Below are 60956 nucleotides of genomic sequence, written 5' to 3'. Positions count from 1 at the left end.
CAGAGTTGGAAGTATCCAACAATGCCTCAGAAGGAAAGGAGTTGTTTGGTGGTCGGGATAGGGGTCTGGGAGATTAACTGAACACGGTCTGCAGGAAGAGCACGTGTATGTTGATGGCGGACTATGCCAAGATATGTAACACTAGGGGACGAAATTTGAGCCTTGAAGGGGATACTCGGTACCCTTTTGAGTAGAGGTGTTGAAGAAGTAGGAAAGTGTTCTCCTGGGAAGATTGGTAAGAGGGGCTGCCAAGAAGAAGGTCATCAACATATTGAATAAGGTAGGAGGCAGACAGGTGGAAAGAAAGTCAGTCAGGAGAGAGGGCCTGACCAAAGTAGTGTGGGCTGTCCCTGAAACCTTGGGATAGGACAGTCCAGGTGAGTTGCTGGGACTGGTGGGTGTCAGGGTCAGTTCAGGTAAAGGTGAAAAGAGGTTGGGAGGAGGGATGCAAGGAGATGGTAAAGAAGGCATCTTTGAGGTTGATAACAGAATAATGAGTTGTGGAAGAGGGTACTGAGGAGAGGAGAGTATAGGGGTTTGGCACAACACGATGATGGGAAGGACAATTTGATTTATGAGGCAAAGGTCTTGAACTAGCCTGTAGGACTTGTCTGGCTTCTGGACGGGTAGGATAGGGGAGTTGTAAGGAGAATTTGTAGGCTTTAAAAGGCGAAGGTCTTGAACTAGCCTGTAGGACTTGTCTGGCTTCTGGACGGGTAGGATAGGGGAGTTGTAAGGAGAGTTTATAGGCTTTAAAAGGCCATGCTGTAACAGGCAAGTGATAATAGGCTTCATCCCTTTAAATCCTGCTGTGGGATGGGATACTAGCGTTGAGCGGGGTAAGGGTGATTAGGTTTTAATGGAATGGTAAGAGGTACATGGTCGGTTGCCAGAGAAGGAGTAGAGGTATCCCATACTTGTGGATTAAGGTGGGGAGACACAAAGGGAGGATGTGAAAGAGGCCTTGAATGGGGCAAAAGGACAGCAATGAGGTGTGGCTGTAGCCCAGGAATAATCAGGGAAGCAGATAATTTGGTTAAAATGTCTCAGCCTAATAAGGGAACTGGGCAGGTGAGGATAACTAAAAAAGTGCATAAAAGAATGTTGTCTAAGTTGGCACCAGAGTGGGGGAGTTTTAAGAGGTTTAGAAGCTTGGCCGTCAATACCCACAACAGCTATGGGGGCAAGGGAAACAGGCCCTTGAAAAGAAGGTAATATGGAGTGGGTAGCCCCCATATCAATTAAAAAGGGGACGGACTTACCCTCCACCGTAAAAGCTACCCGAAGCTCAGCATCCATGATGGTCCAGGGGGCTTTCCCAGGCGATCGGGCAGCATCAGTCTTCAGCCACTAAGCCGAGATCTGAGAAGCAGCCAGCCAGAGAGCTTTGATCCAGAGTTCCAGGGGCCCTAGAAGTGGCTGTGATATTAGTTGGACAGTCTGATTTCCAGTGGGGTCCTGCACAGGTGGGACATGGCTTAGGAAGAATCTTGGGCTGTGGGCATTTCTTGATCCAGTGGCCAGTTTTGCGGCACTTGAAGCAAGGTCCATGAGGAGGATTTAAAGGAGTAGCTGGAGGCTGTGATTTGGTTGTTCTGAAGTTTTTGTGTGCTGAAGGCATGGCTGGGGTTTGACTTACAGCGGAGGCAAGCAGTTGCAGCTCTGAAATGCATTGCCGCTTGGCTGCCTCTTTATTGTTGAACACCTTGAAGGCGAGGTTGATTAATTCCTGTTGTGGGGTTTGAGGGCCAGATTCCAATTTTTGAAGCTTTTTTCTAATGTCAGGAGCTGACTGGGTGATAAAATGCATATTGAGAATAAGATGGCCTTCTGGCCCTTGACGGTCTAGGGCTGTAAAGCATCTAAGGGTAGCCACCAGGCGGGACAAGAACTGGGCTGGGTTTTCATCTTTACCTTGAGTGGCTTAAGCTTGTCATAACTAACAGCTTTGTATGCTGCCTTTTTCAGCCCTTCAACTAGGCAAGAGACCATGTAATCTCGCCTAGCTATCTCGGGGAACTGCCCTGATGCCTTCTTGGAGGTCTGGCTCATGATGCCAGCAGGTGTCAGTGTGAGAATGGGCTAGGGTATAAACTCTTTCACGCTCATCTGGGGAGAGGGGAGAGGTCAGGATGACATTTAAATCACTCCAGGTTAAACTGTAGGACTGAGTCAAATATTGGAATTCCTGTATATATTTAGTGGGGTCTGATGAGAAAGAGCCCAGATGCTGACTGATTTGGGAAAGGTCTGATAGAGAAAAAGGTACATGAACCCTTACTATGCCCTCAGCTCCAGCCACCTCTCTAAGAGGAAACTGTTGGGCAGGTGGGAGAGAGCTAGTCATGGAATGAAACTGTAAGCCAGACTGAGTGTGAGGAGGGGAGGTGACAGAAGAATTATAAGGTGGGGGAGCAGAGGCTGAGGAAGAATTGGGACTTGATTCAGCCTGTCAAGGAGTGGCCTGGGGAGGGGGAGAGAGGTCAGAGGGGTCTGCAGAAAAGGAGGATTCAGAAGACTCTGAGGTTGGGGTAGAGACTGAAGAAACGGACAGGAGAGAAAGAAGAAAGATTTGGGATGAATCTCACTGGGAGCAGAGGCTAGGGAGGGAACGAAGTGTAAAAATGCCTGGACATAAGGCACCTCAGACCATCTGCCCATTTTTCGACAAAATGTATCTAGGTCTTGTAGGATGGAGAAATTGAAAGTGCCATTTTCTGGCCACTTGGAACCATTGTCGAGTTTGTATTGGGTCCAAGAGGAGTTGCAGAAAAAAATAAGACTCTTTGGTTTTAGGTCAGGTGAGAGTTTAAGAGGTTTTAAGTTTTTAAGAACACAGGCTAAGGGGGAAGAAGGAGGAATGGAGGGTGGAAGGTTGCCCATAGGAAAAAGGTAAGTTCAGAGAAGAGAGGGGGGTAGAGACATGGGGGGGGTGGTACTTGCCACCCATGGGAGGTTGTACTTGCCACCAAGGTGGAGGATCAAAGCAGGTGTCCCCGCAGTGATTAAACACCTCTGGAATGCAGGTGAATAATCAGGCAGATGTCCCTGCAGTGATTAGACACCAAGGGAAGACTGTCTTCCCGAGTCCGTGACTGGCGCCGGAGTTTGAAGTCCACAGATAAAAACATGTCTTCTCTGTCTCTACCAGAAAGGGAAAAGGAAATTAAGGGAAGGGAGAGATTGAAGGGTGACGTGGAAATTGAAAGGAGAAAGAGGTTGAGGGATAGCGAGAGAGGTTGGAGAAGAGGATAAAAAGAGGCCACTTACCTGATTTAAAATTGGTGAGGTGTTTTGTTTGGGTCAGTCTGAGGACCTGAGGTTGTAAGTGGATTTTCTCATGGAGCAAAGAGCGAGAGGACAGGCGATTGATCTCTGGAGGGAGGTCCCCCGATCCAAGTCATGGCACCAAATGTCAAGCACCTCCATGTGAAGAGACCACCTAACAGGCTTTGTGTGAGCAATAAAGCTTTTTAATCACGTGGGTGCAGGCAGACTGAGTCTGAAAAAGGAGTCGAAGGGAGATGGGGAAGGGGTTGCTTTATAGGAGTTGGGTAGGTAATGGAAAATTACAGTAAAAGGTAGTTATTTATTGTTAGCAGAGGAGGGGGTCACAAGGTACATGGTGGGAAGATCATGAGTCTTATTGTCCAGAAGAATTTCACAAGGTCGATTTATCAGTTAAGGTAGGGCAGGGACAAGTCACAATGGTGGAATGTAATGTTGGTTAATCAGTTAAGGCAGGAACTGACTGTTTTACTTCTTTTGTGGTTTTTTGGCTGCACCAGACTTCTTGGCTCCTGCAGGCCATCTGGATGTATATGTGCAGGTCACAGAGGTTACAATGGGTGAGCTTTGGCTCAGAGGCCTGACATGAACCAAATCAATGTACATCTTGCATGTATTTGATTGATATTTTGTGTCTCCTTAAAATGTATAAAACTAGGCTGTGCCCCACCCACATGATCTCAGGGTCTCCTGACGACTGTGTCATGGGCCATGGTCACTCATACTTGGCTCAGAATAAATCTTTTCAAATGTTTTACAGAGTTTGACTCTCCAGTGACAGTAATGAGGGTTAGAAATACACATATATGAAACCATAACCTATATATCATTTTATAACTGCTTTTTAAAAAAGCTAAGCATTATACTTTTTAGTTTTCACTATGTTGGCATACGTAGTTCCAGTTCATCATTTTAATTATCTTATAGTATAATACTCCCTTGTATGAATAAACCACTGTTTGTATCCATCTCCCTATGAAGGAGCCATTAAATTCTTTTCATTTTTTTTTTTTTTTTTGCTACACAAATATCATTGTCTATGTCTCATCACACATATGTACAAGAAGTTTTCTAGGATAGACACCTAGAAGTGAAGAAGCTGCTTGTCTTTGGGTCTGAGGTGTTCACCTTGGCGAGTTATTGCTAAATTGTTTCTCCAAACTGGTTGCCTCCATTTGCACCCCTACTTACATTTCCCCATCCTCCCCAGCCTTTTGTGCTGGCAGACATAACTTGCCCATCTGATGAGTGTGAAATGTCTCATTGTGACTTTAACATGCATTTCCCTGATTACTAATGGGGCTAAATATATTTTTCACCTACTGACTGGCCACTCAAGTTTCCCTCCTTGTGAGTTGCTGGGAATATACATGCCAATTTTTCAATTGTATTTTTCAGATTAATTTGTCAGTGTTGTTTATATAATCTGGATGCCAATCTTTCATAAATATGTACCACAACGATCTTTTCCCAGCCTTATTTAGAAAATTATTCCTTGATGTCAGGAAGTTATTTTCTTATGATTTACTTTAAACACTTTGACATTTTGCTCTTTGGGGTTAGGTCTTTGACCTTCCTGAAATTTATTTCTGTGCATGATCTAAGGTAGGGCTGCAGTTCTTCTTTTGTGAAGTAAGGGTTCAGATTTGCCCACTTTTAAAACTTAGGTTTGTCATGCTGTTTAAGTATGAGTTCTTTATATATTCAAGATACAAGTCTTTTGACAGATATATGCATTACAAATAGTTTCTTCCAGTTTGTGGTTTGCGTTTCATTTTTTTAACAATGATTTTTTAAAATTTATTTATTTTTTTTTTATTTTTAGATGGAGTTTCGCTCTTTTCGCCCAGGCTGGAGTGCAGTGGCGTGATCTCAGCTCACTGCAACCTCTGCCTCCCAGGTTCAAGCGATTCTCCTGCCTCAGCCTCCCGAGTAGCTGGGATTATAGGTGCCCGCCACCACACCCAACTACTTTTTGTATTTTTAGTAGAGACGGGGTTTCACCACGTTGGCCAGGCTGGTCTTGAACTCCTGACCTCAGGTGATCCACCCACCTTGGCCTCCCAAAGTGCTGGGATTACAGGCGTGAGCCACCACGCCCAGCAACAATGGTTTTGAAGAGCAGAAGGAGAAATGAGGCTGTCTGATCTTGCCCTCTCTCCCCACTTCCTCCTTCCTTCCCTGTTCCTGGCACTAGATTAACTAGGATTAGGGGAACTTGTAGCCAAAAATATATAAAGAACTTCTATAAATCAATAGGGAAAAGATCAAAAAAAGTAATAGAAAAGCAAGCCAATGACTTGAGTAGGCAAATTAGAGAAGTGGAAACCAAAATGTCCAATACACAGGTGAAGAGTCAAGCTTAGCAGCTATTAGGGAAATGCATGTTAAAACAAACTACCAGCCAGGTGCTGTGGCTCATGCCTGTAATCTCAACACTTTGGGAGACTGAGGCGGGTGGATCACGAGGTTAGGAGATTGAGACCATCCTGGCCAACACGGTGAAACCCCATCTCTACTAAAAATACAAAAAAATTAGCTGGGTGTGGTGGCATGCACCTGTAGTCCCAGCTACTCGGGAGGCTGATGCAGGAGAATCGCTTGAACCCAGGAGGCGGAGGTTGCAGTGAGCTGAGATCGTGCCACTGCACTCCAGCCTGGCGACAGAGCAAGACTCTGGCTCAAAATAAATAAAATAAAATAAACTACCATTTCACACACTTCTGACTGAAAACATTGAAGAAGAAGAATAGCAAATGAAGTCCAGAAACTCACACAAGGTTGGTTGAGTGTAAATTGAAACAATAATTTTGGAGAGAAATTTGGCAATCTCTTGTAATATTAAAAGATCTTTGACTCCTAGATATATATCCTAGAGGAGTTCCAGCAAATGTGCACAAAGACATATAAAAGATGCTTACTATTTGTTAATCTGGAAGTAACACAGGGGTCATTAATAGGGGGGTGGAAAAAGAAAGTGTATATCACTAATGAACTAGATCTATATGTAACAGTATTGTATCAGTCAGGTGTGCTGCAATAATGTTGCATGACAAAACACCCTACAATTGACTTATAACAACAGGCATTTAATTCTGGCTAGTGTGTCTGCATCAGCTGGGCTGTATTAGTCTGTTTTCACACTGGTGATAAAGACACACCTGAAACTGGGGAAAAAAAGAGATTTAATTGGTCTTACAGTTCCACAAGGTTGAGGAGGCCTCAGAATCATGGCAGGAGGCTAAAGGCACTTCTTACATGGCAGCAGCAAGAGGAAAATGAAGCAAAAGCAGAAATCCCTGATAAATCCATCAGATCTCTTGAGATGTATTCACTATCATGAGAATAGCATGGGAAAGACTGGCCCCCATGATTCAGTTACCTCCCCCTGGTCCCTCCCACAACGCAGAGGAATTCTGGGAGATACAATTCAAGTTGAGATTTGGGTGGGGACACAGCCAAACCGTATCATGGGGTTTGGCCTATCTAGCCTAGGATTGGCTCGACTTGGCTCGGGTCATTTTGTGATTAGGGTGCTCCTCACATTTCACCTTTTCTGGGCCCAGTAGGCCATCCAGGACATGTGCAAGCCAGCGACACTACAGGCAGCTCTGGGAGCCAGTTTATATACCAACTCCTGATGGTACGTTCAGCCTGCTGCCCAGGAAGGAAGCCAGTGCTGGCAGCTGGAAGGCGCCTGGCGTGTGTGGGAGCACCAAAAGCATGGGGAGATGCACTGCAGCAGCCAGCACAGACCTACAGTCTGTTATCACAGTCTCACTCTCTGTGATAAGGAGGTTAATAAGGTAATAAGGAGGTTACATTGCTGTTTCAATTTGCTTTCCCTGACTAAATTATGTTTAACATCTCTTCATGCTCAAAAGTCTTTTATATGTCTTCTTCTGTGAATTCTTTTGTGTCATTTGCTCATTTATCTACTTGTATGGTTTTTGCCTTGAAGAAAATGTAAATTTTAACTTAGTTAAATGTATAAAGTTTATCTTCATAGCCTCTGGATTTCTTTCTTTCTTCCCCTGAGATAGACTTTCCTATTACATGAAAATTTTAAAAATTCTCCAATTTTTTTTCTAGTACATTTATAGTTTCTTTCCATTTTGTATTTGTTTTGCTGCTGGGACTCTGGACACTGTTCATTGCTCTACTCATCTCTTCCTTATGTATTTGGTTTGCTATGTTTATCATATTCATTTTTTTTTTGAGTCAGTCTCGCTCTGTCGCCCAGGCCAGAATGCAGGAGCACAGTCTCTGCTCACTGTAGCCTCAACCTCCTGGGCTCAAGTATTTCCCTTACCTCGCTTTCCTGAGTAGCTGGGACTAGAGGCTCACACCTCTACACACACCCAGCTAATTTTTGTATCTTTAGTGGAGACAGGGTTTCACTATGACGCCCAGCCTGGTCTCGAACTCCTGGGCTCAAGGGATCCGCCCGCCTTGGCCTCCCAAAGTGCTGGGATTACAGGTGTGAGACACTTTGTCTGGCTGTTTATCATATTCTTAATTCCTGATTGTAAATTTATTCCTGGACTCTTATTTTCTCCCCTTGAGTCGTCTGCATGTTCATGTGCCAGCCCCACTGTTTGCATTTCTGTAGCCTTGCAAATGGTATCTTTATCTTAGACTTTTTAGTGTCTGGGAGTGACAGTGTCCCTCTCAATGCTCTGCTTTTCCAGGAATATCTTGGTTATTTCTTACATGTTTGTTTTTCCCAGACGGCTTTAGAAACAGCATGCCAATTCTAGTATCTGCTTCCTCCCCGCATCCTCCAAAAGCATTTGTGTTTTTACTGAGAAGATGCTACATTTATACATTAAAGACATTTGACAGGAAACACAAAAATACAGATACATAAGCAGGCCCCAGGTATTTTTCATAGTACTTGTTTGTCAGGTCCTGTTTTGCATATAAAAGCACGCAGGGCATTTACCACCTTCTCTTCCGCAAAGTGCATCAGTGTGGTGAGCATGACAGGAACAGAAAAGGGGAAGGAAGCTGAGATCCTGGCAGAATAAAATGTGGCACGGAATTAAATAGTTAATATGTAAATATAATGAAATTAATAGCATTTATCGACCAGTTAAGCACTTTAGTCCATTATCTCAGTTCATATTCACAACTTCTATGAGGCAGGTGCTACTAATACTATCCTGATTCATCAATAAAAATGAAGCTCAGAAAGATTAAGTCACTTTCACTCAACTAATCATCAGTAGAGCTGGAATTTGATCCAGCTGTAGACTCTGCACTCTCAACCTCCAAGCTGAGCTGAGCTGCTAAGTGAAGTTAACTGCTTCTGGGAGTCTGGGTAGAGAGAAAAAAGAGAAATATGTTTGCTGAATCAATTGCTGCCAGCCAAGGGCCAGGCCTTTGCACTTGGTATCACAACTGACTGAAGCTGCAGAATCCGCAGGAATTCAGAGCCTGGGGCTCCTGCTGTGTGGGACACAGAATGGGAAGATGAAGTCACCACCCCAGTGTGTCCCAGGTCTTTGTCAGAGGACGAAATGCTGACATTTCAGGAGGGAGGAATCCTGAGGTTAGGGAGCCAAGGCGGGGGTCTTGTAGGGGTCTGAGAATATCCATCCCAACCATGTCTGCCCACCCTGCTCAGGGAGCCGCCTGCAGGGAGAACACAAAGTTCCAATGGGCTTGGGGCAGTGCCGGAGCTCCCTGCCCCCGGCCTCCTGGGAAGCACCAGCTCGCAGAGGGACCAGCTCCTGCTGGGATCAGTGCCTGCTCTGATACCTGGAAGTCCCTGGCAGCTTGGGGGCTTCCTTCTTGCTGGGGTGTGGTCTCCTGGTCAGAAGGTCCAGTCCTGCTGGAGAAGCCAGCTGAAGGCACTCGGCTCCCCTCAGGGCCTCCCAGGCTCCTTTCCCGAGGGTCTGGGTTGATAACTAAGTTTGGAAATCCCTTGATGGGTTGAGGTTCTAGAGCAGTGGTTTCAATGGGAGGGGTGCTTCCCTAGGGAACATTTCAAAATGGCTGGAGACACTTATAGTTGTCATGGCCAGCAGCAGGGAGAGGGGTTCTGCTAGCATCTGGTGGGTAAAGGGAACGGGTGCTGCTAAGCATCATAGGATGCACAGAACAGTGCCCTCCCTTGCTCCCCCTCCCCCACAAAAAAACCCAAAGAATTATCTAGCCTAAATTGTCAACAGTGTCAGGGCTTGGACATCCTGTCTTCGAGGGCTTCAGTTAGCACCGAAACCCTTGGGAGGTGGTTTAAAATGTGGAGTCTAGAATCCCCTAAACCCATAGGGTGCAGTGTGGGACCCAGGACCTGTACTTTCAAGCACTCCAGATTATTCTATTACAGGTGGACCATACTCCACATTGACAAGTAGCACAGCAGGTTGCACCCGGTGCATAATTCCTGAACTGTGGCCCTGTGTGGGTCTGCCTGTGGCAGAGGCAGCTGGAGAGCTGGCTAAAGCCCCAGCCTCCTTCATCCCTGGAGGTTCTCTTGTAATAGACATGGCTTCCATCCCAGAATTCCATGGGTTGTTTTGTTTGGCTTGAGTGATTTTCTTTTTTCCATTATTTTTAAGTCGACAAAAATTGCATACATGTAGGTATATACCATGTTTGGAAATGTGTACACATTGTGAAACGGCTAAATTGAGCTAATAACAAATGCATTACCTCACTTTTCATTTTGTGAAATCTCCTCTCATCGATTTCCAAGCATACAACACACTGTTGGGCACTTTGTCGCCATGGGCTGCACACCAGGCCTCTTGGACTTATTCCTCTTGTCTAACTGAAATTCTCTATCTTTTGACCAATATTTCCCCAATGAGAGATTCGTATTTAGATTTGCTAACCCAGTATGTGGCCTAAATCCACACAGGACTCTGGTCATCTGCCCTCATCTTCCAGTGCCACAAGTCAAGCAAACCTGTGGTGCCTGCCAGCTGATCTCATTCCCGGAAGCCCAAAGCTTTATCAACAGGTCACTTCCAGCACACAGATAAGGAGATTAGCCACGCCTCTCACTTCACCTCTGGCTCCTCGCTTTTCCAGAATTATCAACTATCCTATTTCTGCTCAAAGCAGCCAAAGTTAACTGCGGGCTGCTCTCTGAGGGCTTCTGCAGGGAGCATGGGCCCTGTGGCCAGCAGGAGCAGCACCTCCCTCCCTCCACTAAGAATCTGTGGCGTCCCTGTTACAGGATAGAATGTGCTAGATCTCTCAGGGATGTTGAGGTACGAAACAGTTCGGGAAGACGGAACCAGAAGACAGTTCGGGAAGCCTGGGATCAGAGTGGAGAACGACAGAGCTCTTCAGCATGGTCCTTTGGTTTCCGAAGCAGTGCCTGGCACCTCATAATGGCTCAATGCTCATCATTCATTGCCACTATGAAATATTCCTGAAGGGCGTTTCCTCCAGGCTGTGGTATTGGCTGGAGAATGATCATGGCTCCCTGCTCAAGCCTATGACTCAAGCCACCGTCTCTGACCTCGGCACCATCCACCCCCAGCGATGTGCAGATTGGACAAGGGCTCGCTGGAGACTTCATCCTGCACGCAGGCGCTGCCCTCTGTTGGCCATACTCTTTGTGGGCAGCTTAACTTAGTTACTTTTACTTTTTTTTCTCAGTGGCTTTGTCCTCTGTCTCAGCGTGGCCTCCAAGGCCACTTCCCACTCTGCCACTTGGTATGGTTCAGGGCTGCCCTGCTCTCAGTCACGGCCCATTTTTAGAGCTCTTTTGCATCGTGTAGGTTCGTGAGTCTGTGTCAGAGGCTGATATTTACTGATGTGCCTCCCACATTGGGCCTGGTGTTGGCGGGGCGGGTGGGGTTTGAAACTGAGAACTCTAACAGAAGTTGGGTACACAGTGACTGCATCCAAACCCCTGCACCAAGAGACTGGACCAACCCTAGCATGGCTTCTGGCAGCCCAAAGCGGCGTCCCTGGGACCACCTGGCCACCCTTTGAGTTCCTGTCTGAAAAAGCTCAAGGCCGTCAAAATCCTTTAGTGTTTGTGCCTATTAACACCTGACAACAGGCCTCCGACCACCCCCTCACTTTCTTAGAGCATTTATGTTAAAAACACTTAGAGTCATACCTCCTTCCCTTGTCCCTTTGAGGTGTACATTCATGTCTGTCCGGGAGTGTCTTTCTCAAGAGCCTGAGAGCCAGTCCTTTGAAATGGCATCATCAGCAAGGATGGGGCCTGTCTCCCAGGCTCTGGGGGAGGACAGAACCTAACTTCCATCACTGCCAGCTGGCACACACAGCTGGCCTGGCCACAATAACACAGACAGCCCTTTGTAGTTTTTCACTCCCATGATTCCTGAGCCCCAGGATGCCCTTTCCCAACTCCTACATTCTCCCATTGAACTGTCCAGTCCCCCTGCACAGATCTGAATGGAGCTCAGCTTCTCCCCTGTCAGTGGTTAATGAATAAGATCTGTTTTCATAGCTTGAACTAAAGTCCAGCTTAGTTTATCTTTGACAGACCCACTTACCCTGCAGGTTCCCGCCTCGGGCGTAGAGGGAAAGCCTCTGAGAGGAACACGGTCCTCACCAAAGGGTGGGAGACCAGATCGTGCCAGGGAGTGGGTGGACATGAGCTCTGGGCCCCTCTCCTCTCTCCCGGAATGGCTGCACAGGAAGGAAGGATGGAAGACGTGAGAAAGGCCACCCTGCCTGGGAAGGAGCTGCCAGCCCTCAGCAGTCCAGAGGCTGCCCAGAGAGCAGGGAGCAGCTCTCCAGGACTCCAGCTCCCAGGCCCAGAGGATGCTGCCCAGGGGGTGCAGTGAGAATTCAGCCACAGCCACACACATCCCGGGAGAGTGTCTAAAGATGCCACCAATCCAACATCACGGAAGGCAAGAACCCAAAGAGCAGAAGCCGAGACGGGGAAGCAGCCATTTCGGATACATGTCCCCCACCCCAATCCTGGGCCAAAGCAGATCTTCAGCATCCTGAACCTGAAGCCCCCACGGTGGGCCTGTGGTGGGCTGGGTGTGGCTCCAGAGGTGAAGCGGCAGGAACTGGCGGAGTGGTTCCCCCAGGCCCAGAGCTGACCCACAGCAACATGGGAAAATGGGCCCAGTAGGTCCCTCCTTGTTTAGTTCCCTTTCATTTTTCCAGGTCCAGCTTCACTGGGTCCACGGGGTCCCCATCCCGAGGTCACTGTGTTTCTCACCCCCTACCTGCCCACTTACTCCCAGCCCACTGCAGTCTGACTTTACTGCCCATCACCAAAGATGCCAGCTGACCTTGACTCCTTGAGGGTAGAGGACAATGGGGGTCTGTGTTACCTCAACCACTCTCTCCTGTTGAACCTCTCATCTTCCTGAGTGACACTCACCTGGTTGTCTTCTGACTGCCTGCAACCTCCCGGCATCCTCTACAGGCCCACCTTCACCCACCCATCCCATGACCTCACACTCCTTGGGGTTCTCTTCTGGGTTTTTCTCACTCTGAACCCCCTGAGCAACCTGCACCCCTCAGGGATCACTGGTTATTTATGCCAATGGCTCCAACTCTGCATCCTGCAGCCTCATCTTCCTCCTGACCATCCACCCCACCCATCCAGCCACTACCAACACTTCCACGGGGTGCCCTGGACACACACGACTCAGCGGGAAACAAAGGAACATCTCAGCTCCCACAGCCACTCTCGGCCCTGCCCCTGCTGCACTCCCCACCACGGGCAGCCTCGGTCTCTATGGGCCACAGCCATGCAGCTCCCCCCTCACTTCTCTGTCCTCACGACTTCCACCAGGGGCGCTAATACAAATGTCAAACCAGCCTGCCATCCACTGTGCAGCTTGTAGAGATAATGCTAGAAATCCACTTGGCCATGTCATGGCCCTGCTTTAAACCCCTTTCACAGCTCCCGTGGCCCTTGGGATCCATCCAAGCTCCTCAGCTGGCTTTCCGCCCTCAGTGCTCTGGTGCCTCCATTGTGCGCCTTCCAGTCCCACCCCACCCTCCTGTCCCTCCAGGGAAGTTCTTTCAGCTCTGCCCTGACTACAGGCTGGGCTGGAGGGCTGGGCTCCCTCTACCCACTTCCCCACTGGCCCTGCAGGGAGACGTGCTGGCAGATCCCAGCGCTAGGCTATTTCATGAGGCAGGCCTTGGAGCCGCTGGCGACCTGCTTCACTGCACAGCCCCAGGAGTCCTGCACTCTGTCCTCTGGGGCCCAGACGAGTGGTGCTCAAAGCTGCACTTGAACAAGTCCTTGGTCTTCCTGCCAGGCCCGGTTCTCCACCGAATCTGGGCAGTCAGCAGGGGGCCGGATTGTCCTCCAGATCTCAGGAAAGTAGTCCTGGGTGTCTGTGTTCATAACTGTAGCTCCCGGAATCCTTCCCTGCTCCCCTCCCAGACCCACCCACCGGAGAAACAAGAATCAGGTGGGCGGGGCAGGGGACCTGCACACAGGCAGAGGCCAGGGCTTTGTCACCAAACAGTAATCTTTTCATCACCATTATTTATTAGATATGAACCAGGTTTTCAGCACAAGTCACACTCAACACCCTCACCCAATAGGAGGGGCGACAGAGGCCCAGAGAGGGAGTGTAGGGGGAGGATGTCAATGGGAGGCCCCAGCCTGAGTCCTGAGCAGCTGGCCAGCCGGGAACTGGCATGTGAGAGGCATCCTATCCTCCTGCTGCTCCAAAGACAGTGCCCGCTGAACAGGACGGCAGGCCACATCAGCAGTCCATACAGAAGCGAGGCTGGCGTTTCTTCCCCTGGAGCACCAGCGAGGACAGGCCCCCAGCTGGGAGCCAGGCGAGGTGGGTGAGCTCTGTGCGAACCACACCGGGAGCTCGGGTAAGCGTGAGGGCAAGGCTGGAGAGGCCCGGGACCCCTGCGTGTTGCTTCCCACTCCTGCCAGGCCGGCATGCCCCCATTCTTCACCATCCCTAGCACAGAGCCCAGGGCCCAGGGGCAGAGGGCAGGGCTGGCCCGTCCCATAGTGCCACTCACATTGCCCCTTCCCCTCTCTCATCCCTGCTCTGGTCACTTAGATGCTGCCATGAGAGGGTCTGAAATCCACCCCCACTGCAGCCCGAGGCCCAAGTCAGAGCCAAACCTGCACTGTGCTCGGACTGACAGGCTGGGGCCGGGGGGAGGGAAGACATCTACTGAGGGAGGTCCAAGTGGGAGGAGGCGGAACAGGATATTCTGAGGAGACACAGCAAAGGGTGCCAACATCTAGGACTGAGGCCATCTGGACCCACATGACTATGTTGCTTTTTGTGTGTGAATGTTTCTCTACTTCAACATTTTCAGAAATTTCACATCTAGATGTGTCAGAAAATTAACAATTCCATGCCAGAGAAAAGGCCTTGCCTATAACCCAATAGAGGCCCCCCAGTTCCCAGCAGGATGGTGGCAGAGCTGCTGACTGGGCACCGACTCCCCAGCCTGGGCTGGAGGGAGCACCCTCTCCATGAGGACACGTGTCCTCAGGATGGGCTGAGTCCTGGCATGTGCCCCATCTGTAAAGGGAAAGGCCCCACCCATACCAGCTCCCCAGCAGCATCTCCTTGGGAAAGAGGCAAACTCCAGAGCAGTGCGGGTACTGGAGCAGGACATCCCCCCGGCCGCTGCTGTGCCCAGGGCTCCCCAGGGCCCAGGCTGGCTGGGAAGACTGGGAAGACTTCCCGGAACCAGGCAGGCCCTGCGGGTCCGGGTCTCTGGGGGCCAGCAGGAGGGAGCTGGTGACCAGACACAGTTGTGTGAGGGAGGGTCCGGACGAAGGGGTTGTCAGGGACAGTGGAGCCACAGTCATTCCAAGAGCACCTGAAAAGCACATCACATGGAAGGGTCCCGGCCTTGCAGTGGAGACTCCGCTGCCCCCAACCCTCCCTGGAAAGCCCCCTCACCCCTGCCCAGATGGTCCTCAGCTTACCCTCTCCCTCCCTCCATCCAGGTTAGGGCCCAGGTTAGGGTCGTGCCTTGGGGTGAAGCGCTGTGAGGATGGGGGAGGGGGGTGCTGGGAGCGTGGTTCCCATTTCATCCCTGGCGGCCAACACGGGCCAGGCAGGAAGGGAGTCGATGTTCAGTCCCCTCCCCGCCTTTTTTTTTCGTGAAATAAATAGATGCCTGAATCCCAACAAGAACTCTAACCACGGCCTTGTCTTTCCCCTCTTCCCCACCCACACCCCTCGCCCACACGGTACCTGCCCCACCCCTTGTCCACACAGTACCTGGGTCGGGGGCAGCAGGTCACTCCCACAGGAAGCGCACGTACCAGATGGTCTCATTCTTCAGCTGGGGCCCGAACAGGGGGTTTAGCTGCGCCAGGATGGCGATGAGCCAGCTGCCAGGGACAGCAAAGCATGGTGAGCCTGGCACAGAAGGGTCCTCCCACACCCACAGGGGAGGCCTTGGTCATATTATTTTGGATGCCACCAACCCAGCAGATGGCGGGGCCTGTGTTCCCAGGGTGAAGAAGGGCCCAGGGAACCATCCACATTCCAGCAGGCACATGGGGCTGGTATGGCACTTCTGGGTTTGGTTTTGGTTTCATTTGATGTTCGGTAGATCTGCAGGATCCCCGAGTTGGGGCTGAGCCTGGGGTTAGGGAAGAGGGGAAGCAGCCTCAGGGGCGCTTTGGGAGCAACTCCCAGCTGTGCCCTCAGACATCTCTGTCCAGGCTCCCCAGGCTCCATGCACCAGGGAGCGAATAGGGCGGGCCTGGCGGGCAGCACGTTAGAATCACCTCTTCTTAGGAGAGAGAAGGAACTACCCCAAGACATGAGTTGCTGACGGGTCAGAGGCCTCCTGCTCAGGCTGCTGCCAGGCCACCTCTGTTCTTCAGGCCCGAAAACCCTCAGGGACCTGCCCCACCTGTCATCACTGCTGGGTGTCTGGGTGGCTGTCTGGCCCCATCATTCATAACAAAGCTCCAACTTCATTTGCCACAGTAGTTAGTAGGTCCCCATGCTCTGCCAGTGCCTGACCTGGAAGGGCCCCCCACGACCACATCCACACTGCTTTGTCTGCTTCTGCAGGAAGGATCGATATTTTCCCTCTTTGAATCCCTCACAGTAGGTGGGAGGACCTAATGCCCAGGAAGCCATCAGAAATTGTTATCTCCTTTACATCAGCGTTCTCTCCGAGTTTATGTTTTGTAAATATAATTTCTAGGCATAACATTTTCTTAGAATGGCCCCACCTTTCTACCTGTATGCATCCAATTTGCAGTGTGTTTTCTGTTTCCCGTATGTTGATTCGGTTGGTATTTGGGATTACCCCACATCTTGTGTAGACCCCGTGTCCCCCACCCTCCCAGCCACCAAACCCAATCCCCTCTGAGTCCCTGCCATGGGCAGATGAGGATCTTTTGTCAAGCCTTGAAGGACCTAGAAATAGCATTACAGAAAGGGCCTCAGAGATGCTCTGTCCAGGAAGAATTTAAAAAAAAAAAAGTGTGTTTAAGTTAACCATGTGTTAAGAGTCATTTATTTCTAACAAGTTTAGTTTTTGTCAGTAGGAGGGCTTATACATTTCTGGGTGCAGTGGCGTGTGCCTGTAATCCTAGCTACTCAGGAGGCTGAGATGGAAGGATCGCTTAAGCCAAGGAGTTCAAGCACAGCCTTAGCAACATGGCAAGACCCTGTCCCTACAGAAAATTTAAAAATCAGCCAGGCGTGGTGGCACATGCCTGTGGTCAAAGCTAGGCTGAGGTGGGAGGATGGCTTGAGCCCAGAAGGTTGAGGCTGCAGTGAGCTATGATCCCACCACTGCACTCTAGCCTGGGCAACAGAGTAAGACCCTGTCAATTAACTAATTAGTTAGCAGCCAGGTGCAGTGGTGTGCACCTGTCAGCCCAGCTCCTTGGGGAGGCTGAGGCAGAAGGATCATTTGAGCCCAGGAGTTTGAGACCATACTGGCCTGGTCTCAAGACCAGGGGTCTTGACAAGACCCCATTTCAACCAATCAATCAATAAAACATAAGGTAAATTAAGAGAATTGGTTAATAGGAATAAAGAATCCATGACCTAATCAGATAAAACAAATTTAACTATGATAACATCAAATCTGAAATCAATCAAGTACATTTTTTGAAAGCGGGTTTTGTCCTATGTATTTTGAAAAATTTGGCAACCCTGGAAAATATTCCAGTTGCTTTCAAAAGAATCTGTTACCTCTTAAAGAATGAGCATCTCATCACTTTACCTGTCCTGTTTTGATTGTTCTGAATTAAGAACACCCAACGATGCCAAACTTAACCCATAAAAATAATGTACAAGACATAGGAAGACCGGAAACCCAACAGCCTTAATGCAGCTTGATTAACCATGAGACAGGCCTCCCCACAAACTAGAACTTGAACTTATCTCTTGGTTGGCAGCCAGGATCATCTAAACATGGAGCAATGTAACAGCAGGACTGGGATGGATGCGGGGGCAGGGTCTTTTTCTTTTTCCTTTTAAAAAATTGTTTTAATAAAGAGGGATTGCCTATTGTGAATGGCAGTTTTAGCAAGAGACCAAACAATGGATACTCACACTGTCCAGGTATTCGAGTCCCTTGGAATGTTCTTCGATATCCCCAGGGTACCTATCCCAAGTTTGATGACTTACTCTCACCTAGTGGTTCTTTTTTTAGAGTCAGATTCTCGCTCTGTTGCCCAGGCTGGAGTGCAGTGGTGTGATCTCGGCTCACGGCAACCTCCGTCTCCCGGGTTCAAGCGATTCTCCTGCCTCAGCCTCCTGGATAGCTGGGACTACAGGCACGCACCACCAGGCCTGGCTAATTTTTGTATTTTTAGTAGAGACGGAGTTTCACTATGTTGGCCAGACTGGTCTCGAACTCCTGACCTCGTGATCCGCCTGCCTCAGCCTCCCAAAGTGCTGGGATTACAGGCGTGAGCCGCCACGCCCGGCCTCTCACCTAGTGGTTCTAAGATGGCTGCATTCCAGTCACCTGGGGGCATTCATGAACAACAGGAATTCCCAAGTGCAGATCTCAAGAGTTGTAACTTCACGGGTGTAGGGCGCAGCCTGAAAACTGTGTTTGAACAATCACTCCAGGTGACCCAGTCAGGCACAGACAGCACTGAGGTGGCCTGCCTCCTTCCTTGCCCAGGTGAGAAAACTACAGCCCATGGGGGCCAGAACACTGGGGGCAGAGCCAGATCCAGAGCCCAGGGTTCATGACTTCTGGCCCACTGCTCTCTTTCCCATTCCACACCACCTCCACTCCTGTTGTTTCATAGGTTCAGCCTTTCAAGAGGCATTTACTACCAGGACAGAAGGAAGAGCAGGCTAGGGTGAGGAGGAAAGGAGAGAGGACAAAGGAACTGGCTGATTTTGAGCTGGGGAGAGTAGTACTTACAAGAGGTAACAGCAGACGGCAGTGGCGACCAGCATGGTGATGATCACCCTGTAGCAGAAGAGGACACGGGTCAGGACAGATGCAGCCAGCACCTCACAAGGCCTGGCCAGGACCAGAGCAAGAAGAGCTCCTGGTGTGAGCTCTTTCCCATTGGCCTTCCTGATGCCTCCTAGACACAGGAGGCTGAGTTCCACTCAGGGCAAGAATAGCAAGGCCAGAAAATAAAAACTGCAAGTGCCACCTCACAGAGAGGCCAACCTTGACCACATCCAAGTTGCCTTAAGAATCCTTCCCTTCATTTCCCTTCTCTACCACCCAGTATTTCTCCATCTTAATGCAGATGTGTTGCGGAAAGGCACTGCACAGAGCTGCGTTTGTGGCAACCCACCAGGGAGTGGTCTGTGGAATTCAAAATTCATGGAGCAAGGGGAAGGAAAACAATAGGCTAGAAGACAGGGCAAGAAGCAGGCAGACTGTGAGCCACTTCTGAGGCCCAGTGAGTTGTTACAAAGAGAACAGGGACTAGCCACCTTGAGTGTACTCAAAGAAGACCAGAGACAGAAGCTTCAAGTGCAGCAAGAGAAATTTCAGTCAAACTGAAGCAAGAACTCACCAAGATTAGCAGGAGACACAAGGCATGAAAATGGTTTACAAAGTGAAGCTGTGGGATCCCAAACCCTGCGTGTCTTTAAGAACAAAGGCAGCACTCACATGTCCAAACGGCCTTTGGGCAAAGCTAACTCTAATCCAAACCAGGCCCTTGATCTTTGATCTAAAGCACTGCAAGCTGGTGCTGGAGACAGGAGCACTCGATCCCTTTTTCAACATTACTAAGCAGGTTGTGCCAGTCCTGGCTGGGCACTGGGTAGACAATGGTGAACTGGACAAACTCCAGCCTCTGGGAACATGCAGTCAAGGGAAGGGTGCTTTGTAACTGAAGATAATATGAAGCAGAAACTGGTGAATGGCGTAGCAATCTGCTAGAGGACCTTCGAAAAATAACGCCAGCTAAACTTATCCCATACCTACAAAGTACCATGCACTGGTAGGTGTTTTAAATGCGTTACCGCAGGTCATCGTCACAGCAGCCTTTTAAGGCAGGAGTCGACATTATCTCCATTTTACCCACGAAGAAACTGAGACTTGATATTGGCTCTAGGTCACACAGCTAGCAAGGAGTGGAGAAACTGCGTCAGTGCCCACCCGTGCCCTTTACTGGCTGCAGGAGAGGTGACAGCCATCTCCAATGTCACTCTCCTTTTTACCTTCTGTATATGCCCTCTCGCCCCACCTCCTGCCTGTTCCCGGCTGTCAGAGACCCAGGTGCAGAGAGACCTCAGAGGTGGCGTTCGGGGTCCTGGCGTCCCTCCTACGGACGCTCGCTGCAGGGCAGGAAGCCGCCGCCCCGGGGCGGTGGGGCGAGCCCGGCCAGGGGGTCGGGGTGGAGAGGTCTGCAGGGCCTGCGCGCCTTCCTTACCCGCGGTTGGGTCCCTTCGGCACGAACCAGGGCCCGGCGATGCCGATGAGGCCCCAGAACGTGGTGAAGATGATGACCGGGAGGGCAAATGAGTGCGCCGTCATGGCCGGGCGCAGGATGCTCAAGCGGGATGCAGGGCCGAGCGCGGGCGCTGCAGATGCGCGGGTCACTGGCCGGGCAGCGCGCTGAGCATGCGCAACAGGAGTGGAGCACCCGAAGCTATCAGCCGGGCAGGGCCGGGCCGCGCACGCGCACCTCCTGACCCAGCCCGCCGCGCTGTCACTCAGGACCTGCCTAGGAGCCCACTCGCTGATTGGCTGAGCAGGGCCGCGGACAGAGAGAAACGCCGAGGTCGAGGGGGCGCGGCCGCCCGGGTTCGGCGATGGGGTTATAGGATCTGCGTTCGCCCCGCGCCCGCACAGCCAACGTCGCGCCGCATTCTTATTTCCGAAGACCCCTGGAGCTTGGGGTCCCACCCCAGCGGTCTTTCGGGGCGTCCTCTGCCCGTCACGCGCCGCGCCGGCTCGGCCCGAAGCGCCCTGCGGACTCGCAGCCTGGGCCGCCCCAACCTGACGGCCCCGCGGGGGTCGGACGCGGGAGGAAAGGCCTCGCTTTCAGAGACGCAGCGGGAGGGCGATCCCCGCCGTCCCTCTGGCCGGGTCCTCAGCACGCATTCTCCTCACTCCCAGGACTAGCGGAGCGGCGGGCGCGGACCGGGGCCTGGGGTCGGAGGCGGCGCAGCCAGAAAGGCGCCAGCGGCGCTGAGACGTTTGGGGGAAGGCGGGGGCTTCGCGACTCGGTGGCTGGAAGCGGAATGAGGTTGGACCGGCCGGGCCAGCGTTCAGAGACCCGGCGGCTGGCGTCCTCGCGGACATCCATCTGCAGCGAACCCGGCAGAGGCTTTGGGATTAGATCCCTGACTCCTTCCGTCAGTAGCTACAGTTTGTTTAAATATAAAATGGGATGGCCGTTCTTACAAGGTTGCTGGAGGATTAAATGAATAGGCATGTGGAAAGCACCTAGCATAATAAGGCTCGGTAGTTTCTTCCATCAGGGCTGGAAGAGACCTCGGAGCCTGCTTTCCTCCTTGGGCGTTTGGATCTCACATATCCCTTCTTCTCTGGCGATCAAAAATCCCCATCTTCTGTAGAGATCCCTTTTACAGATCAGTGGCCTCCAGGCGGTATCTCTAGCAACAAGTGCTACCCCAAGCAGCCGGCCATACATATTCCCTGGCTTCATGACATAGGGAGGCGCAGTCGCCACGTGATACAGAAGGGAAATGTGCCTATCCTTGCACTGACCCCGTCAGCGATGTGTGCTCCTGGCTGTTTTCCGAAAGCAAGAACCAGTCACATCCGCCCTTCTCCGTTCCCTAGTTGAAACTTCCCTATCCATCCTTTCAACATTCATGCAAGTTGGAGGTGGGCATGGGGTGACACCAAACTGTTAGGTATAAAATACCATCCTAGCCTTCGAGGGGTTTCTAAAGTAGTTGAGGAGTGATATATTCTGGTAAAACCATAATGTTGGCCAGCACAGTTCTAAGAGCCCTGTGATCAAAGTAGCCAAATGCCCATTATGAGAATTCAGAGGGTGAAGAAATCCAGGAAGACTCCCTAGAGGAGGTGAGATTTTAGCTGGATTGTAAACAATGGTTATTTTTCTCATCCAGAGTGTGTGCATTGTTGAGAACACTGGCCTAGGATAAGGGTGCACTTGGCATCCAGGAGATAAAGAGGATGTCCATGCAGGCCTTCGAAAAATTACCACGAGGGCTGAGCGCGGTGGCTCACGCCTGTAATCCCAGCACTTTGAGAGGCCAAGGCGGGCGGATCACGAGGTCAGAAGATCGAGACTATCCTGGCGAACACGGTGAAATCCCGTCTCTACTAAAAATACAAAAAAATTACCTGAGCGTGGTGGCGGGCACCTGTGGTCCTAGCTACTCTGGAGGCTGAAAGGAAAATGGCGTTAACCCGGGAGGCGGAGCTTGCAGTGAGCCGAGATCGTGCCACTGCACTCCAGCCTGGGGGACGGTGAGACTCCATCTCAAAAAAAAAAAAAAAAAAAAAAATCACCACCAAAGTTCCGTAGCTCAAAAAAGATGGACTTTTTGAATTTTGTTCCGGAAAAAAAACATACTCTGTATAAAATGACAGCTGTAAAGTGAAATGTATTTCCTTCTTTGCCTCTGCTCCTTTGTCTTGGCTTTGGCCAGAACCAAAAACATTGCTGAGTCTGCGCAGCCACTCCTATTAGCAGCCTGCAGCTCTTACTCTTCTCCTTTAGTGTCTGATGTTTCATTTCTGTCCTAATTTGCATGTGACTGCATGTGTCATTTGTTTGGCAGCTTTGTGATAGTCTGAGGTCCATGAAGGGATTAAAACCAGGAACTGGCTCCTTTTCGAACCACTAAAGCCTCATCTGGGCCCACAAGCCCTGGCTGTTCCCTGGAGCGTGACTGGAAGATGTGAGCAGCTTTGTACTGGAGCCCCATTTCCACGGGTAGACTGTTCACCTGATCAAACAGCTCCCCAGAGTTCCACAGTACCACATATTTATTTTCTAGAACTTTGTTTTTAGCTGAAAGGGATCTTAGAGGCTAAAGCAATCCTATCACTTTACAGGTGATAAAACTGAGGCCCAGAGAAGTGAAGTAACTTGCCTAGGCCCACACAGCTCATCAGTAAAGGAGCCAGAACACATGGCCGAGGCTTCTCCTTCCTAATCCGGTGTCTCCTCCACACTCCCAGCTCACCCCTAGGGTTTGTGCCCAGGCTGAGGACACTATTTTCAGAGGCACTAATGTGAGGCAAAGGGCATGTTATCAGACACAGCCCCGCCTACCCCGGTCCCCTAAGGTGGAGCTCTGCATTCCGCTGGCTTCACGGTTCCCCTCTGCCCTGGCGGCTTCTGGTTGGTATTGGCGCCACTGACTGCTCTGCCACGGCTCCTCAGTGAGTGCTTTGGGTGTGACTGACAAGTTTCCATGACATCTCCCAGAGAGTGGGGTCCTGATGTTGGTGACATCTATATTATTCATCTTTTCATAAATTTGGGGCTGATGAATTCCTAGAAAGGGTAGAAGCAGAAGGAGCCACTGAAAGAGGCTCTTTAAAACTTCCCTGAATCTCCCCCAGTGCGAATGAACAGGAGCCCCAGGACACTTGAAGGCTCTAGGAAATCACACCTCGGAGCCACAGACGCATCCGAATGCTCTCTGCAGACAGGGCATGTGTCGGAGGTGAGGACAACAGCTCCAGATGTCTCTGTCTTTGCAAATAAGGCCTGTGACATTTAATGATGTGACCACCTACCTTCCACCCATTGTTCTGGTGGCCATGAGTAGAAGGAATTGTACCAGGATGTGATAAGAAGGAATGAGGAGCTGGGAGTCTTGCTGGGTGAGGACCTTGGCCCCTTGCTTGCTTGCCATCTAATAGGGGCACTCCTGGCCTGTGGGGTCAGAGAGAACTAGACCCAGAGCATGGTTGTCTCTGTGACTAGTTGAGCCTGTTTCTCCTTCAAGGGCCCCGCAGTGGGAAAACATATTATGACAATTGCACTGTTTTATCAGCCCTTGGCACTCCTGAAGTTGCCCTGAAATAAACATTCCTACCTGCATGCCAGGCCCTGCCTGTTTCTGGAGCTCTCTTAGGTTTACAACCTATCCCCACTGTCCCAAATTGATAGGGTGAGCCCAGGGCATTAAATGGGTGGTACAAGTCAGGCTTCAGGACTGACATGGATCTGTGTGCACTCAGTGTGGGTTAAGGGGTGCTCGGCTGTCTTTCTCCCTATGGTGCACGCTGCTGCCAAACCAGAGATCACTTGTTTGTAGACTTGAAAGGGAACATGAGTTTTGGGTGAAGAATTCCCAGCCCCCAAGAGAGGCCAAAAAGCTACCACTCAGCCAGGTAAGTCTTGATGGAACATCTCTTGCACAAAGATCACCATGTTCATTGGGCCTTTAGTGACTCCTGGGCTCTGATCAACCCACGAATCAGTATCTCCTCAGCACTTCTGTGGCTTGGATTCAGGTTTTGTATTTCTGTTTCCTGCCTTTATGATAGGAGTTTGGGTAACCTGTGAGAAGCACAGCCACAGTGTAAACCTCTTGAGACAAGCTACACTGAGGGGACAATCAGGGTGAGGGCAATCCGGCGCCGTGGCTGTGTCAGCTCACGTGTGCTCTTTCAGGAGGACATGTCTCACAGCCACAGATCCTCAGCTCTTGACATGCTCGATCTCACAAGCCCTTTTCTGAAACCTCCATCATGTCCTTTCTGATTCTCTACAGGCAGAAAGAAAATAAAGTATGCATTTTATGATACAACTCAGCTTGGAGGGATGAAGTGGAAGGTCCTCACTGCACCTCATGGCAGGCTGCTGATGGCAGATATTTAACCCGGCTCACTGAACTGGGCAGTCAGGGAAGGGTCGGCTCCTGCTCTGTCCAGCTCTCTTCATAAGGGACTCTGTGACACTTTTTATAAAAATGACTTTGATTTCTGCATAAGAAGGCTTCCAAGCTTGCTGTCTAGCAGTGGCTGCTGCAGGGAATTATTCAGATGGCAGCAAAAGAGCCCTGACCAGGACATTCCCTTCACATGTGTTGGAATGAGAGCAGGAAAAGCGCTGGTCAGAAGCCCCTCCCCAGTGCTCTGGGACTTCAGTGTTCTCTGACCAACCAGGCCGCTCCTCTGAGCTGGGATGCTGACCCACACTTGGCCCCGGCTGTGGCATCCACAGTACACTGCCCTTAGCTGTCATCTTGCTGGGGCTGGGGGCTGAGGGCTGAGCAGGTCATACTGAACAAAAGGAGTGTGTCCCCATCACTAGGGTAACATCTGAGTTCTCTTCCACAGCATTTGGTAACAAAGTCAGAAAGGAGACTGAAGATGATTCTGGAGGCAACTGGGAACCCCCCAGAATGATTCTACAGGCTTCTGGGAAGCTGAAAAACCCCAAGGCCAGACTGGCCTCTGAGAATGCCCGAGTCTTTTCGATTCCACTGGAAAAGCCATCCATCTGTGCCAAGTGTGTGGAGAGCTTCAAGAGCCATACAGCCCTGGCCACACGTGAGCACAGCCACGTGGGGGAGTGGTCCTGAAAGTGTCCTGGTGTGGCAAAGGCTTTCCACTAAGTGGACCTCAGATGGCACAGGAAGACCCTCCTGGGGATGTGGGAGGACACTGCCTAGTGGGTGAGGGGCCGCTCTTTCAGGTGTGCACACTAAACACAGAGACAGCCTCTCCTGGCTTCCAAGAAGCCTGTGCATGGCCCAGGACCATGAAACACTTGCAAACTGTCACTACCCAGAGGCCCTGTGCCTGTCTGGAGTGTGCCCAGTGTGTCTGCGCCCCACAGCTTGTCCTGGCCCGCCAGCAGAGCTGTAACACTGCAGGGCCCTTCTGTTGTTGTGAGTGCCAGGGCCCTTGCTGGCTGCCTGAGCAAGGCAAAAGGTTCAAAACAGGACGTCTCTGGGCAGCTATTCCCAGGTGCAGAGGGGAGCAGCGGCCACACGGGTGCCAGTGTGGCAGGAACTGCAGTCAGAGGCAGCATCTCAAGAGCCCTGGGAACAGGGGCCGGCCACGTGAAGCCCACGAGTGTCGCTGGCACGGGAAAGGGACACGAGGATCACACTGACCCAAGAGAAGGCCCACAGTGAGGAGGCCCCACCGAAGCATCCCCAGCAACAGGGGCTGAGGCATCGGAGGCAGCCCGCCCACTCGGAAAGGCCTGCTGACTGCACTCCGGATGTCAAGAGCACGCTTGGGAAAAAGAAAGGCAGGAGTGCAGCACCTTCTAGAGCCTCAGCTCGCTTCTCTCCTTCTAGCTCCAGCCGGAGTGATGGAAGAGGCTGCGCTGGGAGCTGCCTCCCTGGGAGCCTACCCTGCCCAGCCTGAGAGTGGAGGCTACCGGCATCGCGCTTCCCCTAGTGAAATCCATCTGTCCTGAAGGGAACCCTGCGAAGGGGTCAAGGAGACCCTGTTCACCCCCACCACGGGGTCAGGTCTTCACCGCAGGGAGGCCGCACGGATTCCCAGTCGCAAACCCAAACCCTTGCTGCCTGTGCCTCTGCTTCCATGGTTGTTTCAATGTCTTTTTTAAAAATCACATACACTCGAGTAAGACTGAGTCTCCTCACCAAAGAGACCTGGCTGCATCCCCAGTCTCTGAAACCTTTGCTCCAGTCCCGTGGGAGCGCGCCGTCCTGAGGACGTGCAGCCACAAGGGCTCACCAGAGGGATCTCAGGAGCTAGGCCTCAAGGAGCATTGTTGAGTGACAGGTCTGATGCAGCAGCTTTTACTACTGGTGGAAATCGATGTTTTTTCCTTGAGAGTCTACCTTTCTAATTTAGTAAACCAAATTAGATCATGTATGTGAAAGCACTTTGTAGACCATGCAGTACTCCCGAAAAGGCAGCCAAGCCCTTCATTATAACTCACCAAACAGCCAACTCTCATCTCTACCTTCTAACTGGCAAAAATGATTGAGCTCACTTTGAAGGACTAGAGAGGAAAGAAACTGAAAGACAAAAATCAGGTGAATACACAGGCACTTCCCCTGCCCACCTCTGTTCCTGGCCCTGTCCCCTCTTGAGCGAGGGCAGAGCTTGTTCTGTCAGCTTCTCTGAGCTCCTGGTCCTCACTTAGGGACACACAAGACAGAGATGTGTTGAAATAGACTCTGCTTTATTCAGGTAGCAAAAGGTTAGGAATCAAACATGGTTTTTAAAAGCTCCTTTCGTCTTTGAAAATGGAGGAGAGAACCTCCCTGGGCCAGTCACAGTTAGTGTACCTGGCTACGCAGACACCTGTATGAGGGACCTGCCCCTCCACGCTGTTCTGATAGGTACTTAGCACCCTAGAAACTCACCACTGCAGGAGAGAGAAGCAAGGGTCTGGAGCGCGGTCACATACTCTAAGGTACCTTCCAGGACAGGGGGCTGGGCTCCCTCACTCCCACCTGGAGTCACTATGGCTATTGGGATCAAACTACCAGTTACATACTGGTTACTTGGAATGTCAGACGCGGTGGGCATCAGTCATCAGGGGGAGGGAGGGGAAATGCCAGGACACGTACATACGGATGCTGTCAAGAATACAGGCAAGGAGGAGGGTGGCGACAAGCGCTAGGACTCCAGCCAAAGCAGGAGTGCATGCTCCTTCCACTCCCAGAGTCCTGTGGTTTTTCTTCTTGTGAGGCATAAACAGGAAGCCTCTCCAACAAGGGGGTCTCCAGGCACTAGGGGCCGAAACCCAGCCAGCCTCTCCAAACAAAGCAAAGGGGCCAGCCTGGGCCAGGGGCCTCTGAGAAGGATGCTCACTGTGTTTCCACGGGGGTCCTGAATGAGGAAGTTCAGGAATGAGACGGCAGTCATCTTCTTCCTTCTTGGCCACTGGCTGACAAAGGGGAACGGAGCAGGCCTGCGCCCCTCGAGAAATCGGGCAGTGCAAATTCTATGACAAACAGCATTCTCAGTGGCCCCGCTGCAAGGGGACCCCCTTTCCCACCACCTAAGGAAGGCACTGGATGGTGTCCTCGGAGCACGCTGATGCTGACGTGGAGAGGGCGAGATGCTTCCCCTGGCTTCCACCTCAGCTCCAGAACTGCTCCCACAGAGACCCACTCACGGCTGCTCACAGGATGGCCTCCTGCTCTGAGGGATTCTTCAAGGATGAAGAGGCCGCGGGAAGCGTGTGCGCTGGAACGGCACCTTGATGTGGAATCCCTGTGGGTAGGGCAGAGGCTACAGCCCCACCTAAAAAAGCCTTTCTCCCTCCCCTCCACCAGTTCACATCGCCTCACAGTGCCTGACCTGGGCAAGTTCCTGAACGTCCATGGAGACGGTGATGGGGAGAAGGAGGCCTGTGCACGTCTTAGCCACGCGGATAGTAACACCTCCCAGAGCTCCCGTACCACAGGCCTGTGGGGTCCCTCTGACCGCCAGACCCACAGGGCTGGGAGACATTTCCACAGGTCAAAGGCAGAAAGCAAGAAAGGAATTCCTGACTAGAACTGAAAATGATAGGAAAGAAACAGTGCTAAGGCTAAGTGCTGGGGTGGGGATGAAAGGGCATGTGGGGTACTAGGGCACCTGCGGTACTGGGGAGGGGCTCGGACGCCAGCATCTACCCTGGGAATGGGAAGGGTACTCAGACAGCAGCTTCTACCCTGGGAATAGGACGGGTACTCAGGTGCTCATACCCTGGGAATAGGACGGGTACTCAGGTGCTCAGATGCCAGCATCTACCCTGGGAATGGGAAGCGGCGGACTATGGAGAAAGGGCCCACCCACAGGGGCCCGCGGCACAGCACAGGACCTGCCTGAGCCAGGCAGCAAGCAAGCTGGGATGGATGGCGCCCACTTCCTGCCTGTTTAAAACAAGTATCAGGCAGGGCAGAGAAACCCTGCTCGCTGACTTTCCTTATTTCCTGCCCATGGTTAAGGAAGGCAGAACCTAGACAAAATCATCCCCCTCCTGATAAGCGGCCTCCTGAGCCTGCCAAGATGGAGCTGCTCCTGGAAGGAAAAGTGCTTCACCTTAGGTGCAAGGAAGATGGGTGAGGAGGGTGTGAACCTAGCAGTGCCGGCAGCCCCTCTGTGCCTCTAGTGTGGTGGTTCTGTGGTTCTGAAGCTGGAGCAGGCCCACAGTCCCTGGAGGAGCTTGTTCAAAGTCCTTGTCACTGAGCGCCCATTCAGAGATGTCTCAGTGGGCCCTGGAGATCCTGGTGCAGAGTCCCCAGGGCAACTCGGAGAAGAGTGGACTAGCCTGTCGTGCAGATGGTGCATTCGGAGAGCAACTCCTACAACAAGGACCTTGGAGACAAATTCCTACCTGTCCCACTAAGGACGAGAATGGGGCAGAAGGCAGCTAAGTCCACACTGCAGCCAGAGGTCTTTCAGGGAGCTCGAGGCTCTCATTCACTAATCCTAGGGCAGATGGGGAGTCAGCAGGCACTTGGATTCTCTGCTGCCACTTCATGGAGAGGGAAACTGAGGCACAGAAAAGAGGAAGGGATTAATCAGACCACTGCCTGCAGCAGAGCTGGGGCTACATCCCAAGCCTCCCAACTCCAACTTGGTCCCGTCCTCTCCTGGGGAAACCGGGCCGGGCATGCTGCGGGTCAAACGCAGCTCAGCTCTGTGGGAAGCACCAGACCCCCTGCCAGAAGAGCCCTAGCTCCACCATCTGGAGCTGCAGGAAGAGAACTTTCTTGGGTGCTCTGTGCAAAGGGCTTGTGATTGTTTTGCCCTAGAGGAAGCCCTGGGAAGAGGTAGAGTTCCGCATGAGACCGAGGCCTCACTGCTTCTGCTGCGGGAGCCAGGGTAGGAGTCCCAGAACAATGCCTCTGGGGGCTCTTGCAGCCAGGCCAGCTGTCCCTACAGCAGGGGCAACCTCCACCTCTAACAAAGTGGCCTTTCCCATTCCCACTTAGGCTGTGGGCAGCCTCCCTGGAACATTCCCCAAGGATGTCCAACATTCTCCCCCACCAGGACAGTCCTCTTGCCACCAGAACTCAGGGGCTGAAACCTTTCATGATGGGGTTATTTTCTGGAGCACCTTAAAAATGAACTTGAGATACAGAACCTTCTGGCACATTTGTGTGCTATGAGGCATGGCTGTGCTGAGTGGGACCTCAGGAAACAGGTCATGCACCTCCTAATATCCCTGCTGTTCCAGGACGCCACTGCCCACTTCCTGGTGCTTAGAGACCATCGCCACCAGCGGAAGATCCTAGGGCAGCCTAGAATCTGCAGAGCCTGTCCCAGTGATCATAGAGGCATCTCCAAGGCCGTCGCAAGGACTCCCTGTCCCTCAGGACATCCCGGGGGCCTCCTGGCTGGTGTGGGGGTACAGGAGTCTCTCGGGAGGCTCCATGACGCAGTCCTTCAGAACCTCCACTGCGTCCCTGGAGGGCAGGATGGGTGGCTTCTGGGTCCCGGACTCCTCCACATAGAGGGCTCCCGTCTCCTCCTTCCTGAGCCTGGCGCCTGTGAGGGAGGAAGGAGAAGACAATTAGACTGACTGGCAGTGACCGCCTTCAACATCCAACTTCGCCCAGGGGCTGTTTGGTGAGGAAAGCTTGGCAGGACAGACTGGAGTCAGGACCACGACTGCTCTTTGCAGCCCTCATCTGTTCCTACTCTGTTCATTCTTTTATCCTAAGACAGGAAATCTCAACTGGGGGCGATTTTGTCCCCCAGGGGCCATTTGCCAATGTCCGGAGATGATTTTCTTTGTCACAAATGGGGGGTATGCTACTGGTATCCAGTGGGTATCTGATAGGTAGAGGCCATGGATGCTGCTCAAGTTCCCATAGTGAACAGGAAGGGCCCCCAACCAAGATTGCCCAGCCCCAGCGTCAACAATGCCAAGGCTGAGAGCCCTGCCTGGAAGGAGGCGTCCGTGCGTAGTTCAGTAGTATTTGGATCAATCTGTGCTGGTCCCTGTGGAAAGAGTAACTTGCACCAGGGCACACCTGACATCATTTTTTTCTCCTCAGCACCCACAAGGCTGGACACAGAGCACCTCACCCCGCCCTCTCTCAGCTTTCCCTTTCTCTTCTCAGTGAGGGGTCTCTTTTTTTCTCCCCACCTGCCCTACTGTGGCTTCAGGGCCACCTTGCTTCTTACACAGCCTCTATCAGCCATGAGACCCAGTCCCATTTCTGGTGACCACAGACTCAGAGGTGAAAACTGGGAGCAGCAACAGCTGGAAGGAGACCAGCTAGAGATGCCAGGAGAGAGAGCACTGCTCCATCCTTGTCAAGTGGCCGCGAGTGGTCTGGAGAACCCCAACAACGGGCATATTTTCTTTGGTTTTCAGTGACTACTTGAAGAGAGAAATTTCCTGTCTGTGGCTTTCAGTAACTTGCCCTCCCTTCTAATACAGCTTCCCCCTCAAGCAAGCTCCTGACCCCAGCCCTCCGGTCCAGAGAGGCTGTTTCTGTTCTCCCCTGCCCCATGAGATTCCTGCCTGAAAGCCCCACCATCTCCTCCGTATCTCACCTTCTCCACAGCCACGTGGACCTTTTCCCTCTTGAAAATTCCTGCACAGTCCAGAGTCTGTACAGCCCCACTTAGAATGTGATGGCACTACCTGGGGCTGGTCAGCCCTCTCCTTACTCCCAGCAGGAGTCTTGACCTTTAACTAGTAACATTTGCACCACCTGCCAGGCATTGTCCTGAGTGCTTTACACGCACAACTCATTCGGCAGATGAGAAACCAAGGCATCAAAGGATAGACTTGCCCAAGGCCACACAGCCAGTTGGGAGCAGAGCCAGCACAGCACTGTCACCAGGGCACACAGGCTCTAGAAATGCACGCTCTCTGCATTAAGCCCTGCTGCCTAGAGCACATGTGCGTCATCTCCCCGGCAGGGGCGCAAGCTCCTGAAGGGTGGGTGTCACACATCGAGTACCCACTGGCCTAGCAAATGGGTGGGTGTGTGACAGAAGCTCCACAGGCACCTGCAGTCCTCTCTTGTTGGCCTCTGGCTCAGCATGAGGCTGCCTTGGGGGAGCTCTGCCACGTGTACTTACTTGCAGGGGAGCGGGCTGGCACCTGGGCACAGGCGTAGACATGGCTGAAACGCCGGCCTGAGGAGGTCAGGTACCAGTGCTGGATGGCGGGCTGGGGGTCGTACTCTGTGACGGCCACGCCGTTCACAGCTGTCATCATGAGCATGTTGAGCACCTCATTGGAGAGCTTGGTCCTCTCATCGGTCCTGATCCGGTTCATGGCCTTGAAGCCCCGCTCACAGCAGGAGGTGGAGATGGGCACACAGACCACCACGGCCATGAGCTTGCTCAGCAGCGGGAAGCGGCAGTGCTGGGCCAGGGCGTTTTTGCAGAGCATGGAGAACGGGAGGTGCTGGGCAATGGCTTTCAGGCCCAGCCACTCCTCCAGCAGAGCTTCCTCACTGTATCCTGTTGGGAGGGAGCACTCGAAATACCTGGCCAGGGTGAGAATGTCATCATTCCCAAAACTGGCAAGTTCAATCCCACTCGGCCAGGCCCTGGTGTCAAACACCTCCATGTTCTTGAGCTGTGGGGGTCGGTCTGCGTCAAACCTCTGCTGGAGGTACTCAATCCCCGTCAGGACCGTCCTCTCCCGATCCGCCTGGAACCGCTGTTCCGCTACCTCCAGTTTGTCCAAGCAGATGCCATGGAGCCGCCCATCCTTGAAGCTGGTGTTGAATTCTTCCTCTTTGGGCCCCGCCTGGTGACGGAGGCTCTCCAGTGCCACGTAGGCCCGGCTCAGCGTGGCGTTCACCTCTGTAATCAGCACGATCTCCTTCTGGCACACCTCGGACAGAGGCCTGTAGATGCTCAGGAAGTCCAACAGGAAGTGGCAGAACTTGACAAAGTGGAAGCCGCGCATGAGCTTCAGCATCCCCTTGGCCCGGTGCCCAATCTGGCCCCCAGCCTCTGCCACGCTCTGGAGGTGCCTGGCCAGGGCGGGCCAGCTCGCGAGCAGCGCGTGCAGCGTGCGCCTCCTGCTGGCCACCCAGCGAACCGCATTCAGGTCCTTCAGGCGGATGATCTCCTGCTCCAGAGGCGCTGCACCTTCCTGCAGCTCGTTCAGCCTCTTGTTTGAGGACTGATAAAACTTGAAGACGGTGCGGATGTGCCGGTCACACTTCTTCACCAGATCGATGCTCCCGCAGGCGTCCACCACGGCCAGGTGCAGCCGGTGGGCCACGCAGTGGACAGGCAGCAGCTGTGGGATGACCTCCTGGAACTTTTCCACAAGGCCTCCTCTGCAGCGCAACATGGCTGAGCCATCCGTCCCCAGCCCCACCACCCAGCCAGGCTTCCGGAAGGGGATGTCCAGCTCATCCAGGGCAGAAACGATGGTCTCGAAGTACCCATCTGCTGTCTCGCTGTAGAGAGGGGCCAGAGTGATGTAGGACTCTTTCACCTCCATCTGCTTAAAGTAGCGGATGTAAATCCCCACGCAGGCCTGCTCGGAGGCGTCGGTGGAGCTGTCGAGCAGCACACTCACGCAGGGCGAGTTCCGCACGTCCTCCAGGATCTCCCTCTTCAGGGTCTCTGAGATGTACTTGATGAACTGAGTGCACGCCGTGCGATTGCGGTACTTGCCTAATATCACGGTCCCCGTGCTTTGGAGGAGCTGCAGGATCTTCTCAAAGTCATTCAGGGGCCTTGAGTGGTATGCAATGGAGTAGGCGGCATTGAAAAAGTGCTCCATGTCGGCCATGAGGTCGCTGGAGATCTCCGGAACGAGGGCAGTGTGAGGGGTGTCTTCCTTGATTTCAACCGTGTTGACACAGAGCCTGTGCGCTTTGCTGACTTCATGGTATTTTAAAGTCTCCACTTTAAAAGGCCCCGTGTAACCTCTGACTAACCGAGATGATTTGTCGTGGAGATTAGGTCTTTCTTTGCAGGCTGAGCAGAAGAGTTTGGTCTCTTTGGGGTCAATTACTAACCATGGGAACTGCCCAAACCAAGACCTCTGAATGGAACGGGGCCTGTATGTCCTCTTGATTCTCCTAGGTCCATCTCCTTCTTCACAAATGCTCGAACTGCAGCAAGAGGCACGGGCCACCATGGGAGAGGCTGGAAGCAACGCGGAGTCTGCAGCCAAGGCCTGTGTGTCCGCCTCTCTCACTGCCACCATCTTCTTGTTCCCTTTGGAGAAAATTAAATCATGCTTGGTTCTGCTACCCAGAGCTCTGCCATCTCCTATCAGCTAAGGCACCCCCAAATTTAATGAGTATCCCTTAAGCAAGGCAGAGAAGATGAATGCATTCCTTCTTTCTAGAGATCATTAGTGGCATCCACTTAAACCCTCACCCATTCTTATCTGTGAAAGTTAATCTGGCTCCCCCAGAGTTGTTGCTAATCCTTGTGGGTTCTTTCACCAGCGCCCCACCCACCCTATCCACACAGCTACCCTGGGATCATGTGACATCAGATACCAATAAGTTCAATTAACCCCCTTGGCCACAGAGACTGTTGGATAAGCAGGTGGCTTTCACTCTCGGGTGAGGCTCCACAATAGAATAGGTTAAACACCTGCCAAGTCTTTTATAAGCCTCAGAAAGAAGTAGGTACAGAAGTAAGTGTAGCAGCTACAAGCCAAGAAATTACTGATTGAGATATGCAAGACAACGAATTCTCACAAACCAATGGTGCTGTCACCGAGCACTGAAGAAGGAGGGAGAAGGGATGAGAGGCTCACAGATCTCTGGGTCCCCTGGCTCCTCGAGACCAGTGTCCCCACGTACCTGCTCCCACCAGCTCTGCCACAGCCTCCATCAGCACTTCTGCTTGCAAAAGGACCTGTTTTTTTCCCAGTTTCCCAGACTACTCTACACTCTGTGGGCAGGGTTAGTTGCTTATTCATCTTGTCTACCCAGGGCCTCCTGCCAGGCTTGGTGCCCAATCGGCCCCCATCGGATGAGCACGGCTGAGCTCATGCTGTCTGACTCATCATAGCCGCCTGGGCTCTGGCGCATGTCCTTCAGAACGCTGTAGGTTTAGACTCACCTGGAGGACGACCTTTCCCCCACTTTGGCCCATTTGGGTCCTTGATCCAGGGTGCAGCCCTCCGCTCCAGTTTGGAGATCAAGTCTGGCTTGGCAGCAGCAGGTCCTGTTGGAAGGATGAAGAATCATGCTGATGTCACTGCTGTGGCCAAGTCTAGTAGCCCCCTCAAGCTAGACCCGCTCCCTGAAGTACACAGAGGTGTCTCTGGGTTCTGTCCTTATAAAGTCTAGTTGGCCAGGGGCAGGCTGAGCGCCAACCCAGAGTGCCAAAGAGGCAGTAAGGGGAGGGGCACCCCTCAGCTAGGATAGGACTTCCTCAGATCCACGGGCCAGCCATACACACCAGAGGGGGAAGGGTGGAAACAGGAAGAAACATAGGGACTAAGCAGGAGAGGCAGGGGGAAGCAGCAGCCACATGAGAAGTGGAAGGTGCCACCCACAGCTGGCCCACGCATGTGACCCTCTGCCCCCACAGCTGGCCCATACATGTGCCCCTCTGTTCCCACAGCTGACCCATACGTGTGCCCCTCTGCCCCCATAGCTGGCCCACACGTGTGCCCCTCTGCCCCCACAGCTGGCCTTTGTGAAGGTGACCAACTACATGGGTTTTTGAAAGGGGCACTTGGAGGGCCCCCCGAAATACCTACCGCCTGCAACGGAGCCTGAAATCTGACTAAAGAAGATTTGTGTCTTTGGGTTAAGCACTGCACTTTACTTAAAATAGGAATATTGTTCAGGGGTATGCAAATAAACCATTTCCTCTATTGAAAATAAAATCCATCACTATCTACATCATGCTTTTGTGTGTGTCTATGTGAATGTGTGCATAAACTTTCTGTGGAGAGCCACACAAGCAACTGGGCCTGTGGGTGCTCCTGGGGAGGAACCGAAGGACAAGGGAAAAGGGAGATTGGTTCCCACTATTCATCTTTGGATCACTTGAATATACTTATATATATAATGACACATATATGTGTGTGTGTGTGTGTGTGTGTGTGTGTGAATATCTACATATTTACTACTAATAAAAATATAAATAAGTAAATTACTAAAGTGTGTTAGATTGAACATATATCCTTCTTAAAATATCTCTAAAATGAGGGCAAAGGAATAAAAATAACAAAATGAGGTATAAGCCCAAGATAAATTGGATTAGGAATGCAAATCCATTTTTGGAAGGAAAGAAGACAAAAGGGAGAGAAACAAACAGAGCTGAACACCAAATGTCTGCAGAGGGGTTAACAAGGAGAAGTAAGTTGGTTGGTACCAGAGAATCCCAGAAAGATTCAGAAACTGCAGGCACCAGGTATGGGAGAAAGTGGTGGGTGGGGAATGGACAGGAGCAGCGGACTGGCTCAAATCTGAGAGATCTGATCAATCCCCGGTACTCTCAAGTATTCCAGGAAACCAGGAAACACCACCACCACCACAACCCGGAGGAGAATAGAGGCTCGGTCTACAGAAAAACTTACCCAGAAAGGCTCCAGACCCCAGATACCACATACACAGAAAGGTGAAGGGGTGGTGCGGTACTGAAAGCAGGGAGATCAAGTCACGTCTGTGGACCAAGGGGTGCACTGCTTGACTCCAAGAATGCTGGCTGGGCTTATCATACCCTCCAAACAGGAGACGGGAAGCGTTTTCTTTGGAAAAATGGAATTGCCCTCCCCTCTCCCCTCAAAAGATCTATGGACACTGACTTTTGTGGGTTCTTCAGTAAGACATCTAGGTTTACAGCTGGTCATCCTACAGTGAAAAGTGAAACCTACTCTCTATGCTTCCCAGCCATGCACAGGTCTGCAGCCATGCACAGGGCTTCCAGTACGTTTCTAAGGCTTACTCGTACACAGGAATCAGCCTAGAGATAATTATTTAAGAAAAGCCTCTAACATGAAAGAGAGAAAACAAAACAAGTAGGAAAAGATTTGGAAAAGCTTGAAATATAGCAGGAAGCAAAACAAAACTTCAGAATAATGAGAATTAATATTCCCAGAAAGAAAACTCATGATAGCCATTCATGAAAGAGGAAATAAGAGTGTTTAGCAACTAAAAAACCCAATAGAATAAGAAAATAAATCGCATTGTTAGAAAATAAAATGGAGGAAATGTCCAAGAAAGTAGTATAAAAAAGATAAAAGCAGAAAACAGGAGAAAAAGAAACAAACAGAAAACCAGAGACTCAATCCAGGAAGTCCAGTATCAAACTAATAGGAAGGAGTTTCTGGAAGAAAGAAAAGAGAAAATAGGAAGAAATCATACAAGAAAATTTTCCCAAACAGGGAAAGACCAGTTTCCACATGGGAAACACCAGATACCCAAAACAAAAGATGAAAAACACACTTTATGTAAAACATCAAGGCATATCATTAAAAATTTGAGAAAATTGAAATCAATTTCAAAAGTTTTCAGAGTAGAACAAATATGTCACATTCAAGGATTCTGGAATAAGAAGACACCAGACCTCTCAATAGCACCAGTAAAACCTAAAAGGGCAATGCTTTCAAAATGCGGAGGAAAAGTATTTCCAACCTAGAATCCTATATGCCCAAACAAGTTATCACTGAATCGTGAGGGAAGAATATGATGTTTTTAGACAGGATGCGTCACAGAAAGAAGGCCTCCCCTGCACCCTTCCTTAGGAAGCCACTGGAAGATGCGCACTAAGAAGATGAAGACGTCAACCACAAAAGAAGAGAGAGACTCGGGAAATGGGGGAGAGACGAAGGCGCATCTCAGGCTACAGTTGTGCCGCAGGCCTAACGGCTGCCTGGGTCAGACAGAGCAGGGGAGGAGAAGGCCCTGGGAGCGAAGTCTCCAGAGAAAGAATGAAATGGAGAGATCACAGGATGTCCCGTCACGTGTAAAAGACTCTTCGGAGGAGTTTTAGAATTCCACTGGAGAGTCTGGGAAGAACTGATGAGGGTGAAGAAAGTGAGAAAAATAAAAAAGAAGAAAAAATTTTCCAATTTGAGGGGGAAGAGTCCGACAATGAAGGAAACACCATCACAATACACCACCTTGTTCAGCAGTAAATCACACATAATCATAACTGGGCAAATAATTTATACCAATGTAACCAACAAAGTGTGATGTACCTGTTCTGAGAGGATGGAGGGAAGAGAAGCGGGGGCCCAGGTGATGTAACAGGGCCGTCTCCATCTTCCACAGTAGGAATCAATAGAGAATATCTAAAATCAATAAATCAGGAATACAATAAACATAAGCCACAGGATATTAAAGTGTGATTCTGGCTGAAAGCCCCCCAAAGCAGGAGCCAGCTCTTCCGCATTCCAAAGCCAGACACGGACACATGACCTGTAAAGAGAATGGCTGAGGGCCGGGGCCGTGGCTCCAGCCTGCGCCCATCGAGAGGAGTCACAGAGCTGAGACTGAAGGAGCCAGGAAGTTGGGCACCAGGGATGTTTCTGGAAAGCATTGTCAAGGGTATTGTGAGCCTCTCTGACTATGGGGAGTGGTGGGTGCGCCCTTTCCCTTAACGTGACCTGTATCTCTGGGAGCTGTGAATGGCCACGAGTCCAGCTCTGGATAAGACTACGGTAGCCATGGGGTGCCTTGGAGGTGGGCCATGTCGAGAAAGGGCTACAATCCCAGGTCTGGGAGAGCACAGGGCCTGGAAGTGCTTCTATGGTTCAGATGTGGGCCACATGGGGAATGAGAAGAGGCCTGGTGTTGTCTGTGGGGCCTGCCCATGACGGCTGGCTACCGGTGTGATACTCCTCTGTGAAGGCGCCTATATAGACAGGCTGCCAGGGCACACATCCACCCATGTCCAGGCAACTGCAAGCAAGAGGCTCTCAGTGCCTGTTGGGGGTATTGCAGAACCCACAAACACCCAAAGAAGAGAACCAGCTTTAAAGGACTACAGCTCTAAGTAGCTGGTGTCAGATTACATGTCAAATGAAACCTTTCTTACACCTCTCCCACCCACCAACGCCATTCCCACGGAGGATGCGTCAGAAATTCTGAAGCCAGCAGCGGGTGGGAGAAGAGGAGCCCCTTTCTTCCTATGGCGTGGGTCCAGATTCTACAGCCGCAGCAGGTTGAGGCAGGAAAGGCAAGAATTGAGTGTTAAATGAAGTCCAGGTTTTCTATTACTACACAGAGACGGGGATTTGTTTCCTAAATTTTCCTTTTGGTAAATCTCTGATATAATTTCAAATTTACAGAAAAGATTGAATAACACAAGGAACTCCAATCATTGACGTTCTGCCCCACGTGTTGCAGCATGCTGTGAGCTCGCAGGCATGCTCCCCTGCTGGGTCTATACATATAGCTACAATATTTTTCTGAACCATTTGAGAGTAAATTGTTTGCATGCCCCTTTATTCCTAAATACTTCATGTGTATTACCCAACAAAAAAGGACCCTTTCATAGGCAGTAGGTGGGATTCGAACATGGGTTCCAGGGCCTTCACTCTGGCCTAACTCCTTCCCCTTGAGGCGAGGGGACTCTGAACAGGATGAGAGGTCACACTGTCATCATGTTACCTTGCACAGCAAAGGGAGATTAGCCGGTGGAGCCGACCTAATTACACAGCTCTTTAAAAGCTGGTGCTGTTCTCAGCTGGCAGTAGCCCAGGAAGTCAGAGCTTCAAGGCACATGATGATTCCACACACTGCTGCCGGCCTGAGCACGGAGGCGGCCACAGGGAAGCACCCGAGAGCAGCTCCTGGGCTGAAAGTGCTCCCCCCGACAAGCAGCAGGAGAACAGCAAGGAGCTAGATTCTGGCAACAGCATAAGTGAGCTCAGAGCCTCCAGACAGGAGCCTGCCTGGCCCGCCCCTTGGTTTGGGCTAAGACCCTAAGCAGAGAACCTGATCAGGCCCACCTGGACTCCCGACCTGCAGAGCTGTGAGATAATACATGAGTCTGCAGTCATTTGAAATGGGGCAGCAGAAAGCAAAGGTGTCTTATACAACCAGAGTTATAATGATCAAAACCAGGAAACTCAACACTGATATCATACTATTATCTAATCTAAGTTCATACTAAATGTCTTCACTTGTCCCCAAAATGTCTCTATAGCCCAGCATCTGTCCTAGCATCATGCACGCAAGTTGTCACACCTCTTCAATCTCCTTTAATTGAGGTAGTTTGCCAGCCTTTCTCTGTCTTTTTTTGATTGGGACACTTTTGAAGAGTTTTGTACCAGGCATTGCGCTCACTGAAATTAGAACAGGAAGATTTTATGTTATTTGAGTGTGACAAGAAAAAGTTCCAGGCCCTGCCTAGATTTAACCCAGAGAGTGAGAAAGAAAAGGCCCCCAGAGCTGACATGCTCAGCGGTGAGCAGGAGGATGCAACTGTTTTATGAGCGCATCCTGCTGGAGTCCGTCCCTCCTAAGATAATGTCCACATACGTTATTTAGAAATAATGCGGCAAATTATTGGAAGAAACAGCTACAAGATTCTGGGGAACAGGACTTTGTAAAAGAGAAAGGTGGGACAGGGGACTGTCATTTTTTTCTTTTCTTTTTTTTTTTTTTGAGATGGAGTCTGGCTCTGTCGCCCAGGCTGGAGTACAGTGGCACGATCTTGGCTCACGGCAACCTCCACCTCCCGGGTTCAAGCAATTCTCCTGCCTCAGCCTCCTGAGTAGCTGGAACTAAGGGCGTGCGCCACTACGCCCAGCTAATTTTTGTATTTTTAGTAGAGATGGGGTCTCGCCACGTTGGTCAGGCTGGTCTCGAACTCTCGACTTCAGGTGATCCACCTGCCTCAGTCTCCCAAAGTGCTGGGATTACAGGCATGAGCCACCGCACCCGGCGGAAATATTTTTAAAGAATAATTGAAAACAAACAGGGACCAAATGTTCCCAAATCTGTTTGCCTCCGTTTATATTCCCTTTGGTGACTGTCCACCTTTGACTGCCGCTGGCACCACCACCCTGGCCCCAGGAATACCATACCCTGACGGTACCTCTCTGAAGCTGCAGCCTACATCTTATCAAAACCTCTTCTTTTTGTTCCCTTCCAAACAAATGAAACAGAGGGGAATTTTCAGCGTTTTCGATGACTTAGTAATGGAAAAAGAACAAGGGCACATAACTGTGGCGAGTGCGTGCACACACCCACAAACACCCACATACCATAGCAGTCCATAACAATGGTTTGGCCTACAAAGGACTCCTCATCCTTCCAGACTAACTTCACCAAGGGCCAGCAGGCCCTATCCCATGAATCCATTCTGCAAAAGCCACTCTAGCCAGGTGCAGTGCGCGTGCCTGTAATCCCAGATACTCAGGAGATGGAGGCAGGAGGATCGCCTGGGCCCAGGAATTTCAGTCCTGACTGGGCAATATAGAGAGACCCTATCTCAAACAAACAAATAAATAAATAGATGCCACTCTAGCCCCTCGCCTTGGTTCTTCTTTCTCTAGCTCCTGGCTGCCCCCACTTGGAGGCCATCATCACATGCCCTGCCGTGGAGAAGCTGGCTTCCCAGATACCACGTGGGGGACTCAAACTCCCCTGTTCATCTTCTTTAGGGCCCTCCCACTCAGTGCTGGTTTCCATGAGTGACACAGCACCTTCCCCCAGCTCTGTAAGGCCTGGCTGTAGTTACCGACTTCTCCTGTGGACAAGAAACTGCCCACCTGCAGTGAGTGGCCACTCAGCATACGATGACACCTTTACAAATAAAAGCAAGGGCTACCCACACAGTCCCTATGTTGGCCTATTTCTGTTAATGACAAATATTAGTTTCTTAACAGTGGGATGTAATTGAGATTTCTGGCTGCTTTTTACGAAGAAGAAACAGACTTCATCAGATATGGCAAGCCAGGTGCAGTGGCTCACGCCATAATCCAACACTTTGGGGGGCTGAGTCAGCAGGATCACTTGAGTCCAGCAGTTTGAGACCAGCCTGGGCAGCAAAATGAGACCCTATCTCTACAAAAAATTTTAAAAATTAGCCAGGTGTTGTAGCGTGCGCCTGTAGTCCCAGCTACTTGGGAGGCTAAGGCAGGAGGATTTCTTGAGCCCAGGAGTTCAAGGTTACAGTGAGTTATGATGGCACCACTGCACTCCAGCCTGGGCGACAGAGTGACAGCCTGTCTCTCTCTCTCTCTCTCTCTCACACACACACACACACACACACACACACACACACAAACAAAACTGAGTTCACCCCAAGAAGAAGTTTTGTGTTCTATTTACAAAAAAATAATTAAAAGATAATGCAAAATAATATTTGGTTTTCAACTCTTAAAGCATTTGTTATGGAGGGTAAAGTGTGGGAAATAAAAAAAAAACAAGCCAAAGTAAAAATAATAATAATAGCAATTAGAGAATCTTCACTATGTTTTAACACTACTTTATATCCCAATTTAATACTATTATATATCACTTTTAAACATACAAATAGCTTATGCCAGGCCCTGCCCATAGTCTCCAGGCTCCTTAAGATGCTTTTATATCTCAAACATGAAGAACTGTTTAAATTTGGGGATAGTTAAAAGGATAACCAGAGACCCAATTAAAGTAACTGAAAGGAATCACACACATGCAACTCCGTTTCTAGACTCCCACACCTGTCTCAATTTCAGGGACAACCGGAGAGGCCAGGCCCACCCCCTAGAAAGCCTTTCTGATTCCTGCCTCTGACCCTCAAGGAAAATGAGTTTCCTTCCCTCTGATTACATTTTTTTGTTCATCCAAATAAAACTTAAAGACTTTAGTTAGCTGAGATTTCCCTACTGCCTAATTTATGTAAATGAAAAAGAAACTGATAAAATGTTTAGATCATGCTCTGTCAAAACACAAAACGTGAGGGAACAGGCACAGGCTAAACAGTCCTGGCCAGCCCTCCCTGCACTGCCGGAGAAGCTGTCCTGGGCCGGCAACACCATCGCCTGGTACTTTCACAATCACCCGGGGGGCTTCACAGTGAAACTGAGTCGCTAGTGCCGATTACGTTAAAGGAAAACCCAACTTTTTGTAGAGGGTATGCATTTTTAAGACAGGTATGAATTTCACCCTCACTCTCACTGCTCTTCAGCACAGCGGGGGCAGTGATGCTTTTTGAAGGGATATGCCTAACCTAGGGCATGACGACAAAACCTCTGTCACCACAAAATAAATAATTTAAGTCACTTCTGAATATTTGGGGAGCCATTTAAAAATTATGAACAATGACAAAAACGTGTTGGCCAGGTGTGCTGGCTCATACCTGTAATCCTAGCACTTTGAGAGGCCAAGGCAGGTGGATCACCTGAGGTCAGGAGTTCAAGACCAGCCTGGCCAATGTGGTGAAACCCTGTCTCTACTAAAAAAACAAAAATTAGCCTGGGAGGCAGAGGTTGCGGTGAACCAAGATTGCGCCACTGCACTCCAGCTTGGGTGACGGAGCGAGACTCTGTCTCCAACAAAAAAACTTGTCTTTCCATCTTGATGCTTCATAAGAACCTTGCTAATCTGCCAGAAAGAGGCAAAGAGAAGATAAAACAGCAAATGCAGGAGAGGAGAGCACCATCCTGAGGAGTAAGAAGCACTGCCCTCTTCCTAATATGCCAAGCTCCAAACCCCATGACTCCCATGCTGAAGGCTGCCAGCCCTTGCTGACACCTGGACAGGATGCAAGAGCCTTAGCCCTGGGCTGCACAGATAGGGGGGGCTCTGCCAGGCCGTCCCCTCCATCATGGCTCAATGCCCTTCCTCCTCTGATCCACCTGGTTTTGAACTCAATTAAAACATTTCCTACTCTATAAAGGCTTCCTGATTCCTCCTGCCAATGCCCAGGAAATCAAATCCCTCTTCTTCAGTAGCCCCGGGTACTCTTCTGGAAGCTCTTTTATGGGAAACTGTATTATTCTATAGTTTCTTATTAAAATATCTGTCTCTCCCACAAATGTGCTAGGACCTTGAAAGCAGAGACCATGGATCAGCTGTGCTCATCTGGCACATAGTAGGTACTCCAAAATGTCTGGTGGGGGACGAATGGATGAACAGACGGATGGATGAGAAGGTGATAAAGCACAGTTACCCCAAGCAGGGGAGTTCTGAGGTGCAAAAGACAGGATTGGTCTCTGCCTACACACAGGGAGGGGGCAGGAATGGGAAGATAACCACAACCCAAAGCTCCCCTCGTGGGCTTCCCAAGTCAAATGAGGGTGGCGAATAAGAGGCTCGGTGCGTCTTTACCCAAGGATGCCAACAGCTCGTAGTTCATCCGCATCACGTCTCTGTACAGCTCCTTCTGCCGCTTGTCTAGCATGCTCCACTCCTCCCGGGTGAAATACACTGCCACATCCTCGAACACCACCGGCAGCTCCTCAAACACCACAGGAACCTCCTCCGACAGCCCCTCTGCAGAAGGATCCTGGAACAAAGAGCAGCGGCCACTCAGCACCGCCTGCCGAGCCAGATGCCCACATGATACTTCTGGGGCCTTTGGAAGCCCTATTTCTCCTGGGAAGCTCACCAAGAGGCCCAGATGCACTCAGAGAAATTAATTTATCCATTGAAAGTCAAAGAATCAAATTCAGGAGGCCAAAATTAGTAGGTAAAAACCAAGTGAGACTTGGTCAGATCCTAGGATCTCCTGGGTAGAAATGAAAGCGTGTGGAAAGAACAGGCAGCTGGGCAGAGCCTCTCACTGCATGCTGTCCTCAGAGTCCTGAGAGCTGCCTCCTGGTCACCTACAACTAAAAGGTGACCGTGTGCCTCTAGGAGCATCTGCTAAGATTTCCCAATGGGATGGGAACAAAGAGGTGGTCAAAAAAGCTAAAGATGCTTACGACCAGTGACTGGTTTACACATGCCTCACTGCTGAAAGAATTCAGATGATAAAAGGTTAGATCTGTTCATTAGCTTCTAATACTAAAAAATGTCAGGAACAGGAAAAGAAATGAGCTATGCCGTTTTTCTGGATTTTAGAAAAAATGAGAGTTTACGAAGTTGAACTGGATTCCTTATGATGTCAGCTCTAGCAGGAACCTCCAAGCTATTCTCACCAGACTCCTGGAGGGGAGTTAAAAATGATTTGTTGTAAAATTCTACTTCTATGCAATAGGTGAGAAATGGGGAAGCTTCCAATGAACGTAGTTTCCTTACAGGACAACTTTCCAAAGCATTCGGTAACTACAAAGGAAACCTAAGGTGGGCGCTAGAGTACTTTAGTGCCCAGCAGTGCTGCGGGGAGTGGAAGGAAAGCATGGGCTGGCAGCTCAGGACTCTGGGCAGATTCTGGCACTGACTACAAGAGCTCTAGGATCCCGGGCATGTCACTTCCTCCAAAGTCTGTTTTCTTCCAACAAGATGAGTTTAATAGCACTTGCTCTACCGGCCTCACAGCAACATCAGAAACATTACATCGAACAACATGTGTGAAAAAACTCCAATGTTTAAAAGTGCAACATGACTCCACACTTAAAGTGAAAATTTAAAAAATACTAGCCAGGTGTGGTAGATCATACCTGTAATCCTAGCATTTTGGGAGGCTGAGGTGGGAGGACTGCTTGAGCCCAGGAGTTCAAGACCAGCCTAGGCAATATAGTGAGATTCCCATCTCTACGGAAAATAAAAAATTATCCAGGTGTGGGGGCACACACCTGTGGTCCCAGCTACTTGGGAGGCTGAGTGGGAAGGATTGCTTGAGCCTTGGAGGTAAAGGCTGCAGTGAGCTATGATCACACCACAGTCCAGCCTGGGTGACAGAGCGATACCCTGCCTCTTAAACAAAACAAATTTAAATATTGACTATTTAAGAGCTCTGTGATTTTGTGGTTGCAGGCTATTTCTTGAGATCTGTGTTTATTTTTGATTCTGAATAAAGATGATTGTTTCCTTTATACCAGAAGTAGAAATGTTCTAGCTCACTAATTATGTTAATTGCAAAAAGGAGATGATAATAATAGGGTTGTTGTCCACATTAAATGAGATAATACATGGAACGCATCTAAAACAATGCCTAGTCCATGATAAGCATGTTGGTATATGCGAACATTATGATGTTAGCAGTGGGTTATCGCTAGTATTCTTTTTTCCATCATCAGCATGGATATACATTGTTCTCAGTATAGAATCCTTCTCTGTAAGATACAGCAATCATTATAAACGTATTACCTGAATGCAGGATTCTACTGCATCATTATATAAAATATCAATGTCTGAGGAGTTGTGGATGCCATCAGTGATTTCTTTTTGCCTCAGATCTGAAATGCAGTCTAGATACATTGCGGGAATTGCTCCATTCCCCCCAGGGTCCTCTAGTTCAGCTCTTGAGCTTGGCAGGAGTTCAGCCATGCTATCAAAGCCTCCCAGAGGCCCTGGGGGGTAGAATATGGGGTAATCTGCAGTGAAGAGTGGCTCCGGGCTGGCCAGGATATCTCCAGGTGGGTCTCTGACATTCCGGAACCGGGCTGCCCAGATGGGGTCCCTTGCTGCCAAGGCATTGACACAGAACATGTGGGCCTTGCTCTTGGCGTGGTATTTGAGAGTCTCCACCTTGAATGGTCCTGTATAACCTTCTATTAGTCTTGACCGTTTGTCCCTGATGGAGGGGTATTCTCGGCAAGCAGAGCAGAACAGGGCCGTCTGCTCCTCATTCATGATCAGCCACGGAAACTGCACAAACCACGACTTCTGGATGGACCGGGGCTTCAGAAGTTTCCTGCTTCTTCCTGCCCAGTCTCCCTCGATGTGTCCACTGCCTGTACTGAGGTGGGAATGGTAGGATTTCTTCTGAGGCAGGAGGGACTGTCCACTCTCCCTGGTGGGACCTTGCACGTCCATTTCTTCCATGTAGCCCATCTGTTTTTTTCCTTTAGAGAAGAGACAGAAGGGATTTGCTTTAAAATCCTATAGTTAGAGCCACTGCAACTCACAGGGGCTCTGAGGTACACCAAATATGAAAGGCGGAAAGCACACACACACACACACACACCTGAATTATCTTCTAGTCCTGGCCAAGTCTGCAGGCCCTTCCCTCACCTAATCCAGAATAAAGTCAAAGGGATGGGCTTTACGGAACCCTCCCCCTCCTTTTTGTTTTTTGAATTTAAAGGACAGATACAACCGGCCAAAAGGAAATCTTTGCAATCTGATCTATGAAACATACAATCTTCAGGAGTCAAAATTTTTTATGGATAAGAACACTGACGTAATGGAATATAGGATTTAAAAAAGATCACTAAAGCCACACACCGCAACTCCAGGGGAAGAGAGCTACCTACCTCCTGGGCAGGCAGTTTTGGTCCCCAGGTAGTTTTCCTTAAGCTGTAATCCATCTTCGAATACTTCTACCTCAAAGTACTGGATGCTGACCTAGTCCTCAAGAGAAAGTCAAGTCTAATTCCTCTCTTATAACATAAACCTTCAAACAGATGAGGACTCTCATGACCTCACATCTTCCTTCTTCAAGCTGAACTAGAAGTTTCTTTATTCACTTAGGTGAAATGCAACTCAAACGGCTCTAACTCCTGTGGAACCATTTCTTATGCACCAACATAAGTTCCAATGCCCAGTGGCTGAGGACTCAACATTTTTTGTTCCAGGCCAACAGACCGGTCTACAAAACTGTAGGGGCGTGAAGCTGTTAATAAGAGTCAGAAGGCTCAAAATAAGAGCCAAGCAAGGAGAAATGAAACAAAACAAATTTGTCTCTATGATACTTTCCAGAGTCACAAAGCTGTCTAGAGCTCCTTGTGGTCTGAGAGAAATCACAAAGGAAAACAAACTTCCGTGATTTGATTCATACAGGATCTTGTTCCCCACCTCCCTCTTCTCCTACAGTAGGGGCTGGGTTAACTCAGTTATTTTACATAATGCCAAGATGTCATCTGGCCTGGCTAAGCCAACCCCTGAACAGGTGGGTCTTATCGAAAGAGGAAAGAAAAGATAAATCCCTAGAACTTAGCAGACAGCTGTTCATTCATTCATTCATTCGGTGATTATCTATTGTGCAACAGCTGGGTGCCAGGTAGTGTTCTAAGCACTAGGAATATGGTTGTAAATAAGACAAAGTCATGCCTTCATGGAACTTATAATAATTATAAATAAACATATTCTCCTGGGTAGAAATAAGACAATGGGAGATGAGAGGTTGGAGAAGGACATTAGAGGCAGTGTGTATATTTAGGTATTAATCAGATGGCACCTGGGAGAAGAACAGCAGTGTCAGTTGGTGGAGAATAGGAAGGGCAGAGGATGAGCCTGGAGTCCTGGGGCTGCCCCTGCTCCCTCTCCAGCCAAGCACCCGCCCCTGAGTGCAGGTCCACACTCACCTGGGTGATGCTCCAGAAGGCTCCTCTGGCCCTGGACGCTGCCTAGCCATGGCTCTGGCCCTCGTCCGAACTTACAGAATAGCTCAGGATTGGCAACAGTTGGTCCTGAGTAAAAAAAAAAAAAAAGAGAGAGAGAGAGAGAAAAGCACTATGAAGACCTGGCTCCGGGTCACAACACAAAGGAGGTATCTGTCTGCGACATCTCTCGGCATGGTGAGATAAGGGGCCAAGGAGGAAAGTAGGAGTCTTGGTGGTTCAGCACAGTGGTTCAGTGATTTAGAAACTCTTATCTGTGAGGCCCCTAATAGAATAGGAGACTAGGAGAAAGGAATGAGGGCACAAGGAGGCTAAACAGGTATAAAAACTATGGGTCAAAAACCCAAATGCTGAGAGGGGCCAGCCTGGTAATATAACAGAAGAAACCAGGCCAAGTGCAGGGGCTGTGGCAACCTGCAAGACGTAAGGGAACAGTAGCTACTCAGCTGCAGAAGGGCTGCCACTCAGGATGCAGGCTCAGCCCTGCCACACTGTCCCGTTTGTCAAGAGATGCCAGAAATCCATATTCTTATGTGAAAACTCCTAATAACTAAATATTGGCAATTTACTTAAATATTTTTAAGAAGCCAAACAAAAGAAATGAAAGCCAAAAAACAAAGCAAAACAAAACTTGAAGCAGTGAGCCATATCTGGCCCATGAGCTGCTATTTTGCAGCTTCTGGTCCGGAAGAATCAGTGGTTTTCAAACTCTTTTAGCTGGCACAGAAGACTCACCCCAGCTGCAATCCTTCCACCCACAAAACGCTGAGATTGTTGCTTCTACCATGCCTTACACAGGGGCCAAGATGAAATAAGAAAAGACAGGCATGGTAGACAGTCATCAACTTGCAATCAGCAAACAGTGCATATGTGTACACACATGTTGAAATACAACCAACCACCTCTGTCCTTGGCACAGAAAGTCTACCCAAAGAATCAAAAGAAAGAGCATTCAAAAAACAAAAGAGATGAAAATACCTACACTTGTGCAAAATCTTAAACTGTTTTATCTCACCAAATCCCTACAATTTCCTAAGATGGAAGTTCAGGCTTAAAAAGGCCAAAGGCACTCAAGTATCCAGTGGAGAGCAGGGATTGAGACCAGATTTCCACATTGCAAATGGGATGCTCTTGCCACCACTGCTTCCTACCTCCAACATCCTACGGGCTCCACAGATCCACAGGCCTAGTTTCCGAGTTTCCCTCCTGGCCCCTTGGGGCATTCTGAGGCACCAGGAGACAGACCCAGGAGTCTAGCCCAGGCCTGCCAGATTGCCCCACTTCTCTTGACCATTTTAAGGGGAGAAGAGAAAGGGTGATGTGTGAATTTGCATGCAATTAAGGTAGATACAGGATGGAGCAGATAGGAGTAAAGATGCCTAGACACATGCTTGGATTCCAGAAAACTCTCTCCAGTGTTGCTGACACAGATGAGGTTGGGAATGCTGATCTAGATTGACGGTGGCAGGGATGTGGATGGGCACCCATACCCAGTGTTGCCACCGGCTTGTCAGAACCACAGAGCTCCTTTTGTTGCTGGCTCAGCAGCACCCATTCCTCCTGGAGTAAGTACACAGTGATGTCATCAAATGTCACAGGAGCCTGAAAGGAAAATGACAGCGCTAAGTACCACCCTCTTCCCCAGATTTATCTTCCAAAAGTGTTCCTGACCACCTGAGGGCCCCCTACACGGGTAGGGGTGTTGTCAATTTACATGCATGGCCGACACCCCATCTCTCCCCACCTGGGTACAGATCACAGTGAGAACGAGACTCGTTTCTTCCGGGAAGTGCCACGCACTGAAACGAAACTGAGCCATGAAGGAGGCTGGCTCAGGAGCTTCTCTGTCCCCTCCCTGCATGCTCTTCACCCGCCTCCCACACACCCGTTCCTTCTCAGCCAGGGGCTGGGCAACAACTTAGGGCCCATTCTTTCATGGAACCTTAAACATGGTAAACCTTCAACATGGTAAACCTTCACTTAGGAAGATGTGTCTGATTTCTAGGAATAGCTGAAAGTCATTTAGAACTATGTCTGTGAATGAAGTCGATGATGAAAACAGGCAATGCTTTGGGGCTGAGATCTACATCCCATGTGGCTTGTAAAGGAGCCCTGTGGGGTAGGGAGTTCAGAAAGTGTTTGGAGGAGTTCCAGAGTAAGATGGCAGATTAAACAAGCCTATTTAATTTTGTTTATTCCCCGTGAATTTAAAAGACCCCCTCCCCAAAACAAAATCCCCACTATAATAGGAGGCACAACAAGGAGATGGCAGCAATACGCTCTTGGAAACCAAGAAGCAGATGAAAAAGCAGTCACTTCAGCAGATCCAAGAAAATCAAACCCTCACCCGGCAGTGGGCAAAGCGGAGAACCGCCCAAGGTACACTCTGCATCCTCAAAGGCTTGGCATCTTCCAGCACAGGAAACCTCCAGCATGGGAGGGTGGGCAGGCAGCCCACTGGAACAAGAACTAGGGGAGGGCTGTCCCCAACAAATGCCTCCCCAGATTCCTTTACATGAGGCTCCGGCTGATAAGCCCGTCCTCCCTCTCACAAGCACAGAGCTATTAGATTTTTGGTCTTCCACCACTAAATGTCAGCAGACTGGACTACCAGACACTTGGGGAAAGGATCTAACAGGGACTATAGAGACCAAAATAGATGGGAGGTGTTGGGTTTGTGGGGGGGCGGGTTGCTAAGAAAATGGAGGGGAGGCATGGAGAAAAAAACTTAAAAAAACTATCATCAAGCTATACCATCAAAGAGGTAAGGTACTGCAGCCACGCAACAAAGTGTTATAAAAGAAATCAACAGAAAAAGAAGTAGAAATGTTTATCATTTTAAGTTTTGTGCCATGAAAACATTACCTAAAGAAATTGTAAAAAGAAATAAATCAAATTATCAACAAAAAACAAATTTCTCACTCCAAAGAAAAATAACATTGGGAAATAGCAGCATGCCATTTAAAATAGGTGAAATATCGATTTTAACCTCAACAGTAGACATTTCTTGAGGAAAATGATATCGATCATTCTTACTGGTCACTATTATAAGATTTTTCTTATGTTGACTGCAGAAAATTTGGACAATAGAAATAAGCAGAAAAAAATGTATTAAGATCACCCATATTCCCCTTATTGAAAAAGAATTACTTTTCATTACCCTTCTTTCCTGAGAACCTGTTAACATTTGCTATATAACCTCCCAGTCTTTAGTCTATGAATATGTATGAAGTTTTAAAAACAAAAATAGAACTGTACTGCCAAATGTGTACATTTCAATAACTGTTTGCTCTACAGTGTCTTCCAAAGCAAAATGAAATATTTCCCCAAACCGACCGGAAGACAGGCTCCACTAAAAGAGAGCGGTCAAACAGGAGTCTCCATGAGATACAACCTAGGGACAGCCAATGTGGGGAAGCATTGAAGACAACCCCAAGATTAGGCTGAAGGCAGATTCAGGATGACTGCTGTATCCCAGGACTGGAGGGCAGCCTGTCCAGATTGGGGCAGGTTAAAACACTTGTGATTCAGGACAGCCGGGATCGCTCTTCATGCCCATCCTTCCCGGGCATGCACAGGTGAGCATAATAAGGGCCAAGGACCCCATCACGTTAGCTCCACCTGAGGAGGAGCATGGCTAGGACTGTCCATTTGGATAATAGTGTCTTCCCAGCAAGAGTGATAACACTAACACCTGGCACCTCTCTTAAGCAATATTATAGCAAGAGCCTTCTGATTCCAGGTGACTGCGACGTAAAGAAAACACAAATCTGCGTGAATAAGAGGAGTTCCTCATGTGTGTGAAATGCAGAGTATCTCTCGATGTTCTATTTTAGCGGTTCCCAGTCACTCTCTACAGGGTAAAGCTGTCTGAATTCTCAGTCTAGCACCAAAGCCCCCTCAGTCTGAATCTAACCCACTTTCTAACTACAGCTCTGTGCATCGCTTCACCTGGAATGTCTCCTCCAGCCAGATTCATATCATTGCAATCACCCAGCCTATCTCGCACCATTCCTCTCTCTACACTCCCAATCTTTAGATCCTGACTGCCCACTTCCTCCCACCAACTTAGAATCCACCCACCCATAAAGTCGCAATTCACGTTCTCTTTCAGGAAGGATTTCCTAACCACCTGGCCCAAGCATTTATCCTTCTCCTGGGCAAGGAAGGATTTATATCCCCCCTAGAGTCCAGTGTTAAGGAAATCTATGCTGCTTGGTTGATTTTATAACTTCCTTCATCAACACCACCCTTCTCCCCACAACCATGTTATATGGAAAGTATTTTATAGGCATTTAATTCATTTTTTCATTCAACACACATTTATTACTTAAGTGTTTCTATGTGCTTGATGCATGGTAATTCAAAGATATGAGATTAAAATCTATCAGGAGGTGGCAGACAACTAAGATACAAGTGCAATAATAGAACCATGTTCAGAAAAAAAGTGAGAAAGGAGTATCAGTCACTTGTACAGGAAAGATAGAGAGGGCCAGGAAACGGAAACGTTGAGGCAACAAATACATACAGCAACAAGTACACATACAGACTTCTCTTTGGGGGCAACAACAGCACAGTCTCCTAGGAGGCACATGAGGTGGCGGGCTGCAGTGCTTCAGAGCACCCACACCTTGCAGCAAAAGGGCTCCTGTAGTGATGCTGTTTTATGAGCATTCCTTCCTGAGACCCTATTAAATGCCAGGAACTGCTCCACTGCTCTAGCTGGGGAGGTAAGAGTCAAGTCAACCAATGTGTAAATAAATAAATAAACATGAGAATTTTGTTTAGTGATAAGGGTTGGGAAGAAAATAAAACAGGATCATGGCATGGAACATGATGGGGAAAAGTCTGACCATTATCCATTATTCTGTCAATGACAGGCAAGAGGTCCTACATTCAATGTGGGATATCAATCCAATGGCCCAAGATGGCTCTTAGTTAATAAAGACCACAAAACAGCACCTAAGGAAGGGTCTAGTAATAGACCAAACCACTATCTCACGAGGTAGTCTCCCAGTTCTGAGCCATAAGAATGCTGTTCGGAGTGGAGTTGTAGAACAGCACCGCTATTCCTTGTCACTCATTTGCAACACATCTTACACTGCCAGTTGGTTTTGTAATTACTTTATTTCATTCTTATATGAAGTTCTCATTTCCCATATTAGAAAACAACTATATTTGGGAAGGGCAAGCACCTTTCTGAGATGCCCTAAAATCAAGATTATAATCAAGGGTGAAATTTTCAGTTTCTGATGTTTCACTTAGTGGTTGGACAGGACACGGAATCAGGTTTCTCCTCTACCTCCCAAAATGTTCGTACAGTCATGCGTTGCGTAACAACAGGGATAAGTTCTAGCCAATGTGTCCTTAGGCAGTTCTGTCACTGTGGAACATCACAGAGTGTACTTCTATAAAACTACATGCTACAGCCTACTACACATCTAGGCTATATGGTATAGCCTTTTGCCCCCTAGGCTACAATCCTGCACAGTATGTTACTGTACTGAAAACTGTAGGCAACTGTAACACATGGTAAGTATTTGCGTATCTAAACATAGAAAAGGTACAGTAAAAATATGGTAGAAAAGACAAAAAAAAAAAGTACATCTGTATTGGGCACTTACCATGAATGGAGCTTGCAGGACTGGAAGTTGCTCTGGGTGGGTGGGTGAGTGAGCGAGTGGTGAGAGAAATGTGAAGGCCTAGGACATGACTGAACACTTCTGTAGACTTTATAAACACTGCACACTAAGGCTACACTGAATTTGTTAAAAAATTTTATTTCTTCAACAATAAATTAACCCTAGCTTATTGTAATTGTTTTACCTTATAAACTTAAATTTTTCAAACTTTTGACTCTTTTGTAATAACACTTAGCTTAACACACATTGTACATCTGTACAATATTTTTCTTTAAATATTTCTGTATTTTTATTTTCTAGCAAACCATTCCATCAACAAAAAGTATTTTTCTTTATATTCTAATTCTACGAGGTTTTCTATTTAAAAAAATTTTTTTTTTTTTTTTACTTTTTAAGCTTTGTTAAAAACTAAGACACAAACACACACAATAGCCTAAGCCTACACAGGGTCGGGATCATGAAGATGTCACCAGGTGATAGGAATTTCTCAGCCCCACTGTAGTCTCAGGGGATTGTACGTGAGCGCGGTGTTGATGGAAACCTTGTTATACAGCGCATGACCGTATTTCTCTTCTCCCATTAAAGGCTAAGAAAGCCTCTGACTAAACAGAATAGCTTGGAAATCAACTTCAAATCACTGATTCCAATATCAATCCCAATATTTTATAATCCTTCTTCCCTCTACATTTTGCTCCTCTTTATTCAAATTCAGGTTCAATCTAAACCAATCGGGATATTTCTAAAGCGTAAGGGCCATAAGCTCCATCTTTCCTTGGGTTTTGTTGAGCTTTATTGTCTTGGACCGTGTACTCTGTAGGTGCCGTGTCTGGAACATGCATCACTGTAGCTTGTGGAGGGAGGGAGGATGGAAGAGATGCTCATGCGAGAAATCACCTCTTTTGAAATTCAGAGTCCTTCCTAGTCTTCCCAGGAAAAACTACGGCATCAAAAGAACCTCATTATCCTTTTCTCTCTTTTCGTGTGGGACAACCCTTCCAGGCGTGTCCAAGTTATTGAAGTGAAAACTGCAGGAGAGCTCCTTGAGAAAGGTGATCATTTCCTATTTATCCTCATACTTCCAGCATCTCGTTCAATGCAAATCACAGATCACAAATGTTTATTAAATGGACAATTTTTTAAGGGACTCAATAAACAGTCGAAAACGTTTGTTGAGAGTTCTCCTCTGTGCCAAATAAGAAACAATACTCGAGAACTGGCAGCAAACAACATCCAGAAAGATGTTAGTCCCAAGAGGCTGCCACTGTCTCCAAGCGAATGTGCCCACAACCACACTGGTCTTGGATGACACGGCCTGGAAGCGCTGGCAATCCCGTCAAATCCCTGAACTCCGCCCCCACGCACTTTCCACCTTTTCTTCCAACTCAAAGCCTCTTGCCCAAAGCCAATTTATGACACAGGTTTCTAAGCAATGCCCAGATATTCCATGAAGTACATAACCTAGAAACAGAAGTGGCAAAAAGCATGCCAGATGCCCTCTCTTTTCAGCCCTTTATTGGGAAGAAGGATCTAGGCAGGGCCAAGCCCTCAAGCGTCCCACCCTGCAGCTCCCACTGGTGTCCGATCCAGACTCCAAGCCTTAGCCAGGCCTCTTCAAAACGCGGAAGGTGGTGGGGGAAACAGGAAGCACCTTCGCATCGCTCCACTCGGGGGTCACCCAACCCAGCATCGACCCAGCGGCCGCTCGCCAGCTCGGGGAGGATGCGCGGACACCGAACGGGAGCGTCCGCTCCTCTCCGCCACCCTCCCGGGGTCGGGCGCCGAAGTGCGGGAAGAGAAGGCGGGCCGGCGAGTCCTTCCCTGCAAGCCTGGCTCATCTGCGGGGCCTCCGCCCGAGCCGCCCCGCCTCGCCCGAGCCCGGCTCAGGGATCCTCGGGAGGGAGCGGGCGGCCCCCGGGCCTTCCAGTCCTACCTTCCCCGACTCTCTGGGCTCCATGGCCCCGCTTTCGGAGGCCCGTGCCGCCCCCTCCCCCCGCGGCCTGGCCTGAGGATGCAGCCGCCGCGACCGCCCCGGGGACCCAGGCTCCCGGAGGGGGAGGGCACCCAGGCAGGGAGGGAACGCGGCCCGAGAACTTCGCTTTCTCACGTCGGGGGGCGGTAGCGCCGGTGGACCCAGGATAGGAGCTGAGCTGGGACTCGCGTCGTACCGAGCGAACAGCTTTACGGCCACTGCCCAGCCCCAGGCGGCGGGGCGTGACGGGAAGTGTAGTCCGCTGTAGGTGAGCGGCTCTCGAAGCTGCTATTGGCTCCCGGAATGCAGGTCCTGATTGGACGCCGGCGGCGCGCTTGCGGCCCTCTCCGCCTCCCTCCGGCGATAGTTACTAGGCAACGGCGGCGGGGCGTCCTTTAGTCCTCTGCAGCAAGGGCAAAGCGCTCTGATTGGGCTACGCGAAGGCCAATGTCAGGCTTGAAGTTCTAGGTTTTCTTTTATTAAGGAGGGCAATACTTTTTGTTCTATTCACTCAGAAAGTATCGTTGGTTGCCTACCATGGGTCAGGCGGTGTTCTAGGGTTTGGGAGAACACAGTTGAATGAGACAAAGGCCTTGCCTTCAAGGAACTCACGATCTATTAGGGAATCAGACCAGAAACAGATAATTACAAAACAGCGACAAGGGCCATGAAAGAGGTAAGCACAAAACATGAATTAAAGCCCGCGTTGTCACCTTAGAGTGAAGCGGTGGGGGATATGAGGTGCTTAGTCAAGGACTTCCTGAGGAAGTGATGCCTGAACAGAATTAAATCAAGAGGTAGGGTCTGCCAGGTAAAGGAGGTGCAATGGACTGACCGGTGTTCCCCTCCCAGGAGATGGGGCGTTTGGGAGGTTTAGATGAAGTCGTGAGGGTCAGGCCCTTATGGTGGGATTAGTGTCCTTATAAGAAGTTTTGTCTGAGTACGGTGGCTCACACCTCTAATACCAACTCTTTGGGAGGCTGAGACAGGAGGATCACTTGAGCCCAGTAGTTTGAGACCAGCCTGTGCAACATAGTGAGAGATCCCATCCCTATAAAAATAAAATAAAATAGTTTTGTGAGGTGGAAGGATCACTTGAGCCTGGGTGGTCGAGGCTGCAGTAAGCCGGGATGGCGCTTCTGCACTCCAGCCTGGGTGACAGAGCAATACCATGTCTCAAAAAAAAAAAAAAAAAAGACTTTCAGGGGGCCAGGGCAGGGATGTGCCTTCATGAATGCGTTAGTGACCACATGCGTGCTGGGGGAACTAGCTAGGCCCTTTGCCCTTCGGCCCCCTACCTTCTGCCATGTGAGGAGAGAGCAACAAGGTGCCCTCCTGGAAGCAGAGACCAGGCTCTCACCAGACACAGACACTGCTGGTGCTTTGGTCTTGGATTTCCCAGCCTCCAGAATCATGAGAAATAAGTATCCATAATTTATAAATTATCTAGTTCTAGGGATTTTGTTACAGAAGCACATACAGATTAAGACAATGGCCAACTGATTTTTTTGTATTTTTAGTAGAGACAGGGTTTCACCATGTTACACAGGCTTCAAGTAAGTGTTTTCCATTATCCAGCTCTGTTCTCCTGGCCAAGGTTGAATAGACCTAAATTCTGTTCGAGAAGTGTAGGGGAGTCTGCATTACTGAAAAAAAGAATGAGACACAAGAAATGTGGAGGAGAAGGCAGAGAGTGAGGACTCTGTGGATTCCAAGTGGCCTGCCACTCACCACCTCGGCTATATCACTACCTTGAAGAGCTATATTTCCGCCCATGAGTTATCCATGTCTTTATAACAGATTCTCTTTTGGGGGTTAAAAAACTGGAGGACAGCTAGGGTAAATCATTCTTTTGACACATTTTTCCATACAAGGTTTTCCATCTTTCCAAGAAAAATGGAGCAGTATCTAGGGGGAAATGGGGAATCAAAGCAGTAGGACTAAGATATGAGACACAAGATCTTGTTTCTGTGTTGATAGGAAGGAAACTGATGATTCAAAGGGGGACAGTGCAAGGACCCAAGTCCTTGAGAAATCAGGAGGGTCTAGGAACAGGGTATCAAGGGCCCTTCCTAGGGATAGGAACACTTTTTTTTTTTTTTTTTTTTTTTTTTTTGAGATGGAGTCTTGCTCTGTCACCCAGGCTGGAGTGCAGTGGCACAATCTTGGCTCACTGCAACCTCCACCTCCCAGGTTCAAACAATTCCCCTGCATCAGCCTCCTGAGTAGCTGGGACTACAGGCGTGCACCACCACACCCTGCTAATTTTTGTATTTTTAGTAGAGACAGGATTTCACCGTGTTGGCCAGGCTGGTCTCGAACTCCTGACCTCGAGTGATTCACCTGCATTGGCCTCCCAAAGTGCTGGGATTACAAGCCTGAACCACCGCGTCTGACCAGGATAGCAACGCTTTTGATTATGCCAGGAGGGAAGAAGAAGATGGAGTAGATGTACATTTGTTTGTAGATTTACTGAGGGAATTTCCATCTGATGATGTCTCTTTGAGGCAAGATCATCTCATGAAAATGAAGTGGGGAATAGAAGGTATACCAAGTCATCTTGGAGAATGGGAAATAGAGCTTACCTCAAACCTTGAATTAAAGGCCAATTTGAAGTTTATGATCACAGATTTCAGTTTAAAAAAAGCCTAGCTGCGAAATTCTGTTTATAAGCAGAAAGTTGGGTAGATATTTGGCTTCATCCTGGCTTGGAGTATTGCCAGGTAGGTATGAAGGAGGCACAGAAAAGCAAGGGAATGGACAGTACTTGCACTGGAGTAATTATAATGGTAGGAAAGTGATTCTCAATTCCAGCTGCCCATTGGAATCACCCATGGACCTTTCAAACATCCTGATTTAATAGGCCTAGGATGGGGCACGGGCACTGATTTTTTAAGTTTGTTTTTTTTTTGTTTGTTTGTTTGTTTTTTAAGAGACAGGGTCTCACTCTGTCACCCAGACTGGAGGGCAGTTGCGTGATCTCGGCTCACTGCAGTCTTGACCTCCTGGGCTTAAGGAATCCTCCCACCTCACCCTTCCGAGTAGCTAGGACTGCAGGAGTGTCCCATCACACCTGGCTGTTTTTTCACTTTTTGTAGAAATGGCTTCTCACTATGTTGCCCAGGCTGATCTCAAACTTCCAGGCTCAAGTGATCCACCCGCCTCCCAAAGTGCTGGGATTATAGGTGTGAGCCACCATGCCCAGCTGGCACTGATATTTTTTAAGAGCTCATGTCATGTGCTTCTCACGTGCAGTTGGTGTTGAGAATCACTATATAGACCATGAACCTAAGCTGTGTCACGAGGGAAGACAGGAGACTAATAAAAAAGTGAGAAAGTGGTGGGTCAATGAAATTGAAATCACAAAAGCAGCCATGAATTATAGCAGTGGAGTACTAGAGCAAGTCAGCTGGAGGGATGGGAGTTTACGATTGGTAAGTAAATATTTGTGAGGTTTTGAAAATGGTCTAGTCGTAGGAGTGGATTCCCAAGACAGAGTGAAGAAGGTCATTGTAGGTGAGCAGGCAAAGAATGTGAGGCCAGAATTTTGAGTGGAGTATCCACATGGACACTGAAAATGGGTGAAAAGGAATGCTGGGCCATGAGTTAAATTCTCCTGTGGATGATAGGGAGTGACCAAGGTGGCAGATGGGAGTCAGGGAGGGTGGTGTCACTACAGAGTGGCTCAGACAACCCGGGAAGAGGGCTCTTTGCAGGAGGAACAGGGAGAACTGGCCCACCAGAAACAATAAACATGAACGTCACAGAAGACAAGGATCTCTTTTCCTGGCCTGGAGGTGGGATGAAGTCTCAGCTTCCAGGTGAAGTGAAGGCTTCAAGGGATGGGCGAGCTAGTGTCAGTCATGACATGATGGTGGAAGAAGCCTTTGGAGATGGGGACGATGGAGCAGAGTCTACGGAAGACAGATGTGGAGTCTCAGAGGCCCCAGTGTGTATCTGGGAGGGAGAGGCGGTGTGGGGGATCGGGGGAGACTGTGGGATTTACGAGAGGATGGCATGAGAGGTGGTGATGTTGAGGGACAAATGGGGAGGCTTGGTCTCCTGAGGAGGAATGGAGACCATGGGGACGTGGAACAGGATGAGCTAGTCTTCTGCAGCACAGTGGGCCTCTTTTGATTTTTGTCCCCATTACTTATCTCAATAGTGTGCTTCTAGCTAGCTATCTCTGGCTTCACAGGGTAGGGTAGGACTTTGGGGTGAATAAAACAAGGAAAGCAATTGGGAGGTGGGCAGAGCAGTGTTGTAAAAAAGAAGCTTATAAAAAGGAGAGAGAGAAGCAGACATCAGCCCACATGTAGTGGAGGAATATGACCTGGGACACTAGCGGCGTCTAATACAGGAGGTCTTCAGGCTCCATTCAACCCTGTCCAGCTACAGATGGAACTGAGGCTCAGATATGGGAATGACTTGTCCAGGTTCACCAGTCAAGGGGAATGCCATCCTGAGTCCATAGCAGATGCGCAGAGGTCTCCAGGAGACAAAGTCCTCACATGGGTCCAGGCCAGGACTCAGGCCCACCCTCCCTCTTCCCTCTGAGCCCCAGGATGGAGACGCTGCACAGGGACTTGTTGCCAGTGTCACTTTATTTGGAACATGCTAATGCCAAGTCATGGGCCCCCAGTTGGGGGCAGGTGGGAGAGCGTGGAAGGACGTGGTCAGTGCCACTGAGTCCCACAATCACAAGAGGGATGGCTGTGGACTCACCCAGCGGAGCCTCTTAGCGCTTTGAGAAGTCACCTCCTAGGGGACAGGAGAGATGGGTTAGTAAGAGAGGCAGAGTGGTCAGGCTGGTGCCAGGAAGACGCCCAGAGCCAACACCAGGCCTTCCACTGTGCTCCACCCAGGCGGCACGGGTGCCTTCCACCTCTGTTTCCCCTTCATCTGCCACACAGTGGGACCTCAGGTTACCATATGGCAGGTACTTAACAGAACTAGGCACCTGCCAGCCACTTCACATGCATGCCCTCACCAAGTCCACCCAACAAGCCCGCACAGCAATGTCAGCCTTGCTTAAAAGATGAGGTCAGGGGGCTGGGTGCAGTGGCTCCTGCCTGTAACCCCAGCACTTTGGGAGACCGAGGCAGGTAGATCACTCGAGCCCAGGAGTTCAAGATCAGCCTGGGCAACATGGTGAAACCCCATCCCTACAAAAAAAAAAAAAAAAAGATGATGTCAGGGAGGCTGAGCAAGGAAACAAGAAACAGATGAGCTGGGGTTTGAACTAGGTGCAATTACTCCAGACACCCACGCTTATGCATGATAGGAGACGAAATTAACAAGAACACTGAGAAGAAGGAAAAACGTGGACTGGAAAGACTCAAGGAAGAAGGATGGAGTGAGGAGCTACACGTGTGTTCCTGGGTCTGGGTCACAATACTGGGTCCTTGCCCGGGCTCCTGCCCCATCCCCTCCCTGCCCAGACCCA

The 60956-nt window shown here is 49.7% G+C and overlaps 4 protein-coding genes across 13 annotated transcripts in view; all 4 read right to left on the bottom strand.

Annotated features, from left to right (window-relative positions):
* Positions 1–13733: 13733 nt before the first annotated feature.
* On the bottom strand, positions 13734–15058 carry LOC116814508 (uncharacterized). Its single transcript, XM_032762130.2, is given in 2 exon segments — positions 13734–14824; positions 14827–15058. Coding segments are annotated over 2 exon segments (324 nt in total). The 3' UTR covers positions 13734–14732.
* A 420-nt stretch (positions 15059–15478) lies between these two features.
* On the bottom strand, positions 15479–21291 carry LOC116814509 (V-type proton ATPase subunit e 2). Its single transcript, XM_032762131.2, has 3 exons — positions 20090–21291; positions 18613–18660; positions 15479–15589 (listed from the first exon to the last, which is right to left on the bottom strand). Exons 1-3 carry the CDS (start codon positions 20191–20193, stop codon positions 15496–15498), a joined length of 246 nt encoding a protein of 81 aa, XP_032618022.1. The 5' UTR covers positions 20194–21291; the 3' UTR covers positions 15479–15495.
* Positions 21292–26779: 5488 nt separating this feature from the next.
* ZNF862 (zinc finger protein 862) lies at positions 26780–55709 on the bottom strand. Of its 10 annotated transcripts, none has more exons than XR_009209798.1 (10): positions 50247–51485; positions 49390–49501; positions 47864–47968; positions 45705–46402; positions 43782–43959; positions 34621–34725; positions 31648–33759; positions 28645–30096; positions 27919–28118; positions 26780–27831 (listed from the first exon to the last, which is right to left on the bottom strand). XR_009209798.1 is itself a non-coding variant. In XM_058427846.1 (8 exons), exons 1-8 carry the CDS (start codon positions 50289–50291, stop codon positions 29921–29923), a joined length of 3531 nt encoding a protein of 1176 aa, XP_058283829.1. In that variant the 5' UTR covers positions 50292–51485; the 3' UTR covers positions 28333–29920. The 10 variants fall into 10 exon arrangements, 1 of the variants encoding a protein (XP_058283829.1); XR_009209800.1 differs by having other exon boundaries at positions 26780–28118; positions 28645–29097; positions 29693–30096; XR_009209797.1 differs by having other exon boundaries at positions 26780–28118; positions 28645–29097; positions 29762–30096.
* A 4459-nt stretch (positions 55710–60168) lies between these two features.
* The window catches only part of LOC116813241 (SCO-spondin-like), a 58441-nt gene continuing 57653 nt past the window's right edge, over positions 60169–60956 (bottom strand). The window contains 1 exon segment of the mRNA XM_058427842.1: positions 60169–60271. Within this exon segment, the coding sequence (XP_058283825.1) occupies positions 60249–60271 (23 nt within the window). The 3' untranslated portion in view covers positions 60169–60248.

The sequence above is a fragment of the Hylobates moloch genome, unplaced genomic scaffold, assembly GCF_009828535.3.
Source record: "Hylobates moloch isolate HMO894 unplaced genomic scaffold, HMol_V3 SCAFFOLD_1, whole genome shotgun sequence".
In the NCBI taxonomy this organism is placed as follows: domain Eukaryota; kingdom Metazoa; phylum Chordata; class Mammalia; order Primates; family Hylobatidae; genus Hylobates; species Hylobates moloch.
This window is presented reverse-complemented; position numbering and strand designations above follow the sequence as displayed.

Bases quoted from the DNA above. Each gene is read 5' to 3' on its own strand.
- LOC116814509 (XM_032762131.2), bottom strand. From the start codon at position 20,193: ATGACGGCGCACTCATTTGCCCTCCCGGTCATCATCTTCACCACGTTC. The intron at 18,661-20,089 runs GTAAGGAAGGCG...CTTCTGCTACAG, and splicing joins CCGAAGGGACCCAACCGCGG to GGTGATCATCACCATGCTGG. The intron at 15,590-18,612 runs GTAAGTACTACT...TGTCCCTGGCAG, and splicing joins GCCGTCTGCTGTTACCTCTT to CTGGCTCATCGCCATCCTGG.
- ZNF862 (XM_058427846.1), bottom strand. From the start codon at position 50,291: ATGCAGAGTGTACCTTGGGCGGTTCTCCGCTTTGCCCACTGCCGG. The intron at 46,403-47,863 runs GTGAGTGTGGAC...TCTTCTCTAAAG, and splicing joins CCTTCTGGAGCATCACCCAG to GAAAAAAACAGATGGGCTAC. The intron at 43,960-45,704 runs GTAATACGTTTA...TCTTTGTTCCAG, and splicing joins CAGTAGAATCCTGCATTCAG to GATCCTTCTGCAGAGGGGCT.